The 72,089-nt window shown below is 46.9% G+C and overlaps 1 protein-coding gene across 2 annotated transcripts; it reads left to right on the plus strand.

Annotated features, from left to right (window-relative positions):
* The first annotated feature begins 4,410 nt into the window (after positions 1 to 4,410).
* On the plus strand, positions 4,411 to 55,806 carry LOC149464505 (NXPE family member 2-like). Of its 2 annotated transcripts, XM_089674477.1 has the most exons (8): positions 4,411 to 4,529; positions 5,347 to 5,469; positions 11,153 to 11,339; positions 13,413 to 13,521; positions 14,510 to 15,195; positions 18,174 to 18,235; positions 23,333 to 23,554; positions 50,934 to 55,806. In XM_089674477.1, the coding sequence occupies exons 4-8, from the start codon at positions 13,426 to 13,428 to the stop codon at positions 51,467 to 51,469; spliced, it is 1,602 nt and encodes a 533-aa protein (XP_089530603.1). In that variant the 5' UTR covers positions 4,411 to 4,529; positions 5,347 to 5,469; positions 11,153 to 11,339; positions 13,413 to 13,425; the 3' UTR covers positions 51,470 to 55,806. The 2 variants fall into 2 exon arrangements, with proteins under 2 accessions (XP_089530603.1, XP_089530602.1); XM_089674476.1 differs by lacking the exon at positions 11,153 to 11,339.
* Positions 55,807 to 72,089: the final 16,283 nt, after the last annotated feature.

A 72,089-nucleotide genomic window follows, 5' to 3' on the forward strand; every position in this document is an offset into this window, starting at 1 on the left:
CTTCAGTCAGCTTCTATCAGCATTACGAAATGGCACAGTGCCACCTTCAGGTTGGATGATATACAAGCACCCCCAGCAGCAGCAGATCAATGACACACCTACCCCTATCCCCCTATCAACAAGCCCCCTCACAACTTACTGGCCTCTCCACAGCAGATATTCAGAACATCTCTTTCCCCTTCAGTGCCCCCCCCCAGTTTTTTCTCTTACAGCAGATCTCTAACAAAGCTCTTCATGCCTGCCCCTGAGCACATCCCCTATCTAATTATACCCTGATGCTGCCTTCATCCCCAGATCACAGTGCACGCATTCATCCCCAGTCACAGCAGAGCTCTGCACATTCCTCAAGGCCTCCCCACTTTCAGCTTATCCTCATTCTACCCCCTCTACACATGCTCACACCATGTCCAACCCCAACCTATGCACATGCATTCTTTCCTGGTCACTCAAACTTACACATCAAGTCCCAACCACCATACCCCACTCACAAAATGCCCCCCTCCTGCTTACGGTGCACCCATACTTCCTGCTCATAGTACACATATTCCAACCCAACCACACTGCATCCCTCTTCTCCCCAAGCACAGAACATACCTCCTAATTCAGTGCACCACCCCCCCCTTCACAGCATGCCTCACCTTCAATCTCAAAATGCACCCCATCGCCCCCCAGCTCACAGTACATCTACATCACCCCTTGGCACAAACCGTCTCTTCCCCTACTGACAGGTATCCCCCCCAGCTGCCACACCACCCGACTAACACCACATCATTTGACCTCAGCCACCTAACCTCCTAACAATAAACACACCAGCGCCCCCTCCAACCTTTTCCCGCACAATGAACACACCACCTAATATGACGTCAGATCGGGGCCTATTCCTTTTTACCCACTCTGTGCCCTCAAGCCACCCCCTGTTCCCCATCCACTTCAACGCCACTGATGACAGACATTCCTTCTGGCCACCTTACCTCTCCACTGGTGGACTTCAGCCTTACCACCAGCACACATCCCTCTTTGGCCATATCATCTTCTTACTGACACTTATCCTTCACCTCCTGCTGATCCACATTCTTTCCCCTTACCATCGCATACAGCCCACCATTATACATTCTACTCTCCCTCTATCCTTCGCAGACCACCGTTATTACCTATGCAATTATCTGCTGCCATATGCATGCTTATACTTCTCGCTGTTGTATGTTCCTGCACATAATGCCCTCAACCTTCCTCTTCATCACATATTGCCTATCTTACACTCTGCACTCCTTTCCTTCACATACCAATTACTGTCATAACCTCCCAGTTTCTCCCTTGCACATACTGCCCACTGTCCTATACTCCACACTCCCCTCCAGTACATACTGCTCACCTTCATCAACTCTACTTCTCTCCTGCACATACTCCCCACCATCATGCCCTGAGCTCTCCTCTTCATCACATACTGGCCAATGTATTAGGCTCTGCACTCTCCACCTGTACATACTATTTCATAACCTGCCATGACCCTAAACCCCGCCCCGCCTCCCGGCTTCTGAAGCCCTTAAAGGGCTGGGAGGCGCCGGCACCAAGGAGTTAAAGTCCTGCAAGCAATACATTTCAAAAAGACATCCCCTAGACCAGTGTTTCTCAACCTTTTTTCAGTGAAGGCACCCTTTAAAATTATGGACAGTTGCATGGCACCCTGTAAAATTTTGGACAGTCCCGAGGCACCCTTTAAAATTATGGAAAGTCCTGAGGCACCCTTTAAAATTTTGGACAGTCTTGAGGTAGCCCATTCTAAAATGCGAAAAAGCGATTCTAATAGTTTTATATAACACAGCAACCTCCACACATGTAGGACACCCAACATTAGAGGTAATTTATTATTGGTACTGGTACTGACTAGTATTCCATTGTTTTTCTTCTCCCTCAGTTTTTCTCCATCACTGAGCTAACGTAACCCCAGCACTGATGGAGAGGGCAGGGGAGGGTCAAACTAGGATGCTGTGTAGGTAGCTGACATCCTCCTTATCAACTGATGATGTCATTGGTTGTCAGGACCCCGGCGGCTAGAAGGTCATAAATGGTGCGCAATGAAAACCTGTGGCTTTGTGTAACTAAAAGGCAGGCTTGTTACACCCGCTGGCTTGTATACATTTTTTTGGGCAATTTTTAGACATTTTGCCAAGGCACCCCCTGAAGAAACCTCAAGGCACCCAGGGTGCCTGGGCACCCTGGTTGAGAAAGGCTGATTTATTGCAGCCAGAGTGTAGGACTGGTGCTTGTGATGGTGGGCAGCTTCTGTACTATTAGGGAAGAACCAGCTATTACCAGCGACCCCTGCAGGGTAGTGCTTCACTAAAATGGCCTGAAATGAAAAACTAGATGATTCAGCCACCCGCCTTCCCACATTGACTTCGCTGGGATTAAGCTCCGATTTGCCGAAAATTGAACAAGATTCACCAAACTCTTGATAAATTGACCCAGGCAGATTCACAAATGGTTCTGTGTTGCATCATCTTTGGTCAAAATTAAAAATTATGAATCACAATCCTTGCTCACTAGTGTTCCAGTTGCTGAGTCCTGCTTGCTGCCTTGAGAGACGGAGATACCTGGGACACCAAAAAAAGTCCCCAGATATACTTCTGCCTCCTATACTTCTGTGTACAAAATCCATAACAATTTTTGCACATCAAAATACAAAAGTCATAAGTACAACAGTGTATATACTAAACAAAAAATAAAACAGAGGTGAAATGCCTCATATTCACTCCGCCATCCTCAGGAGGTGAGCACGCACCTGGTGGTGGTCTTCACGATTCAGTTCGATCGCTCCTGAGTGGATTTCACCTTCTCACACATTAACTTTTTTGCATATAAATGTGTTGTTATTAATCACAGGACTCATTTTACATTCACATTTTTATTCAAATTTGTCACATTTGGTTTTGAAGTCACATACTTTGCATGGATTCTGAACACACAGCGCAGCACCAATACGTTTTTTCTTCTGTGAATGAATCATAATTTTACATTTCTAAAGGTGGCCATAGATTGGTAGAAAATTGTTAAAAAAATTATTTGAAACGCTTGATCATTTGACTTTCTAAATGTTAGTGGGCTCATTTGATTCTCCAAATGCAAAGTGTGACGGGACTCACTTTGGGTGGGTGACCCATGGAACCCAGCTCACTTTGGAGAGGTGGGGAGACCCCTGTCTCAGCTCCCCATATCCCTCTTATGTGTAAATCACCATGTGCCTGTTAGGGGTACAGGGAGATCTGTCCTAATATTGGGGTGGGGGGTTGTTGATTGTTTGATGTTTTGTGGTTGCATCCCATTGTTCTATTGTGTGTCTGGCTTGGGAGAAAACTGTTATGGGATGTATGTGTTTATGTGTATTGGCTTGGTGGGGGGTGTCTCCAGCAGCCCTCCCTCCTGATGGGACTGTCTGTTGGTGTGTCTCTTGTTACTAAATGTAGATTGTCTCCCCCTGTGTCATTATGCAGGAAGGGGGGATTGTCCCCTTGAGTGTATATATCTTGTATCTGTGTTAAAATAAACTAGTCTACCTCCTGGTTTACTTCAAGACTGGTGTCGTCTAGTCTTGTATAGTCTGCTGTGGTGTCTGTTGTCAGTTTTCGGACAGGGAAGCGGTAGTCTAACAGAAGTACCCAAGCACAGTCTGGGGTCGGTTCCGTTACACAAAGATTTGTGGGGAAAACATGAACTGACCTGTTGAAATTTTGTAGTGCCAATGAACAATTTTCAAAGCGCGAATAGTTGAATCAATTGGGAATAACATGAACAATCGTACTATGCATGAGCGTGTGAAATCGATCGAAAAAAAATCTGTCTTTTATGCTGTAAATGACTAATAATATATCATCAAGTGAGGGAAAAAAAAGGTATTAATGATGACACATTGCATACTCATTTGTCAGCTCTTTATCAAAGGCGATTTACTTTTCAGGCTATTTTCTACCCATCTATGGCCAGTTTTCCACGACAGAATCGCCATGCTCTGTAACAAACCTTATGGGAGTCACAGATCTATTTCAACATTGCCATCAATTCAAATATAATATATATGGGCTCAGGTGAAACCAGGTCAGGCAGCCTGATTTAAAAATCCCGAATGAGCTGTAATTATAATAGCATCAGGGGCGGACTGACCATTTGGAAACTCTGGCACTGCCCCAAGGCCCAGGGTCAGTAGGGGGCCCCATGAGATGCCCCTGGTACCTTTTTCATAGGCTTTTTTGAGTTTGGGCAAGGACACAGGGGCCCCATGATCCCCTATTGCCCGGGGGCCCCATGAGTTGTCAGTCCGCCCATGAATAGCATGTTAGAGAAAACCTTTAATGACTAACGTTTCAGGAAGAACTGGATTGCGTATACACAATTCCTTCTTTCCTCTATAGGTGTGTCTACATGACATACGATCACTGAGTTTTGAAACCAACACACAGCACAAAAGAAGAATGTTAAAGAACAGACGCAAGGATCGGACAGCTGGTTGCAAAGTTTTGAAAGAAGGTAGTCAGGTAAATGGCTTTCACTTTATTGATTGTGTTGATTTATATGATGCATAGCCATGGGTAACATTCATTTTTAGGATGTCATGTATCTTTTCACAGTATGCAGCATGCATGTGTATTTTAGCAGGTTACATTATAAAATGTCACATTTTTATGCACATTATGTCGTCAAACATATTCCTATAAATTAGGTATGATGGGCACTTTTCAATATTTTAGGTCTTTTATAATATACTGTGACCTTTCTATAGGACCTGCATATTAGTTTTTTATAACATTTCAAAGTTTTGTACGGTATGCAGCATGATATTTTAAAGACTTCAGACTGCTAGTGCTGTCCAAAGGGGAGAATTCACTATATTGCATGTGAACATTTGTCATCCTCACTCAGAAATGCTATTTCTAGGGAGCAAACGAATATGTACTGCCAGTTTTCATGAAATCCAATTGTTTGCTTACATGTTCTGAGTGTAGATAACAAATCTGTATTTGTTTCAGTGTATAGAGTGACATACTGGGGTTGATTTACTAAAGAATTAGAAACTGCCTACCAGAGGTGGACTGACCATTTGGAAACTCGGGCATTGACCTAGGGCCCGGGTCAGTAGGGGGCCCCATGAGATGCCCCTGGTACCTTTCATTGGCTTTTTCATAGGCTTTTTTGGGTGTGGGCGAGGACACAGGGGCCCCATGATCTGCTATTGCCCAGGGGCCCCATGAGTTGTCAGTCCACCCATAAATAGCATGTTAGAGAAAACCTTTAATGACTAACGTTTCAGGAAGAACTGGATTGCGTATACACAATTCCTTTTTTCCTCTATAGGTGTGTCTACATGACATACGATCACTGAGTTTTGAAACCAACACACAGCACAAAAGAAGAATGTTAAAGAACAGACACAAGGATTGGACAGCTGGTTGCAAAGTTTTGAAAGAAGGTAGTCAGGTAAATGGCTTTCACTTTATTGATAGTGTTGATTTATATGATGCATAGCCATGGGTAACATTCATTTTTTGGCTGTCATGTATCAAAGTGAACGTCCAATACATTTACCTATTTGTATGCTAGTTAAAATCCAGTAATTGTGTAGTTGCCTTGCACATGAACAGGCATTTAAAGTGAACATAGCTTCCCTTTATGTATTAGCATTCACTTTGTAAAATGAACATTCACATTGCTAAGTGAACAGCCTGTGCGCCTTTAGTGAATGAACCTTGTTACTGAAGGTCATTTCTGGACCTTTGTTATGACATGGACTATGATCTAAGTCTGCTTTTCTCAACCTTTTTAATCCCAGAGGAACCCTTGAAAAAATTTTTAGGTCTTGGGGAACCCCTAACACCAGTTCATGGAGGTCAGTGGGAAAAATGTCAAATACATTTGTGGTCAGGAGCAAAAATGCTCCCTTACAGTGGTGGTCAAAATTCTGGTGGGATTTGGTTTTAATAGAGGGAGAGTGCTGGGGGACAAATGGGAGGTTTGCTAACACTTTGTATAGGAGTCACGTTATATCTTTCTCTCTCCTGAAAATGTTCCCTTTTTTAATACAAGAGACCATTTTGCTTAATCTAAAAGAAACTTTCTCAACCTTTTTACCCTAGAGCAGTGGTCTCCAAACTGTGAGCCAGGGGCCAGATGTGGCCCTTTGCTTGCTTGTATCTGGCCCTTAGGACAATATTTTATCCACTGACACCAACAATGGGGCATAAGTCCCCCCAATTGACACCAACAAAGGTGTACAATTTCCTCCCAATGACATTGATGGGGACAATTCCTCCTAATGACACCAACAATGGGGCACAATTCCTTCCAATGACACTAAAGATGGGGCATTGTTTACTCCCACTGATGCCAGCACAGTTTCTACTCCCAATGGCCACAATCTGGCTTTCCTAAAGTCAGGCGTACCGAAAACTGGCCCTTTGTTTAAAAAGTTTGGAGACCCCTGCCCTAGAGGAACCCTTGCAGATACAGTTTAGGTCTTAGGAAATCCTTGCAAAAACCAATTCATTAGTGGTCAGTGGAAAAAATGGCTCTTACTTGGTGGCTAGTGGGAAGAACACCCTCATTACAGCAGTGGTCAGAATACCACCCCTACAGACAGATACAGGCTCTGCCACATGGGCCTCTGCCAATAGGTGGCACGATTAGATAAGAGGTCAATCAGCCACAGCTGAATGACCCCTACCAACCTCTGGAGTAGTGATAGGCTTGATGTTTGAGCCAAACGTAAGTTCGACTCGAACATTGGCCATGCTTGTGTTTGGCGAACACAAGAAAGGTAAGGGCGTTCGGTGTGGTGTTTGGCCGCCGTGCTCCACAATGCTCTGAGAGTACATTGTGATTGGTCAAAGCAATGCAGCCAACCACAATTGCTGTTGCTCCCTTGTGACATCATCGATCGGGGCATGCTGGGTCAATGATGTCACAAGGGGGCAGCGTCACCTGGTTGACATTGTTGGGTGGCTCCACCACTTAGATATTTAAGAACTGTCAGGCTGGCGGAGCTGTCAGAGCACTAGAACCAGCGCCAAGAGCAGAGCGGTTTTCTTTTTTTGGGTCGGCGGTGGCAGTGGGCATCGTGATGATGTTGAATCTACTTCAGGGGACTTTTTTTATTTTTGTTGTTTTATAAAAGGACTTGTCAAAGACTGTCTACTGTCATTTTTAAAAAAATGTTGTGAATGAGTAGTTGTACCATGTACCCCATAATCATTCACATAGGGGCCAGGGGCTGGGATCCGGGGGCCCCCTTGTTAAATGGGGCTTCCTAATTCTGATAAGCCCCACCCACAGGCCCCAACAATGGCAGGCCAGGGTTCTGGGGAAGAGGCCCTTTTCCCCATCAACATAGGGACAAGGTGCCATCTTAAGGATATTTTGCCTGGGAACCCTGCTGACAGCTGAAACATTAACACATGTTTTCACTACTAAAATACTGCATGGCATAATAACAATTTTTTGTTTTTTAGTGAATGCCAACAATTTTTGGAAAAAATACTGTGCGGTATCTTACCGCATACTCGGATGCTTAATGAATTGTCCCGTTTCGAGGTAAAACTTTCGTTAAGTTTGGATGTACAGTGAACCAAACAGGGGGGTGTTCGGCCCATCACTACTCTGGAGGAACCCTGGTTGACAAAGACTAATCTAAAATGTCTAATCTAAATTAATATTGATTTGGTTTAATTATATTAGTATAACTAACCAGGTATTTTTTGCAATGTATTTATGCTGAGCAGGGGCGGACTGACAACTCATGGGGCCCCCGGGCAATAGGGGATCATGGGTTCCCTGTGTGCTTGCCCAAACTCAAAAAAGCCTATGAAAAAGGTACCAGGGGCATCTCATGGGGCCCCCTACTGACCCTGGGCCCTCGGGCAGTGCCCGAGTTTCCATATGGTCAGTCCACCCCTGATCCTGAGTAAAGATTGGAATTCAAGGTCACAAAAGTACTGCTACTATAAAAATGTTCAATTTCAGTGCCTGTGAACATTAAACCCCTGTTTTAGATATCTGAAACTTTTCAAAGATTCTGTGACTATTTTCCTGTCTTTGGGGTCTTGGAAGATATCATAGGATAGAGAATTGTATTGATATCCCTTTGACCTTCTGAAAAGAGCAACAAGTGATGTAGTTATGTATCAGCTTGTTCCCTTCACAATTTAGAGATATATCCATACAACCACCAATCAGATGCAGACTTTCAGGTAGGTCAAAAGCTGATTGGTGGCTGAAAAGATTTTTTTCTTACTGCATGACCTACAAGGTCATAATTGGTGGTGTTAAGCATGTGTTATGGGCAGCACAGTGGCTAAATGGTTAGCACTTTCACCTGGCATTGCTAGGGTTGTTGGTTCAAATCCCAACCACAGCACCACCTGTCTGGAGTTTGCAAGTTCTCCCTGTGCCTGTGTGGGCTTCCTCCCACACTCCAAAGACATGCTGGTAGGTTAATTGGCTCCTGTCTAAATTGGCCCTAGTATGTATGAATGTGAGTTAGGGACCTTAGATTGTACTCCCCTTGAGGGTTAGGGACTGATGTGAATGTACAATATATATGTAAAGTGCTGTGTAAATTGATGGCGCTATATAAGTACCTGTAATAAATATCACTCATTTTTGGGGAAAATGGATGAGAATTTTACTCTATGTAGCCCAGAAGAAAGCAGGTCAAATGTCAGATTGGGCAAAGGCTTGAACACAAGGGTATGGGCTGAATATCAATTTTGTTTTAAAACTGCTAGCTGTAGATTTAAATAGAATTTTAAAAAATTAAACAATTATTGTTATTAATATAGTGCATACAAAAATAAAAGCTTTTCACCCTAGGTTAATCCCCAGGTCCCAACAACTATTTTGAATGATCTGGAATACACTTGTGCTTGCTGCATTCTGTAGGTTAGCAATGGCAAACTTCTGAAAATGCTGTCGCTTTGCTAATTTGTGTCCATGGAAACCTCTTGCACCCAGGGGTGTAGTTACCACAAGGCAAACAAGGAATTTGCCTAGGGCGGCATTTTTTTAGGGGGACTGCCCCCCGGAAGAAGGGACATATGCAGCATGGGGACCGGGTGAGATCTGAGACAAGCTGTGGGTTGCTTGATTGTGTATGCAGAGCCCAACTGTGTTGTTCCTGGGGATGGCCAGAGTCACGGGGGGGTTGTTATTCGAAGGCTCTCTTGTGTGTGGGGGCATCTAATTTTTGTGTTGCCCGGGACAGCACAAAACCTAAATACCCCACTGCTTGCACCTCTTTAGTATCTCATATGTTGTGTATATGAAATCCATCCAAGACTTGAGCACAGACATATTCCTTTTTCTACTCCATTTGGCATGAATTCCTGAAGTTGCTGGATTATTGTTTAATAGAAGCAAACAATTGAACTCTCTGTGCTCTAACTAGGGTTGCCACCTCACCCCTTTAAAACCAAACACATATTAATTACACAGGTTCTGAGGCTAATTTAATGCAGATAAGGCACTAAGTGAGTTTAATTACCACCTTAATCAGCCACAGAACCTGTGTAATCAATATGTGTTTGGTTTTAAAGGGGTGAGGTGGCCACCCTAGCTTTAACCCCCTTGTATTTTGTGTTTTTTTATTTTGGGGATTTTGTGGAAAAATGTGGTTACATGCACAGATTCCTATCTTTCCTCATTGGGGTTGTCCATCTTCTAAATATTAGCTATTGATTTATTTATTTTGCTGTCCCATAGGGGTGAGCACTGTACATATTTGTCCTATGTTAGAATAATGTGATTCACATCATAGTTACAGCCTCTTTTGGTTATAGTAATAGTTAGAACCCAGTATTTTGGAAAAAGTCCCCTTAAATTTGTAGGAGAATGATTGTCCCTAACATTGGTGGTCAGTGGGAGTAAGAGTGCCTGTAACAAAAGTCGGCCTGCACACATCACATGACTGTACACATTGGGTTGTGACCATGTATGTACATAAGCATTCGTGTTTGTCCTTCACAGCACTCATACATACATTTGTGCACGCCTGGCATCCATGTGTGCTTGTGCACATCCAGCTCTTGGCATCAGATAGTCCAAATAGTAATGTCTTTACTGAGTAGTCTTCAGCTGATCACCTGTTTATATCTGACCTGTGTGTCTGTGGATATGCATTACTGACTTGGTTTTTGTTCCTGACCTAGTTTGGAACTACCCTTCTATTACTACCTAGATTTACTTTATATTGCTAACCTGACCTGGCTTCCTGACCATACATCTGCCTACTATATTTGTACCTCGCTTCTTACATATTACTGACTATGGATTTTTTCTGATATCATCTCTGCCTGCTGACTTGCATCCTGCTCTGCCATTTTGTTTCTGATATTGGCCTCTCCTTGGAACTGTTCTTTCCAACAGTCATCTGTATTTACCATAATTTAGCTATTCTGCAACTAGATCCGGCATCATCCTTCCAGCCCGTCTGTAACTATCAGCACTTATGCCCCTCTGTTGCCCTTGTGTGACCTGTTGCCACTACTAGGCTCACTTGGGTTGGAGAAGCAAGAGAAGTTACCTTCACCAACTTGGTCTTCAGTCAGGTATGTTACAGTGCCCCTAACATGAGTGGTTAGTGGGCAGAAGAATATCCCCTTACAATGGTCTCATTGAGAGGAAGAGTAACTTTAATGTTGGTGGTCATTGGGAGGAAGACTGCTGACTCCGTCAAGTAGTGTTAGAAGTGTTAGAACCGTACAGGCATTGTTGGGTGTGAGATCAATCCACCCAACAGTGCAGGAACCACACAGGCACTGTTGGGTGGAAGATGAATCAGATACAGGGGCGGACTGACCATTCGAGCACTTGGGCACTGCCCGAGGGCCTGGGGTCAGTAGGGGGCCCTATGAAATGCCCCTGGTACCTTTTATAGGCTTTTTTGGGTGTGCTTTGAGTGTGGGCAAGGACACAGGGGCACCATGATCCCCTATTGCTAGGGGGCCCCATGAGTTGTCAGTCCACCCCTGATCAGACAGGTGATAGATTTAAGCTGCAGTTTAAATCTGAACCCTTCTCTCTATGCTTATGCTCAGTATTTGACATCACACTCATTGGTATGACTCGCTTTATTAAAGTATAACTAAAGGCAATATTTTTTTTTTTTTAGTTTTTGATAGAGTGGAGAAGGATTAAAACACCTGTTAGGTTTATAATGCTGCCCTGGTTGTTAACAGAACAAAATTAGAGGGGAAATCTTCGAATAAGGACACTAGTTCTGGTGAACACCTCTGAATCTCGCACTTTGGAGAGATTTCTTCTCAGTTCCTGTTTTGGCTATTGGACCGGAAAGGAAGGTAAATCTCCGCAAATCACTGGCATTGTGCTATCTGAGTAGTATAGAAATGGTAATGGTTGTAGGCTAAATCAGTGGCGTTAACCAAGAGTTGCATACAGTGAGTCTAACCTAAGAATCTGCCATGTCCTAGAAAGCCAACTTCTGAATTACTCCTATGTGTTTATGAGCACTTCAATGATTTCTCTTGTACTCTTTGCATGTGTAAACACAGTGTGTCTCAAAGCCCTAAAGGCATCAATACACCTACAACAGACAGCTAGAAGAGGCTGCAAACTATTTCCTGATGCTGCTAGTGACTTCATAATAGCTGTACTGTAACTGCACAGTACATTATTTCATCAACAAAAGTGCCGAAATTGTCCAAATAAAGCTTCATTGTAAATCCCATTGTAGTGCTAAAGCAGAATACTGTGGGCCTGACTTACTACACTATCTTAATATGACACGCCATGGACAGATCTATGGGGGTGTTGGGGTGGGCTATGCTCCCCCCTCAAATTTCCATTTCCGCCCCCCCAGACCAGCCGCTCGATGGATGTTTTGCCTGGCTACTTCCCTCTAGAATGTATGCTAGGAGGGGTGATTTTTTTTGGGGGTGATGGAGATTTGTGCTAGGAGGGGGGAATTGGTGTGGGATTTGAGCTGGAAGGCAGGATTGGGGGGCAAAGATTTGTATTGGAATTTTTGCATTTTTTTTGGGTGAAAGAATTTTAGCTTACAGATGGAATTTATGCTTAGGTGGTGAGTCTAATTAGTGCAGTCTTTTTTTTTTTTTTTTCTTTATGGGGAGGGATTTATGCTGAGACAGGATGCTTACACTTCAGGGGCGCAGTTTGTCATCTTCACTCTAGGTGCTAGATGACCTTGTCCCAGCACTGCCCGCGCTGCACACAGGGCACTCAACAGATCTCCTCCTCCCCACACAGTACATAGCTTAGAATGTAATTCCCTTACAGACACAGCCTCAATCTTCATAGTGTATAGCTGGCTGCTATGTTGCAGTTCTCATCTGTGAAATTCCCAGATCTGAATGGCAGCACAGCTGCAGTAGCCAGCTACAAACTGTGCAGACTGATTCTATGTCTGTAAGGGAATCCGATCTAAACTGTGTTCTGTGTAGGGAGGAAGAGAGTGCCCAGGCTACGTGAAGTGTGGGGATGGGAGTAGGAGCTCTGCTGAGTGATCTGCCACCAGTAAACCCAGTCCTCTTCTCTGCTGACCACTGTACACTGCCTCACTGATGCCATCCTCTACCCTGCTGACCACCTTTACCCTGCTCTGCTGACCCCTGTGTTCTGCCCTAATAACACCTGTTCTCCATTCTGCTGACCCCTGTCATCTGCTCTGTTGACCCCTGTCCCCTGTCCACCTGTACATTGCCCTCTTGTACACTCTGCTGCTGACCTCACATCCTCTGCTCTGCTGACCCCCTGTACAGTGCCCTGCCTACCCCCTGTACACTGCCCTGCTGACCTCTGTCTGCTGCCCTGCTAACTCCGTACACTGCCTTGATAACCCACTCTACACTTCCCTACAATCTAATGGTCTCTGTACTCTGCCCTAAAAACTGCTGACCCTATTCTCTGCCCTGCTGACCCATGTACACTGCCCTACTGACTCCAATACACTGCCCTGCTGACCTCACATTCTCTGCCCCCTGACATTTTTTACTGCACCCCCACATCAAACAAGCTAGATCCGGGCCTGTGACTCACTGTGAATTTTTTTAAATCTAGAAAGCTGAAAGCATCTATTTGCTGCTGCTCCTCCATTGTCCAATCAAAGGCTAAGGCTAGCCATTGACCAAGCTGTGCTGAATAACCGCAGTAATATCCCATGAGATTGCAGACCTAGCTGTGTGTCCTGGTACAGATCAAAATGTTGGATGAACAGATTTTTAATTCCAATTCTCTGTAATACAGCTTTACACAGACTGGCTTCCCTAACCCACACTGAATTAGGTGTTTTAGGTTGACATATCTTAGACATTTTAATGCCTAATTTTGAATGGAGCAGAAAAATTATCCCATTAGCAATCTTTCCTAACCAAGACAACACAATTATTTTCCAGGGTTTACGACAAGATGGGATTTGTGTGGAGCCGTAAAATCGCCATAACTTTCCTATTCTTAAACATTGTCATTATAAGCTTCATTATTCATTATCGAACACTAATGCTGGTAAGTTATGTGATTCTACAGGTACTTATTACAAATTTATACGTACTTGCCAATTACTATTGCTTGTTTTAAAGATTCATACCTAGATTTTTTTATTATACATAGATCTATCTATCTATCTCTCTATCTATCTATCTATCTATATTATACATAGGTCTATCCTAATGAAAACCCAATGGGTTTACTTAGATAAGTCACTGACTGGCTGTGCATCCTTCAAGCCATGGTGTTGGTGAAAGCAGAGGACATAATTTATTTTTTGAAAAAGCGCCTCTATCTACTCTTCCTGAAAGATACCATACAATGCAAATGTGCATTAAAAGGACTGCAAACTTGCTCTGTTGATAACAATCCATATACCCTTCAGCAATGAGCAGGTGCTTTAGGAGGGGAACCACCAAAAAGTGCCCTAAGTTCCTTAGTACCAATAGAGCCAAAAGGAGACATTTATTATAAGCACCATACCCCGAGTTTAAGAAAAAGAACCCTCAACACACCCATCCTCCCCCCTATTCACCTGAGTCCTGGTTTGCTTGGAAGGGAGCTTTGAAAAACTTGTGATCTCTGTAAAATAGGATGATCTCAGCAGTTGATGGGTTGTTGACTCAGGGTTGTTTAGAAAGTGTAAAGGTAAAGTAAGGATACCCTACCATACATACCATAATCATGCAGACTCAGACAAAGTTTAGAAGACAGGACAGGAATGATAGTGGGAGTCCAGTTATGAATGAATATTCCAAATGGGCTTTGGTGGGATTGGCCATTCTTCACCCAATGTTACCTGTTTGTTGAGCAAGAGATTGCTCAAGAACGTATCAGTAATATCTTGTTTATTCTCCAAGTAAAGGAAAATTTGATCAGCCGTGCTCGGAGTAGGTTTTCATTATCTGAAATCCAGTCCAGTGAATACTTTAACTTGAAATGGTTCCTCAAGATGTTTGATTACTTGTTTAGCTAGTTATTTTAATAGTTAACTTTTGCTTTCTAGTTTGTCCCGGTTCAGCATGCCAGAACTGCACAGAAAACATTCTTCAATGGCACGACCCCAACAGAAGATGAGATAAGAATTTTTAACAAAATATCTGCTATTATCCCTACCATTAGAGTTACACACTTTGACAACACAACAAGTGCCAAGAAGAGCAGAGCCTCTCTATATAATCCAAGACAGACCTACTGTGTTGGAGAGACATTAATTGTGCAAATCCAGATGTTTGACCATTTGGGCAACAAGAAAACTTATGGAGGAGACTTTATAATAGCAAAAATATTTTCAACAAATCTTAACGCTGGAGCAACAGGCAAAGTTGAAGATTTTAATAATGGAACATACCATGTCCATTTCACTTTATTTTGGGAAGGAAAAGTTTACGTATCTTTAGTTGTTCACCACCCCAGTGAAGCTGTTTCGGCACTGTGGAGGGCAAGGAACCAGGGCTATGGCCTTGTAAAGTTCATAGGAACCTTTGTAAATGGAACTCAACAAGCCAAGACTGAATGTGGATTTCAATTAAATGTAACAAACGATGTCTGTGAATACGGATACAAAGAAGAAAATGAATCATATTTTTGTACTAAGCCAGAGAATTTTGATTGTCAATCAATAGCGATTCTTCAGTCATTCAACAGCAAGTTGTCATTTCTCAACAGCCTAGAGAAGACCCTTGTTAAAAGGTAACTTTTGCATTTTGAAACGATTTTCTATATTTGGTTTCAAACCCTTTTGAAAATGCTCTTGTGAATTTTAAAGCTAGCAAGAAAGAAGAGAAACACGTCTCCAGTATACTTTAGTGAATATGGATTACTTTAGGATGTATACTTAGTATTACATTTTTCGATAGTGTTACTATTTGTACTGTTGCTTTTTGGTTTGTATTGGTTTGTTCTAATCCTGAGTTAATGAGGGAAAATAAAGCTTACCATATACCCTACAATCTAACTGTACAATCTCCTTTAGATCTATTACATATATACAACCAGGGGCGGACTGACAACTCATGGGCCCTCAGGGGATCATGGGGCCCCTGTGTCCTTGCCCAAACTCAAAAAAACCTCTGAAAATGGTACCAGGGGCATCTCATGGGGCCCCCTACTGACCCCAGGCCCTTCGGCAGTGCCCGAGTTTCCAAATGGTCAGTCCGCCCCTGTATACAACTGTGTAATGTAAAGGCTTGACTAACGATACAAAATAGATGGATTGTTTAGGTTTGTTCTCATATTACATAGTTTTGGTAAAATTTAAAAGAGACTGCAAAATCAGATTGTAGTGTGAATGGCCACCATAAGGCTTAAACATGGTATTTAAAGAATTTATGTAGTATTGCATACAGTATGTGTTCTTAAAACAATTTTTACAGTTTGAACTAAAACCCAAACTTTTCTTCATTTTAGATTACATTTGAGATTAAAGTGATACTAAAGCTTCCTTTTTTAAAATAAAATAACAAACATGTCATACTTACCTGCTCTGTGCAGTAGTTTTGCACAGAGCTGCCCTGATCCTCCTCTTTTTAGGTCCCTGGCCAGCGTTCTTGGCTCCTCTCCTTTGAGCAGTGCCCCCAGAGAAAACAACTTGCCCTGGGGGCACTGCTGTGTGCTTGTTCCTGATCCGATGCTCTATGTGTCCATAAGACACATAGAGCCGTGGCTCAGCCTTACCCCCTGTTCTCTCCTCCTTGGCTCACTGGCTGTGATTGACAGCAGTGGGAGCCAATGGGTTCCTGCTGCTGTCTCAGCCAATGAGGAGGGAGAGTTCACATTCAGCTGAGGCTATTGTGAACATCACTGGATTGGAGGGGGCTCAAATAAGGATTGGGGGGGCTGAGGGGGCTGCTGCACACAGAATGATTTTTACGTTCATGCATAGAAAGCATGATGGTAACAAAACCCTTGATACTTTAGAATCACTTTAAGGGAAGGTTATAACTCTTGTGTTCTGTGTCCCATTGGGGAGATTTTTCTTCACTTCCTGTCCCATAGTCAAAAGAAGTGAGAGGAAATACCTCCAAAGTGGGGGAATTCCTGGCTGTCACCATAATAGTGCCACCATTAGCAAATTTTCCCTCTAGTCCTGTTCTGAGGACAACCCACAATTTGGGCTTTTCTTTCACTTTTGGTGATAATGGTAAATATGTTAAATAGAGAAGGCAAATCTCCCTAATGGTGGGGGCACAGACAGCAATAAACAAATTAACATGTGTTTAAACTGTTTTGCATTTATTTATGATTTATTTAAATTGGAAACATTGCATATTAATTTTCATTTCAAACTAGCAGATGGGGCTTTAGGCTTCTTGTCATGCGTTTGCCACACTAGAGTTACCTGTTGTTCACAGAGCTCAGTAGCCTAAACTGAAATTAGCATTGACTGTAAAGGAGAGGAAGTTGTGAAATACACAGGAGATTGGTTGGACCCCCAGGCATTTTGGGTTCTTTGCATTTCACATGATATAAATAAAGAACACATGATTTAAGTCATGTTTTTACCTTTACATATATAGTACATACTTTAAGTCTGTAATCTGCCAGAACACCCAGGTCCTTCATCATTGACTAATCCAGATGTACGCCCCAAAGAATTTATAATGTATACATGATTTAGCCCCCAAATGTATGTAGCGCTTACCTCCGAAGAAGCCGCTGAGTCTCCTAAGTCCCCTGAGTCCACTGAAGAGCTTAAGTCCCCTAATTCCAGATGAAAAGGGCTTTTCCATCAATTCACATCCTCTGACATACCAAGGCTAAAGCCGGCCATACATGGATAAAATTTCATTTCACGTATGAGCTAGCTATTGGTTAACCTGTGTAAAACCAGCTGGCTGAATGGAAAAAAAAATATTCATGTATGGCCAGCCTTAATAAGGGGGATTTGTTTGTGAAACACTCCCAACAAGGTAACACAACAGAAAAGTAAAAAAAAAAGAGATAATATGTATATACCACACCACAAATAATTGTAGGACCAACAACCCTGAAACTAAAGTGATGGTACTGGAAGCTAAAGGTCCTTCAGTCCCTCCAAACGCATTCCCATTGTCCAGTGTAGTTTAATCATTGGGGCCCATGTTTTGTGCATTAGAATGCTTAGGTTTACAGGGAATCCCGCAGTATAGGGTGTAGGCAACCAAACAGTATCCTAAGATAAGGTAACACTGTCCCTTTAAGAACTGAACAAGGGAGCTGTGGCCAGCAGCCTCTCACCAACAAGTAGTCTGTGATTAAGCCTTCTCCTGCTCTCTGGTGTCCACCACCAGTGATGCTGGTGACAACTCAGGAGCTGCAATGATGATCTCTTATGGAATGATGATGTTGGCTAAGGACCTGGAAGTGGTGGTCTCTGACAGAAGTGCTGATGTCAGCAGCGGCTCAGGACCTGGCAGTGGTAATCTCTCACAGCTGTGACTTCCATGTACTGTAGATGTGGCAGCAAAATCTCCAACACTAAAGTGAACACTCCAGCAGGTTGCTCTCTAATACAGCAGCCCCACTCTGAGAGTTGCCTTTCACTGTTCCCCATGAGACCACACATGTGCAGCTCAGTCCACATTTATGGCACCCACTGTGTGCCTTGATGATGTGACTTCCATTCCAAAACTACAATATATTTATTTTCACTTTTATGTTCTTTCATAAATATGCATTTTCTTTTTTAGAGAGAACATTGCAGTTGAAATCCAAAGGGATTTTGAATATATTAATGTAATCACATGTACAAGTAAGTATTTTTATAATGCCAATAAATCTCTTTCATCTTCTATCTGTCATTAAGGGACAGGTGCACTTTCAAACAAAGTACACTTATCTTTTCATCCCCTTTGCCCTGACATAAAATATCCCATCCTACCCCTCCTCATATGCATACTTCGATCTGAAAGCTGAAGCCTCCAGTGACTGGCCACTCGCTCCACAATCTGAGCATAGTTGAACAACTCGGTTGCAAGCACTTGTTTGTAAAGTGGAACAAATCATAGATCAGGGACCTTGTGGGCCTCCCAGGGTCATAGTCACATGTAAACACAAGCTGTGTTCAGATGGTCATGGAAACCTCAAGTCTGGCTAGGCAGCCTCCTCTGACTTACAACCCTAGGATGCTAAAAGGTATCCTAAACTCAAAGTAGGCTTTTGGAGCTCCCCCATTAAGCACACCAGCCCACTGTTCCTCAGTTAGCTTCTCATGACTCTCAAAGATGCTGAGGTAGGCTTCAACATTATTCTCCAGGGCCAATTTCTATAAAGCGCTCTGCACCAGCTGTTAAGGTTTGGACATCAGCCACTGTGCTAACTCTCTGATGCCTGTATCTGCTGCTGTAGAGACAGGTTCAGTTGCTGTTGTCCATCTAAGGAGGTTTGGTGGGCTTCAGTCAGCTGTGGCATCTGGCAGCTGTGTTCAGATGGTCATGGCAACCTCAAGTCTGGCTAGGCAGCCTCCTCTGAGTTTAGGATACCTTTTAGCATCCTAGGGTTGTAAGTCAAACTAGGCTTTTGGAGCTCCCCCATTAAGCACACCAGCCCACTGTTCCTCAGTTAGCTTCTCATGACTCTCTCAGAGATGCTGAGGTAGGCTTCAACATTATTCTCTAGGGCCAATTTCTATAAAGCGCTCTGCACCAGCTGTTAAGGTTTGGACATCAGCCACTGTGCTACCTCTCTGACACCTGTATCTGCTGCTGTAGAAACAGGTTCAGTTGCTGTTGTCCATCTAAGGAGGTTTGGTGGGCTTCAGTCAGCTGTGGCATCTGGCAGCTGGGGCCAATTGTTACTGCTACTGTGTCTGAGCCACATCGCTGGAACGAGATCAGGCTCAGGTAATTCTTGGGGGGGGGGGGGGGGGGCTGCATACTGAAGGTTTTTTTACTTTCATGTATAGAATGCATGATAGTAAAAAATCTTCAGCCTTTAGACCACTTTAAGACACCACATCCAATTCAAACAATACTGTAGCTATTGAATAGGGAATTTTTAACTGACACTTCAAAAAACCCTTATATAGTTAGGATTTGCCAATAAAACCTGTTTTACAGGCAGCTCTGTTTTATTCACCAGTAGACATATGTCTCTTTATAGCTGTATCCACATCAGAGCGTGTTGGGATGTGCCTGTAAGGTATAATTGTCTCAACTGGTATTGACAGTGGTAAAGCATACATGAGACAGGGACTCCCAGGAGCAGTCCAAGCCGTATAATCCTGCACTTTTTTTTCGGCAAGGCAGCAAACATAGTTTTAATGCAGGCTCTGTACAGCATAGCATAAAACAAACAGAACATATATACATCCAAGCTACTAAAAGTGCACATCTCCTTTAAGTGTTTTTTCAGCATTCAATCTTTCCAATCAGCAGCAGGTTCCCACCCAGAGAGCAAGAGAGATGGCCCTAAGCCCATATATGTATGAAGGCCAGTGCACAGGTGAGACTACTAACCAGGTCAGGCTACCTAATAAGGTGTGGAGCCAGGAATGGAGGCTATATCCCACTGAAAGTTCTATAAAGTCTCTGGCCTCAGAACATACTTTAGTAAGATTCTGAGAAAACAGCACATTTGTTTGTTTCATATCATTCATAAACTCCAAAGTCCCTTATGAAGCCTATATACACAGTGTATATATACACCATATTGCCAAAAGTATCGGGACACCCCTCCAAATCATTGGGTTTAAGTTCCAATCACCTCCATGGCCACATGTGTATAAAATCAAACACCTAGGCATGCAGACTGCTCCTACAAACATTTGTGAAAGAATGGGTCGCTCTCAGGAGCTCAGTGAATTCAAACGTGGTAACATGATAGGTTGCCACCTGTGCAATAAGTCCATCCGTGATATTTCCTTGCTATTAATTATATCAATGGTCAACTGTTAGTGGTATTACAACAAGGTGGAAGCAACTAGGAACAACAGCAACTCAGCCATGAAGTGGTAGGCCTCATAAAATGACAGAGCGGGGTCAGTGCATGCTGAAGCACACAGTGCGCAGAAGTCACCAACTGTCTGCAGAGTCAATAGGTAAAGACCTCCAAACTTCATGTGGCCTTCAGATTATCACAACAACAGTGTGTAGAGATCTTCATGGAATGGGTTTCCATGGCCGAGCAGCTGCATCCAAGCCTTAAATCACCAAGTGCAATGCAAAGCGTCAAATGCAGTGGTGTAAAGCTCTCTTGTCTGTCTGGCAATCCGATGGACCTGTCTAGGTTTGGAGAACGGTACTTGCCTGACTGCATTGTGCCAAGTGTATAGTTAGGTGGAGGGGGGAATATGGCGTGGGGTTGTTTTTCAGGAGTTGGGCTTGGCCCCTTTGTTCTAATGAGGGGAACTCTTAAGGCGTCAGCATACCAAGACAATTTGAACAAGTTCATGCTCCCAACTTTGTGGGAAGAGTTTGGGGATGGCCCCTTCCTGTTCCAACAAAACTGTGCACCAGTGCACAACGCAAGGTCCATAAAGAAATGGATGAGCGAGTTTGGGGTGCAAGACCTGACCTCAACTCAATAGAACACCTTTGGGATGAATTGGAGTGGAGACTGTGAGCCAGGCCTTCTCGTCCGAAATCAGTGCCTGACCTCACAAATGCGCTTCTGGAAGAATGGTAAAATATTCCCATTTCCCATAGACACACTCCTAAACTTTGTGGACAGTTTTCCCAGAGGAGGTGCAACTGTTTTAGCTGCAAATGCCATTAATGTTCATGTGTACGTCACAATACTGTACCGATACTTTTGACAATATAGTGTGTGTGTGTGTGTATATATATATATATACAGTGCTCAGCCTAAATGAGTACACCCCTTTTGAAATGTGAGATTTTAAGATTTTAATCAACATCTCAATGAACACAAGAACAATTTCCAAAATTTTTACAAAACTGAGTTTTATAGAACATTTGTTTAGCTTGTTACATTAAATAATTACTCAAATTAGTTGATGAAAAAATGAATACACCCCACAACAAAAGCTACTACATCTAGTTCTTTGTATGACCTCCATGATTTGTAAGGGCAGCACCAAGTCTTCTAGGCATGGAATGAACAAGTTTTTGACCTATTGCAACATTTACCTTTTCTTCAAGTTCGACCTCTTTTAGAGCCTGGATGCTAGATGGAGAGTGATGCTCAACTTGTCTCTTCAGAATTCCCAATTGGTGTTTGATTGGGTTCAGATCAGGAGACATAATTGGTCACTGAATCGCTTTCACCCTGTTCTTCTTCAGAAATGTAACAGTGGCCTTAGATGTGTGTTTTGGATCATTGTCATTTTGGAAAAGTGCACGACGACCAAGGGCACGGAGTGATGGTAGCATCTTCTATTTCAATATAGCACAGTACATCTGTGAATTCATGATACCATCAATGAAATGCAGCTCCCCAAAACCATCAGCACTCATGCAGTCCTGCAGAAGGACACTGCCACCACCATGTTTCACTGTAGGCACCATGCATTTTTCTTTGTAGTTCCCACCTTTGCGACGCCATACAGTTTTGAAGCCATCAGTTCCAAAAACATTTATCTTGGTCTCATCACTGTAGAGTACAGAGTCCCAGTAGTCTTCTTCTTTTTCAGCATGGGCCCTGGCAAATTCTAGGTGGGCTTTTTTGTGCATGGGCTTTAGGAGAGGCTTCCTTCATGGACGACACCCATGCATGTCATTCCTCCGCAGTGTACACCATATTGTGTCACAGGAAACAATCACCCCAGTTTGGCTTTCTATTTCTTAACTGACTGCAGTGAACTTGCATGGCGATTTTCTTCAACCCTTCTCATCAGAAGACGCTCCTGCCGAGGTGTTAACTGCCGTGGACGGCCTGGATGTCTCTGTGAGATGGTTGCAGTTCCATCTTTGTAAAATTTTTGTATCACTTTTGCTACAGTATTCTGGCTTATAAGTAAAGCTTTGCTGATCTTATTGTAGCCTTCATCATTCTTGTTTAAAGAAATTATTTTCTTTCTCAGGCCTTGTGACATTTCTCTTCCATGTGGTGCTATTGCTGGCAGCATGAAATGGGGAGGGGTTTTCTTTGTTAAGTATCACCCTTTTATAATTGACTGTCTGTTGGACACCTGTTTAGTGAATAATTAGACTCACCTGTAGCTGAATTCTTGTTAATTAGGATTTTGCTGTCTAAAATTTAGCTTTGCTCCTAAGACTTTCATTGGGGTGTATTCATTTTTGCAACATGAACTTGAATGAATTTGTTAGGAAAAATACTTTTTTGTGTATTCAAATTAACAAATCTTGTTTGCAATCAATGGCCCGCATTTGTGGGAGGATTTTGTAGTATAGTGTCCCATAGAAAATGTTGATTCTGGAAAAAGGAAAGTAAAGGTTTTCTGACAAATCTGTTGGGATGTACTAATTTATGCTGAGCACTGTATATATATATATAAAAACCACCAACTCTAATTCTGCTCTGTCCTTAGTGACCTGTCACTGGTAAACACAGAAGGCGGCTTGCGTCCTGTGTTACCCATTTTTGAGTCCTGTGCCTTATGTGATATGCACTTCTGAGCCCTGTACTCTGTGTGTTATGTGTTCCTGAGTACCTGCACCTATTCTTTGATAAAAAAAAAGCATATATACATGCGCACAGAATACATACGTAGAATGAAGTAGGAGCAAGAAACTACTTCCACTGCAGGTACAGCTTCCTCTCCAGCAAGTCTTCAGAAGATCCGTTTTAAGTAATTTAAAGCAAAAAGTGGAGTACTGCTTGGCTACAATTGACTTTTCTAGGTTTTCCCTGTAAAACAAATATTTACCATAATTACCTTACCATAATTGTTATGTTTTTTGTTTTCTTTTTTCATTTCTTTTTTTAGCAAGACCAATATCGGCACCTCTAGAAGAATGCAAGATAGGAATGGACTCCCCATTTCCCAGTGGCTTTGTGCTGCAGAATATCTGGAATCCTGTTTTTTGTAAAATCAAAAACTTGAATACTCCAGAAGAGATGAACACTTGTTTACGGGACAAAATGATCTATATTTTGGGAGATTCAACGTTAAGACAATGGTTTAATACTCTGACAGATACATTAAAAGGTATGTTTGCCCACCTATTTACTTCATATGACAAAGTTCAAAAACTGTAGCATTTTTATCATGGTATCTAGTACAGTGGAACCTCAACCTACGAGCGAACTAACGTGCGAGTTTTCCGAGATACGAGCAGTCGCTCGGACGATTTTTTGCTTCAGCACGCGAGCAGAATTTTAGGATACGAGCTCGAGGCGCACGCAGCTCTAAGTGTATATTTTCGAGGCGCGCGAAGCTCAGAGGGTAAGAGTCACAGCATCCCATCTCCGGGCCTTTCTCTCTCTCTCACTGTCTACACGTGATTGAAATCCCAACTTCTAACTTTGTTGTAACCATGGCACCAAAGAAAGCAAGTGGTAGTGCGAGTACCGAGAAGAGGAGGATGATGTCCCTCGAAATAAAGCTTGAAATCATCAAGAAGCATGAGCAAGGCATGCGAGTAAAGGAACTGGCCAAGCACTACGACCGTACAACGTCAACGATCTGCACCATCTTAAAGCAGAAGGAGTCCCTAAAGAAAATTAAGCCAGCCAAAGGTATCAAGATTATTTCAAAGCGCCGTACAGATGTGCATGAGAAGATGGAGAATCTGCTGTTGGTGTGGCTGACGGAAAAACAACTTGCCGGAGATACCGTCACCGAGGGAATAATCTGCGAGAAGGCGCGCAGTATTTTTTCAGATTTACAACAGCAAACCCCAGGCACTTCAATGGAGGAGGAATCCTTTAAAGCCAGTCGGGGCTGGTTTGATAATTTTAAGAAAAGGACGGGGATTCACTCCGTTGTTAGGCATGGTGAGGCAGCAAGTGCTGATGTAAAGGCAGCAGAGGAGTTCGTGAAAACTTTCGCAGAATTCGTCGAGGAAGAAGGATACATCCCCCAGCAAATCTTCAACTGTGACGAGACAGGGCTGTTCTGGAAGAAGATGCCGAGGAGAACATACATCACCGAAGAGGAGAAGAGGATGCCAGGACACAAACCTATGAAGGATAGGTTGACCCTTGCTCTGTGTGCCAATGCGAGTGGCGACTGCAAAATAAAGCCGCTACTCGTATACCATTCGGAGAACCCCAGAGCCTTTAAAGCGCACAAGATAATAAAGGAGAAACTCCATGTTATGTGGAGGGCAAACCCTAAGGCGTGGGTCACCAGGCAGTTCTTTATCGACTGGGTAAACCTTGTGTTTGGTCCTTCGGTGAAGAAATATTTGAAGAACAACAACCTGCCCCTGCGAGCCCTTCTCGTCCTCGACAATGCTCCTGCACATCCACCACAGATCGAGGAAGAAATACTCGACGAGTATAATTTTGTGAAGGTTCCCTACCTTCCTCCAAACACCACCCCTATCCTCCAGCCAATGGACCAACAGGTAATATCAAATTTCAAGAAACTCTACACCAAGCACCTGTTTCGCCGTTGCTTTGAGGTGACGGAGAACACAAACCTCACCCTTCGAGAGTTTTGGAAGGAGCATTTTAACATAGCAATAGGCCTCAAAATCATCGATATTGCCTGGCAGGGGGTTACGAAAAGGACCTTGACCTCTGCTTGGAAGAAGCTGTGGCCTGAAAATGTGGCTGAAAGAGATTTTGAAGGGTTTGAGATTGAGGAAGAAGAGGAGCCAGTGGAGGAAGAGATCGTGTCCATTGGCAAGACTATAGGTCTGGAGGTGGATGAAAGAGACATCGAGGAACTCGTTGAGGAGCATTCCGAGGAACTTACGACTGACGAGTTAAAGGAGTTACAAGAGCAACGGCACACAGAAGCATTAACTGAAGCTACTTCGGAGGGAGAGGAGACAGAGCCGGAGACAATCAGTACAAAAGACCTCAAGGATATTTTGGCAATGTGGGAGAGGGTGGCAGGATTTGTTGAAAAGAACCATCCTGAAAAAATTGCAACGAGTCGTGCGACAGAGCTTTTCAATGACACGTGTCTACGTCGTTTCAGAAACATTCTCAAAGGGAGAATGAAACAGACTTCCTTAGACATGTTTCTTAAGAAAAGGCCTTCAGCTCGAAGTGAGCAAAGTGTGGCAAAAAGGCCAAGAACTAGTGAAAGTGAAGAGAGTGATGAGAATTAAGCTAAAACAAAAATCATCTCCAAGGTAAGTAAATTGTATACAACCTTATTATATCTTCATATTTTCTTTCTACAGTATTTTGTTTTTATATAATATTAGTTATGTAAAAAGCTTTTTTCCTTATGAAATAACAAGAAAAATGAAAAATATGAGGTGCCATTTTGAGGGTTGGAACGGATTACGGCCGTTTCCATTATTTCTTATGGGGAAAATTGATTTAACGAGCGAGCATATTAACTTACGAGCTCGGCCACGGAACGAATTAAACTCGTAAGTTGAGGTTCCACTGTATATTGCAGTTATATTATTTCAAAATGTAATTCGTGAAACTAATATGAAAACTTTGTTGTAAATAACCAAGTAACAATTCCAAATTTTTATAAGGTATTAAACTTAGATAAACCATTGAAACTTACAAGGACATTATAACTAGAGATGAGCGAAGTATTCAAAAATTCGATTCGACTGATTCGGCGAATTCGTAGAAAAAATTCGATTCGAGTCGAATATATTCGCTGTGAATTTAACTTAAAAAAGGGTGTTTCTAGGCTTCAGAGAGACTTAATATTAGTGCTGAACACTGTACCTTTAATTTAAATGCCCTTGGAGTCTGCTGGGGAAGAGAAATAATACTGTCAGGCAGTATGACATGCAGATGAGTGCCGTCGATCTTAGAATCACCGCACACTTCACTCATTTGGCCAGTCACGGGGCCAAAACCAGAGTGTGGAGCCACAGTGTGGCGGTGGAGGCAGCAGCAATGGGAGGCCATGCAGCACCCTATGACAAAAATGGAAACCACCAGCAGTGTGAGGAGACCTGAAAGTGGCACATGGCAGAGTGTGGCGATAGAGACAGCAGCAATGGGAGGCCGTACAGGGACCCATGACACACTCTGGACCTGGCAGCAGCATGAGGAGGCGGTACAGGGGCCCATGGCAGATTACGGGCCTGGCAGCAGCATGAGGAGTCGGTAGGGGGGCCCATGGCAGATTACAGGCCTGGCAGCAGCAATGGGAGGCCGTACAGGGACCCATGACATAATCTGGACCTGGCAGCAGCATGGGGAGGCGGTACAGGGGCCCATGACAGATTACGGGCCTGGCAGCAGCATTTGGAGTCGGTACGGGGGCCCATGACACACTCTGGACCTGGCAGCAGCATGAGGAGGCGGTACAGGGGCGCATGACAGATTACAAGCCTGGCAGCAGCAACTTGGACAGGAGGACGTTCAGTTTCTGCACCGTCTGGTGCGTGCTCGCAAACTGTTGTCTCTTGGAAACGGATTCCAAGAAAGACTGCTGACGGAATCCGTGAAGAGGAGTAGCAGGAGAAGGAGCATCTGAACGAGCGGAATATGCCAACAAGCGACAACAGGGGCCCATGACAGATTACGGGCCTGGCAGCAGCATGAGGAGTCGGTACGGGGGCCCATGGCAGATTAGGGGCCTGGCAGCAGCTATGGGAGGCCCGTAATCTGCCAGCACCCTATGACAAAAAATGGAACCCACCAGCAGTATGAGGAGACCTGAAAGTGGCACATGGCAGAGTGTGGCGATGGAGACAGCAGCAATGGGAGGCCGTACAGGGACCCATGACACACTCTGGACCTGGCAGCAGCATGAGGAGGCGGTATAGGGGCCCATGGCAGATTAGGGGCCTGGCAGCAGCTATGGGAAGCCCGTAATCTGCCAGCACCCTATGACAAAAAATGGAATACACCAGCAGTGTGAGGAGACCTGAAAGTGGCACATGGCAGAGTGTGGCGATGGAGACAGCAGCAATGGGAGGCCGTACAGGGACCCATGAGAGACTCTGGACTTGGCAGCAGCATGAGGAGGCGGTATAGGGGCCCATGGCAGATTAGGGGCCTGGCAGCAGCTATGGGAGGCCCGTAATCTGCCAGCACCCTATGACAAAAAATGGAACACACCAGCAGTGTGAGGAGACCTGAAAGTGGCACATGTTTGGGGCATGATTCATGGCGGATTTAGTCAGTTGTGTCAGGAACTGGTGGTTTGAAATCCAGACTAATCCACGCCTGATTCATTTTCACAAACGTCAGTCTCTCCACACTTTGGGTGGACAGTCGTGTCCTCCGCGGAGTTGCAATACCTCCTGCCGCACTAAACACGCGCTCCGATGCCACGCTACTGGCCGGGCATGACAGCCTTTCAAGGGCAAATTCAGCTAGTTGGGGCCAAAGGTCAAGTTTCGTTGCCCAGTAGTCAAGGGGATTGTCTACCTCGGTTGGCAGGGTGCTGTCCAAGTAGGCCCAAGCCTGTTGTTTGAGGTCCTGCTCCAGGTCCACCTGATGCTGCTGCTGCTGCTGCGGCTGGTTAGTAGTTTCCTCACTGCGCTGGTGAAGAAAGCTACTCATCATCGACTGCAGACTGAGGCAGCCGCTGCTGGTGGAGCTGCCACTGCTCCTACCACCCCACCCCTCCCCTGCTGCCATCGCAGCGGAACGCGAGCGCACAGGGCCCACAGTGTCTGAGGATGGACGTTGGCGCAGACAGGCAGAGACCAGCTGACTACATAGGTGGTTTTTATAGTACGTTATTTTGGCCTCCCTCTCAGCAGGTGTGAAAAAGGCCACCATTTTGGAACGGTAGCGAGGGTCCAACAAGGTGGACAGCCAAAAGTCATCCCTCTGTCTGATGGTTATTATTCGGCTGTCGCTACGCAAGCAAGCGAGCATGCTATGGGCCATTTGTGCCAAGGAATGCGAGGGACTCCCTGCCTCCATCTCCACAGCATACTGCCACGGTGCGTCTGGGTCCTCTGTCTCCTCCTCCTCCTCCTCCTCTACCAGATGCTCCTGCTCCTCCACTCCTGTCCGCTGAGTGGAAAAACCACCCATTTCACTCAATAATTCCTGAGCACCAATGTCCTCCTCTACCTCCTCCTCTTCTTCCTGTCCTGCCCCCACAGGGGTCATGTGGCGTTGAGATCTGTGCGCCACGTCTACCGCACCCTGACCAGCCATTGTTAACAGCATTTGTTCCAGGACGTGCAACAGAGGAATGACGTCGTTCATCCCATAGTCCTGCCGACTCACGAATAGCGTGGCCTCCTCAAAGGGCCTGAGCAAGCGCAGGTGTCACGCATGAGCTGCCAATGGCTGACATCTAAGTTACACAGGGAATACCTTTATCCGCTTTTAACATCAGGAAATCTGTGATGGCCTTTTGCTGTTCGTAAAGGCGGTCTAACATATGTAGGGTTGAATTCCACCTTGTTGCAACGTCACAGCATGAGGAGTCGGTATAGGGGCCCATGGCAGATTAGGGGCCTGGCAGCAGCTATGGGAGGCCCGTAATCTGCCAGCACCCTATGTCAAAAAATTCTACACACCAGCAGTGTGTGAGGAGACCTGAAAGTGGCACATGGCAGAGTGTGGCGATGGAGACAGCAGCAATGGGAGGCCGTACAGGGACCCATGACAGACTCTGGACCTGGCAGCAGCATGAGGAGGCGGTATATAGGGGCCTATGGCAGATTAGGGGCCTGGCAGCAGCTATAGGAGGCCCATAATCTGCCAGCACCCTATGTCAAAAAAATTCTACACACCAGCAGTGTGAGGAGACCTGAAAGTGGCACATGGCATGAGAGACTCTGGACCTGGCAGCAGCATGAGGAAGCGGTATATAGGGGCCTATGGCAGATTAGGGGCCTGGCAGCAGCTATAGGAGGCCCATAATCTGCCAGCACCCTATGTCAAAAAATTCAACACACCAGCAGTGTGTGAGGAGACCTGAAAGTGGCACATGGCAGAGTGTGGCGATGGAGACAGCAGCAATGGGAGGCCGTACAGGGACCCATGACAGACTCTGGACCTGGCAGCAGCATGAGGAGGCGGTATATAGGGGCCTATGGCAGATTAGGGGCCTGGCAGCAGCTATGGGAGGCCCTTAATCTGCCAGCACCCTATGTCAAAAAATTCTACACACCAGCAGTGTGTGAGGAGACCTGAAAGTGGCACATGGCAGAGTGTGGCGATGGAGACAGCAGCAATGGGAGGCCGTACAGGGACCCATGACAGACTCTGGACCTGGCAGCAACATGAGGAGGCGGTATATAGGGGCCTATGGCAGATTAGGGGCCTGGCAGCAGCTATGGGAGGCCCTTAATCTGCCAGCACCCTATGTCAAAAAATTCTACACACCAGCAGTGTGTGAGGAGACCTGAAAGTGGCACATGGCAGAGTGTGGCGATGGAGACAGCAGCAATGGGAGGCTGTACAGGGACCCATGACAGACTCTGGACCTGGCAGCAGCATGAGGAGGCGGTATATAGGGGCCCATGGCAGATTAGGGGCCTGGCAGCAGCTATAGGAGGCCCATAATCTGCCAGCACCCTATGTCAAAAAATTCAACACACCAGCAGTGTGAGGAGACCTGAAAGTGGCACATGGCAGAGTGTGGCGATGGAGACAGCAGCAATGGGAGGCCGTACAGGGACCCATGACAGACTCTGGACCTGGCAGCAGCATGAGGAAGCGGTATATAGGGGCCTATGGCAGATTAGGGGCCTGGCAGCAGCTATGGGAGGCCCTTAATCTGCCAGCACCCTATGTCAAAAAATTCTACACACCAGCAGTGTGTGAGGAGACCTGAAAGTGGCACATGGCATGAGAGACTCTGGACCTGGCAGCAGCATGAGGAAGCGGTATATAGGGGCCTATGGCAGATTAGGGGCCTGGCAGCAGCAATGGGAGGCCCATAATCTGCCAGCACCCTATGTCAAAAAATTCTACACACCAGCAGTGTGTGAGGAGACCTGAAAGTGGCACATGGCAGAGTGTGGCGATGGAGACAGCAGCAATGGGAGGCCGTACAGGGACCCATGAGAGACTCTGGACCTGGCAGTAGCATGAGGAAGCGGTATATAGGGGCCTATGGCAGATTAGGGGCCTGGCAGCAGCAATGGGAGGCCCATAATCTGCCAGCACCCTATGTCAAAAAATTCTACACACCAGCAGTGTGTGAGGAGACCTGAAAGTGGCACATGGCAGAGTGTGGCGATGGAGACAGCAGCAATGGGAGGCCGTACAGGGACCCATGACAGACTCTGGACCTGGCAGCAGCATGAGGAGGCGGTATATAGGGGCCCATGGCAGATTAGGGGCCTGGCAGCAGCTATAGGAGGCCCATAATCTGCCAGCACCCTATGTCAAAAAATTCAACACACCAGCAGTGTGAGGAGACCTGAAAGTGGCACATGGCAGAGTGTGGCGATGGAGACAGCAGCAATGGGAGGCCGTACAGGGACCCATGACAGACTCTGGACCTGGCAGCAGCATGAGGAAGCGGTATATAGGGGCCTATGGCAGATTAGGGGCCTGGCAGCAGCTATGGGAGGCCCTTAATCTGCCAGCACCCTATGTCAAAAAATTCTACACACCAGCAGTGTGTGAGGAGACCTGAAAGTGGCACATGGCAGAGTGTGGCGATGGAGACAGCAGCAATGGGAGGCCGTACAGGGACCCATGACAGACTCTGGACCTGGCAGCAGCATGAGGAGGCGGTATATAGGGGCCCATGGCAGATTAGGGGCCTGGCAGCAGCTATAGGAGGCCCATAATCTGCCAGCACCCTATGTCAAAAAATTCAACACACCAGCAGTGTGAGGAGACCTGAAAGTGGCACATGGCAGAGTGTGGCGATGGAGACAGCAGCAATGGGAGGCCGTACAGGGACCCATGACAGACTCTGGACCTGGCAGCAGCATGAGGAAGCGGTATATAGGGGCCTATGGCAGATTAGGGGCCTGGCAGCAGCTATGGGAGGCCCTTAATCTGCCAGCACCCTATGTCAAAAAATTCTACACACCAGCAGTGTGTGAGGAGACCTGAAAGTGGCACATGGCATGAGAGACTCTGGACCTGGCAGCAGCATGAGGAAGCGGTATATAGGGGCCTATGGCAGATTAGGGGCCTGGCAGCAGCAATGGGAGGCCCATAATCTGCCAGCACCCTATGTCAAAAAATTCTACACACCAGCAGTGTGTGAGGAGACCTGAAAGTGGCACATGGCAGAGTGTGGCGATGGAGACAGCAGCAATGGGAGGCCGTACAGGGACCCATGACAGACTCTGGACCTGGCAGCAGCATGAGGAGGCGGTATATAGGGGCCTATGGCAGATTAGGGGCCTGGCAGCAGCTATGGGAGGCCCTTAATCTGCCAGCACCCTATGTCAAAAAATTCTACACACCAGCAGTGTGTGAGGAGACCTGAAAGTGGCACATGGCATGAGAGACTCTGGACCTGGCAGCAGCATGAGGAAGCGGTATATAGGGGCCTATGGCAGATTAGGGGCCTGGCAGCAGCAATGGGAGGCCCATAATCTGCCAGCACCCTATGTCAAAAAATTCTACACACCAGCAGTGTGTGAGGAGACCTGAAAGTGGCACATGGCAGAGTGTGGCGATGGAGACAGCAGCAATGGGAGGCCGTACAGGGACCCATGACAGACTCTGGACCTGGCAGCAGCATGAGGAGGCGGTATATAGGGGCCCATGGCAGATTAGGGGCCTGGCAGCAGCTATGGGAGGCCCATAATCTGCCAGCACCCTATGTCAAAAAATTCTACACACCAGCAGTGTGTGAGGAGACCTGAAAGTGGCACATGGCAGAGTGTGGCGATGGAGACAGCAGCAATGGGAGGCCGTACAGGGACCCATGAGAGACTCTGGACCTGGCAGCAGCATGAGGAAGCGGTATATAGGGGCCTATGGCAGATTAGGGGCCTGGCAGCAGCAATGGGAGGCCCATAATCTGCCAGCACCCTATGTCAAAAAATTCTACACACCAGCAGTGTGTGAGGAGACCTGAAAGTGGCACATGGCAGAGTGTGGCGATGGAGACAGCAGCAATAGGAGGCCGTACAGGGACCCATGACAGACTCTGGACCTGGCAGCAGCATGAGGAGGCGGTATATAGGGGCCTATGGCAGATTAGGGGCCTGGCAGCAGCTATGGGAGGCCCTTAATCTGCCAGCACCCTATGTCAAAAAATTCAACACACCAGCAGTGTGTGAGGAGACCTGAAAGTGGCACATGGCAGAGTGTGGCGATGGAGACAGCAGCAATGGGAGGCCGTACAGGGACCCATGAGAGACTCTGGACCTGGCAGCAGCATGAGGAAGCGGTATATAGGGGCCTATGGCAGATTAGGGGCCTGGCAGCAGCAATGGGAGGCCCATAATCTGCCAGCACCCTATGTCAAAAAATTCTACACACCAGCAGTGTGTGAGGAGACCTGAAAGTGGCACATGGCAGAGTGTGGCGATGGAGACAGCAGCAATAGGAGGCCGTACAGGGACCCATGACAGACTCTGGACTTGGCAGCAGCATGAGGAGGCGGTATATAGGGGCCTATGGCAGATTAGGGGCCTGGCAGCAGCTATGGGAGGCCCTTAATCTGCCAGCACCCTATGTCAAAAAATTCAACACACCAGCAGTGTGTGAGGAGACCTGAAAGTGGCACATGGCAGAGTGTGGCGATGGAGACAGCAGCAATGGGAGGCCGTACAGGGACCCATGAGAGACTCTGGACCTGGCAGCAGCATGAGGAAGCGGTATATAGGGGCCTATGGCAGATTAGGGGCCTGGCAGCAGCAATGGGAGGCCCATAATCTGCCAGCACCCTATGTCAAAAAATTCTACACACCAGCAGTGTGTGAGGAGACCTGAAAGTGGCACATGGCAGAGTGTGGCGATGGAGACAGCAGCAATGGGAGGCCGTACAGGGACCCATGACAGACTCTGGACCTGGCAGCAGCATGAGGAAGCGGTATATAGGGGCCTATGGCAGATTAGGGGCCTGGCAGCAGCTATGGGAGGCCCTTAATCTGCCAGCACCCTATGTCAAAAAATTCTACACACCAGCAGTGTGTGAGGAGACCTGAAAGTGGCACATGGCATGAGAGACTCTGGACCTGGCAGCAGCATGAGGAAGCGGTATATAGGGGCCTATGGCAGATTAGGGGCCTGGCAGCAGCAATGGGAGGCCCATAATCTGCCAGCACCCTATGTCAAAAAATTCTACACACCAGCAGTGTGTGAGGAGACCTGAAAGTGGCACATGGCAGAGTGTGGCGATGGAGACAGCAGCAATGGGAGGCCGTACAGGGACCCATGACAGACTCTGGACCTGGCAGCAGCATGAGGAGGCGGTATATAGGGGCCTATGGCAGATTAGGGGCCTGGCAGCAGCTATGGGAGGCCCTTAATCTGCCAGCACCCTATGTCAAAAAATTCAACACACCAGCAGTGTGAGGAGACCTGAAAGTGGCACATGGCAGAGTGTGGCGATGGAGACAGCAGCAATGGGAGGCCGTACAGGGACCCATGAGAGACTCTGGACCTGGCAGCAGCATGAGGAAGCGGTATATAGGGGCCTATGGCAGATTAGGGGCCTGGCAGCAGCAATGGGAGGCCCATAATCTGCCAGCACCCTATGTCAAAAAATTCTACACACCAGCAGTGTGTGAGGAGACCTGAAAGTGGCACATGGCAGAGTGTGGCGATGGAGACAGCAGCAATGGGAGGCCGTACAGGGACCCATGACAGACTCTGGACCTGGCAGCAACATGAGGAGGCGGTATATAGGGGCCTATGGCAGATTAGGGGCCTGGCAGCAGCTATGGGAGGCCCTTAATCTGCCAGCACCCTATGTCAAAAAATTCTACACACCAGCAGTGTGTGAGGAGACCTGAAAGTGGCACATGGCAGAGTGTGGCGATGGAGACAGCAGCAATGGGAGGCCGTACAGGGACCCATGACAGACTCTGGACCTGGCAGCAGCATGAGGAGGCGGTATATAGGGGCCCATGGCAGATTAGGGGCCTGGCAGCAGCTATAGGAGGCCCATAATCTGCCAGCACCCTATGTCAAAAAATTCAACACACCAGCAGTGTGAGGAGACCTGAAAGTGGCACATGGCAGAGTGTGGCGATGGAGACAGCAGCAATGGGAGGCCGTACAGGGACCCATGACAGACTCTGGACCTGGCAGCAGCATGAGGAAGCGGTATATAGGGGCCTATGGCAGATTAGGGGCCTGGCAGCAGCTATGGGAGGCCCTTAATCTGCCAGCACCCTATGTCAAAAAATTCTACACACCAGCAGTGTGTGAGGAGACCTGAAAGTGGCACATGGCATGAGAGACTCTGGACCTGGCAGCAGCATGAGGAAGCGGTATATAGGGGCCTATGGCAGATTAGGGGCCTGGCAGCAGCAATGGGAGGCCCATAATCTGCCAGCACCCTATGTCAAAAAATTCAACACACCAGCAGTGTGTGAGGAGACCTGAAAGTGGCACATGGCAGAGTGTGGCGATGGAGACAGCAGCAATGGGAGGCCGTACAGGGACCCATGACAGACTCTGGACCTGGCAGCAGCATGAGGAGGCGGTATATAGGGGCCTATGGCAGATTAGGGGCCTGGCAGCAGCTATGGGAGGCCCTTAATCTGCCAGCACCCTATGTCAAAAAATTCAACACACCAGCAGTGTGAGGAGACCTGAAAGTGGCACATGGCAGAGTGTGGCGATGGAGACAGCAGCAATGGGAGGCCGTACAGGGACCCATGAGAGACTCTGGACCTGGCAGCAGCATGAGGAAGCGGTATATAGGGGCCTATGGCAGATTAGGGGCCTGGCAGCAGCAATGGGAGGCCCATAATCTGCCAGCACCCTATGTCAAAAAATTCTACACACCAGCAGTGTGTGAGGAGACCTGAAAGTGGCACATGGCAGAGTGTGGCGATGGAGACAGCAGCAATGGGAGGCCGTACAGGGACCCATGAGAGACTCTGGACCTGGCAGCAGCATGAGGAAGCGGTATATAGGGGCCTATGGCAGATTAGGGGCCTGGCAGCAGCTATAGGAGGCCCATAATCTGCCAGCACCCTATGTCAAAAAAATCTACACACCAGCAGTGTGTGAGGAGACCTCAAAGTGGCACATGTTTGAGGCATGATTCATGGCGGATTTAGTCAGTTGTGTCAGGAACTGGTGGTTTGAAATCCAGACTAATCCACGCCTGATTCATTTTCACAAACGTGAGTCTCTCCACACTTTGGGTGGACAGTCGTGTCCTCCGCGGAGTTACAATACCTCCTGCCGCACTAAACACGCGCTCCGATGCCACGCTACTGGCTGGGCATGACAGCCTTTCAAGGGCAAATTCAGCTAGTTGGGGCCAAAGGTCAAGTTTCGTTGCCCAGTAGTCAAGGGGATTGTCTACCTCGGTTGGCAGGGTGCTGTCCAAGTAGGCCCAAGCCTGTTGTTTGAGGTCCTGCTCCAGGTCCACCTGATGCTGCTGCTGCTGCTGCTGCGGCTGGTTAGTAGTTTCCTCACTGCGCTGGTGAAGAAAGCTACTCATCATCGACTGCAGACTGAGGCAGCTGCTGCTGGTGGAGCTGCCACTGCTCCTACCACCCCACCCCTCCCCTGCTGCCATGGCAGCGGAACGCGAGCGCACAGGGCCCACAGTGTCTGAGGATGGACGTTGGCGCACAAAGGCAGAGACCAACTGACTACATAGGTGGTTTTTATAGTACGTTATTTTGGCCTCCCTCTCAGCAGGTGTGAAAAAGGCCACCATTTTGGAACGGTAGCGAGGGTCCAACAAGGTGGACAGCCAAAAGTCATCCCTCTGTCTGATGGTTATTATTCGGCTGTCGCTACGCAAGCAACCGAGCATGCTATGGGCCATTTGTGCCAAGGAATGCGAGGGACTCCCTGCCTCCATCTCCACAGCATACTGCCACGGTGCGTCTGGGTCCTCTGTCTCCTCCTCCTCCTCCTCTACCAGATGCTCCTGCTCCTCCACTCCTGTCCGCTGAGTGGAAAAACCACCCATTTCACTCAATAATTCCTGAGCACAAATGTCCTCCTCTACCTCCTCCTCTTCTTCCTGTCCTGCCCCCACAGGGGTCATGTGGCGTTGAGATCTGTGCGCCACGTCTACCGCACCCTGACCAGCCATTGTTAACAGCATTTGTTCAAGGACGTGCAACAGAGGAATGACGTCGTTCATCCCATAGTCCTGCCGACTCACGAATAGCGTGGCCTCCTCAAAGGGCCTGAGCAAGCGGCAGGTGTCACGCATGAGCTGCCAATGGCTGACATCTAAGTTACACAGGGGAGTACCTTTATCCGCTTGTAACATCAGGAAATCGGTGATGGCCTTTCGCTGTTCGTAAAGGCGGTCTAACATGTGTAGTGTTGAATTCCACCTTGTTGCAACGTCGCAGATCAGGCGATGCTGTGGAATTCCGTTCTGCCGCTGCAGCTCAATGAGGGTGTTCTTTGCGGTGTAGGAATGGCTGAAATGCATGCACAGTTTACGTGACATTTTAAGGATGTCTTGCAGTGGGATGGTGGATTTTAAGAACCGCTTGACAACCAGATTGAACACGTGAGCCATGCATGGCGCATGGCACAACCTTCCTTGACGCAGAGCAGACACCATGTTCTTTCCGTTGTCGGTCAACATGGTTCCGATTTTCAGTTTGCGCGGAGACAGCCATCTGTCGATTTCTCTGTTCATTACACTCAGAAGTTCCTCCCCTGTGTGACTACGTTCGCCAAGGCATACCAGGTGCAGAACAGCGTGACACCGTTGCGCCCTGCACATGTGATATGCCGGTCGGGTAATGGGACTTGGCACGGGGGTGGCGGCTGAGGACACGGCGGAAGAAGAGGTGGTAGAGGCGGACATCTTTGCCGGACCAAGGACGTGCAAACGTGGAGGCAAAAGCGGCGTGACCTGTCCAAGTTGCTGGTGCGGCTGTGACGGCACCACGTTCACCCAGTGGGCCGTAAATGACATGTACTGTCCCTGACCGTAGTTACAGCTCCACACGTCGGCGCTGCCGTGCACTTTGGCAGAGACCGACATGCTCAAAGACTGGCCCACCATGTCTTCTACATGTGAATGCAGGGCTGGCACTGCCTTTTTGGCGAAGAAATGACGGCTTGGCACTCTCCACCGCGGCGCGGCACAAGCCATCATTTCTCTGAAAGGTGCTGAGTCCACCACTTGGAAAGGGAGGGACTGCAGCACCAGCAACTTGGACAGGAGGACGTTCAGCTTTTGCACCGTCGGGTGCGTGCTCGCAAACTGTTGTCTCTTGGAAACGGATTCCAAGAAAGACTGCTGACGGAATCCGTGAAGAGGAGTAGCAGGAGAAGGAGCATCTGAACGAGCGGAAGATGCCAACGAGCGACAACTCCCCTCAGCAGAGGTGTTGGAGCCTTGACTGGCTGATGGAGGGCGATTGACGTCGGGTGACGGAGCAAGTAACGGAGCGGGTGATGGAGCGGGGGCTGGGGCGGGCAGAACCGCCGTATCTTTATCACGGTTTTCCCAGGCCACCAAATGCCGCAACGCTGTAGTCCCAACATGGGCCCCCTGGCCACGCTTGACTTTCTGGCCACATAGTCGACATACGGCTACGTTTACTTCCTCGGGCGGCTTGACGAAAAATTGCCACACCGCCGAGTAGGAAACTTTGCCCCCGATACTCCTCACTGGCTGACTGCTGCTTCCTCCGTGCACACCGGCACCACTACTGGCCGTGGTGGTAGGCTGCAGTGGAGCTGGTGCTCTACTCCGTGGCCGTTTGGCTCCACTGACACTGCTGCGACCCTGCTGCTGTCTCCTGGGCAACCCACCGACTGTTTTGCTCGCTGCCAAGCTGCCACCCTCTTCTCCTGATGATGCGGAAGAAATTGCCTGATGACGACGAGGCTGCCAAGTGCGATCAACCTCCTCATCATCAAGTAGGGTCTCCGCCTCACTACTAGCCCCCTCGGCTGCGTCTGGGTCAGGAGACAGACCTGTCTCTAGACCGGCTACCGAGCCACTCTCCTCGCCACTACTTCTTCGCCTGGCTGCTGAAAAGGCGGATGTCTCCCCCCGTTCCTGACCGCCCTCTGTTAGCTCTTCCTCACTGTACAGTGGGGCTGAGCCCACAGCATGCGATACTTCGCTTGGTGAGGGAACACCAAAGGACAGGGGCAGGTAGAGGACACGTGATTTCAGTGGGCTTGGTCCCGGGCCATGCCAACTAACGGTTGTGTCTGACGTACCCACCGACCGTTGGCTGTAGGTGTCAGAGGTGACCTGGGAAGAGGAAGACGACCGAGCCAACCAATCGACGACGGCAGGGTTGTCGGTGGAGACACGACCGCTGGATGACACCGGGAGCACTGGCCTCTGGCTGCGAATAGTGCTGCCTCGACCCCTTCCTCTGCTGCCACGTCTGCTCGCTCCTAAAACATTGCCTCCTCTGCCACTCCTCTGCATGTTGTCTGACATACTCTTTAATTAAACGATTATGTGTCCCTGAGTAACAATTCTGTGTCCCTGAGTAACAATTCTGTGTCTGTGCGAGTAACAATTCTGTGGCCCTAAGTAACAGTTCTGTGGCCCTCAGTAACAATTCTGTGTCCCTGATTAACGTTTCTGTGGCCCCAAGTAACAGTTCTGTGGCCCTCAGTAACAATTCTGTGTCTGTGCGAGTAACAATTCTGTGTCTGTGCGAGAAACAATTCTGTGGCCCTAAGTAAAGTTTCTGTGGCCCTAAGTAACAATTCTCTGGCACTCAGTAACAATTCTGTCTGTCCCTGAGTAACAATTCTCTGGCACTCAGTAACAATTCTGTCTGTCCCTGAGTAAAAATTCTGTGGCCCTAAGTAAAGTTTCTGGGGCCCTGAGTAACAATTATCTGGCACTCCGTAACAATTCTGTCTGTCCCTGAGTAACAATTCTCTGGCACTCAGTAACAATTCTGTCTGTCCCTGAGTAAAAATTCTCTGGCCCTAAGTAAAGTTTCTGTGGCCCTGAGTAACAATTCTCTGGCACTCCGTAACAATTCTGTCTGTCCCTGAGTAACAATTCTCTGGCACTCCGTAACAATTCTGTCTGTCCCTGAGTAAAAATTCTGTGGCCCTAATTAAAGTTTCTGTGGCCCTAAGTAACAATTCTCTGGCACTCAGTAACAATTCTGTCTGTCCCTGAGTAACAATTCTCTGGCACTCGGTAACAATTCTGTCTGTCCCTGAGTAACAATTCTCTGGCACTCAGTAACAATTCTGTCTGTCCCTGAGTAAAAATTCTGTGGCCCTAATTAAAGTTTCTGTGGCCCTAAGTAACAATTCTCTGGCACTCAGTAACAATTCTGTCTGTCCCTGAGTAACAATTCTCTGGCACTCCGTAACAATTCTGTCTGTCCCTGAGTAACAATTCTCTGGCACTCAGTAACAATTCTGTCTGTCCCTGAGTAAAAATTCTGTGGCCCTAATTCAAGTTTCTGTGGCCCTAAGTAACAATTCTCTGGCACTCAGTAACAATTCTGTCTGTCCCTGAGTAACAATTCTCTGGCACTCAGTAACAATTCTGTCTGTCCCTGAGTAAAAATTCTGTGGCCCTAAGTAAAGTTTCTGGTGCCCTGAGTAACAATTATCTGGCACTCAGTAACAATTCTGTCTGTCCCTGAGTAACAATTCTCTGGCACTCAGTAACAATTCTGTCTGTCCCTGAGTAACAATTCTCTGGCACTCAGTAACAATTCTGTCTGTCCCTGAGTAAAAATTCTGTGGCCCTAAGTAAAGTTTCTGGGGCCCTGAGTAACAATTATCTGGCACTCCGTAACAATTCTGTCTGTCCCTGAGTAACAATTCTCTGGCACTCAGTAACAATTCTGTCTGTCCCTGAGTAAAAATTCTCTGGCCCTAAGTAAAGTTTCTGGGGCCCTGAGTAACAATTCTCTGGCACTCCGTAACAATTCTGTCTGTCCCTGAGTAACAATTCTCTGGCACTCAGTAACAATTCTGTCTGTCCCTGAGTAAAAATTCTGTGGCCCTAATTAAAGTTTCTGTGGCCCTAAGTAACAATTCTCTGGCACTCAGTAACAATTCTGTCTGTCCCTGAGCAACAATTCTCTGGCACTCGGTAACAATTCTGTCTGTCCCTGAGTAACAATTCTCTGGCACTCAGTAACAATTCTGTCTGTCCCTGAGTAAAAATTCTGTGGCCCTAATTCAAGTTTCTGTGGCCCTAAGTAACAATTCTCTGGCACTCAGTAACAATTCTGTCTGTCCCTGAGTAACAATTCTCTGGCACTCAGTAACAATTCTGTCTGTCCCTGAGTAAAAATTCTGTGGCCCTAAGTAAAGTTTCTGGGGCCCTGAGTAACAATTATCTGGCACTCCGTAACAATTCTGTCTGTCCCTGAGTAACAATTCTCTGGCACTCAGTAACAATTCTGTCTGTCCCTGAGTAAAAATTCTCTGGCCCTAAGTAAAGTTTCTGGGGCCCTGAGTAACAATTCTCTGGCACTCCGTAACAATTCTGTCTGTCCCTGAGTAACAATTCTCTGGCACTCAGTAACAATTCTGTCTGTCCCTGAGTAAAAATTCTGTGGCCCTAATTAAAGTTTCTGTGGCCCTAAGTAACATTTCTCTGGCACTCAGTAACAATTCTGTCTGTCCCTGAGTAACAATTCTCTGGCACTCGGTAACAATTCTGTCTGTCCCTGAGTAACAATTCTCTGGCACTCAGTAACAATTCTGTCTGTCCCTGAGTAAAAATTCTGTGGCCCTAATTAAAGTTTCTGTGGCCCTAAGTAACAATTCTCTGGCACTCAGTAACAATTCTGTCTGTCCCTGAGTAACAATTCTCTGGCACTCCGTAACAATTCTGTTTGTCCCTGAGTAACAATTCTCTGGCACTCAGTAACAATTCTGTCTGTCCCTGAGTAAAAATTCTCTGGCCCTAAGTAAAGTTTCTGTGGCCCTGAGTAACAATTCTCTGGCACTCCGTAACAATTCTGTCTGTCCCTGAGTAACAATTCTCTGGCACTCCGTAACAATTCTGTCTGTCCCTGAGTAAAAATTCTGTGGCCCTAATTAAAGTTTCTGTGGCCCTAAGTAACAATTCTCTGGCACTCAGTAACAATTCTGTCTGTCCCTGAGTAACAATTCTCTGGCACTCGGTAACAATTCTGTCTGTCCCTGAGTAACAATTCTCTGGCACTCAGTAACAATTCTGTCTGTCCCTGAGTAAAAATTCTGTGGGCCTAATTAAAGTTTCTGTGGCCCTAAGTAACAATTCTCTGGCACTCAGTAACAATTCTCTCTGTCCCTGAGTAACAATTCTCTGGCACTCAGTAACAATTCTGTCTGTCCCTGAGTAAAAATTCTGTGGCCCTAATGAAAGTTTCTGTGGCCCTAAGTAACAATTCTCTGGCACTCAGTAACAATTCTGTCTGTCCCTGAGTAACAATTCTCTGGCACTCGGTAACAATTCTGTCTGTCCCTGAGTAACAATTCTCTGGCACTCAGTAACAATTCTGTCTGTCCCTGAGTAAAAATTCTGTGGCCCTAATTAAAGTTTCTGTGGCCCTAAGTAACAATTCTCTGGCACTCATTAACAATTCTGTCTGTCCCTGAGTAACAATTCTCTGGCACTCGGTAACAATTCTGTCTGTCCCTGAGTAACAATTCTGTGGCCCTAACTAGCGTTTCTTTGTCCCTAAGTAACAGTTCTGTGGCCCTCAGTAACAGTTCTGTGTCTGTGCGAGTAACAATTCTGTGTCTGTGCGAGTAACAATTCTGTGGCCCTAAGTAACAGTTCTGTGGCCTTCAGTAACAATTCTGTGTCTGTGCGAGTAACAATTCTGTGGCCCTAAGTAAAGTTTCTGTGGCCCTAAGTAACAATTCTCTGGCACTCAGTAACAATTCTGTCTGTCCCTGAGTAACAATTCTCTGGCACTCAGTAACAATTCTGTCTGTCCCTGAGTAACAATTCTCTGGCACTGAGTAACAATTCTGTCTGTCCCTGAGTAAAAATTCTGTGGCCCTAATTAAAGTTTCTGTGGCCCTAAGTAACAATTCTCTGGCACTCAGTAACAATTCTGTCTGTCCCTGAGTAACAATTCTCTGGCACTCAGTAACAATTCTGTCTGTCCCTGAGTAACAATTCTGTGGCCCTAACTAGCGTTTCTTTGTCCCTAAGTAACAGTTCTGTGGCCCTCAGTAACAGTTCTGTGTCTGTGCGAGTAACAATTCTGTGTCTGTGTGAGTAACAATTCTGTGGCCCTAAGTAACAGTTCTGTGGCCTTCAGTAACAATTCTGTGTCTGTGCGAGTAACAATTCTGTGTCTGTGCGAGTAACAATTCTGTGGCCCTAAGTAAAGTTTCTGTGGCCCTAAGTAACAATTCTCTGGCACTCAGTAACAATTCTGTCTGTCCCTGAGTAACAATTCTCTGGCACTCAGTAACAATTCTGTCTGTCCCTGAGTAAAAATTCTGTGGCCCTAAGTAAAGTTTCTGTGGCCCTGAGTAACAATTCTCTGGCACTCAGTAACAATTCTGTCTGTCCCTGAGTAACAATTCTCTGGCACTGAGTAACAATTCTGTCTGTCCCTGAGTAAAAATTCTGTGGCCCTAATTAAAGTTTCTGTGGCCCTAAGTAACAATTCTCTGGCACTCAGTAACAATTCTGTCTGTCCCTGAGTAACAATTCTCTGGCACTCAGTAACAATTCTGTCTGTCCCTGAGTAACAATTCTGTGGCCCTAATAACGTTTCTGTGGCCCTAAGTAACAATTCTCTGGCACTGAGTAACAATTCTGTCTGTCCCTGATTATGAATTCTGTGGCCCTAACTAGCGTTTCTTTGTCCCTAAATAACGATTCTGTGGCCCTCATTAACAAGTCTGTGTCCCTGAGTAATGGTTCTCTGTCCCTAAGTAACTTTTCTCTGTCCCCAATTATCGTTTCTGTGGCCCTAACTCTGTCCCTGTCCCTAGTACAGAGCGGTCTGCCTCTGTTCAATAACTGCAGGCAAATGAAGAATTCCAAAATGGCCGCTATTTATAGCTCGACCATTACACAGTGCTGGCTGGCTGGCTGCTGATAGGCTGATGCGATCACATGTAGTTGAGGCATGCATTATGGGTCAGCGCGCCTTGTCTGCGCGCCTTCCCAGACATCCCCGCTCCGTCGCCGCACATGTCAGCCGCCATTTTCTGAAAAATTTCGATTCGCGCGTCCGAATTAGGCTATTTTTCGGATTCGGCACGAATCGAAATTTTTCAGATATTCGACTCGAATTCCACTTCGGATACTTCGATTCGCTCATCTCTAATTATAACTTAATAATAATTTAATAATTTTTTGACTGAGAAATAAATCAGGCCTATGCCAAAGTGGTCGCGGTTCAGCATGCTTTCATCTCTGCTAGAATTATTAAATTAAATTATTAGAGTACTCTCCCTGTTTTCCAAAGTGTGATGTAATCCCTTGTTTGTAGTGGTAGCTTAGTTGTTCTTCATTCCATCATCATCCTCCAGGGGTCCACTCATACAGGGTGTGACGGAGGGTAAGCAGGACAGAACACAGAAGGCAGACGGCAAACACTTAAAGCTTTATTAAAACAGACAGCAGTCACTCAATGGGGAGTAGTGCAGGGAGAGTGAGTCCAAAATACTTGTAATCCAGCCCCGGTGGGCAAAGTTAAAGTCTCTACAGCAGTTTGAATCCAAGAGGCAGTTCATAAGCAGTCAGATAGCACAAGGGAAGCATACACTCACGCAAAGTTGATGCGATAGTCTCAGGCAGAGCTGACAGCGTTCCAGGCAGGGCTGATGTAGCTTCTGGGATCCCCTTCCTCCAATGGGGCTCAGGCAGAGCCGGGGGGCCACTAGAGTCCAGCTGGACCCCTCAGTGGTTGCCCAGCAGAATGGTTCCACAAGAGAGACCAGCACTGGCCTCTTAAACCCCCTGAGCAGGACGAGAGGCGGAGGGGGGTCATTAGCAGGTGACAATGAAGAGAATGGACAGGAATGGAACTACTGTAATTTAATTTGTGGCTGTAAACAGAAAAGACTGGTTGGACAGGATAATTAGTGGGGGAAATACATTAATACAAAAGTAAGGCACTAATTAGGGATATATACACTAATTGAATTTGGGACCTTTTGTAGAGGGGCAAGTTAATTACAGCTAGGGGCCTTTGGCACACAGGAGTGAATACTAATTGGAGGAGGCTCTTCCTATGGCCAGGAGGGATTAATAAAGGAATTAATACCTGGGGATTGCACATAGATGAATGATGTAGCGCTTGAACATGAACAATAAATACAGTGATATAATGACCCCCAAGTGGAATTACTGTATAATCATAACTAGCATAGACCTTAACTAGTGAAACAATCCATATGTGCAGGAACAAACCCAACTCCTTTAACCACACAGGACAAAAATTAGATGCGTGACACCTCAATATACTAAATGGATGTATACAGGTATAATACAAGATGTGAAAAACACTGCAAACAATACACACGAGGAAAAAGAAAGTCCAGTGATCCGTGTCACATTCCTTTTGTTCATGCAAATCAAAGGAATGTGTGTGAACCCGCACACCCTTGAATGTGATCCAATATCAGCTGAAATGGCCTCTCACCTCCAACCTGCGACCCTGCAGGGCCACAGTGCTTTTATCAAAAATACCACCACTAGGACTAGGAAGGGCTCCTCACGATTATGTGGCTGGAAAGAAGTTTCCACAGGAAACAACTTCCACCTCTCCTCTAGTATCCTTGCGGGCCAATGAGCAAGATGATTCCCAGCTCAAATCCCCATAAGACAAAAGAAGACATCCTCCATAGTGTAGACCGTTTATTAAAACGTATAAAACAAATAAAATGCCAACTCACATGTGCAGAGTTTCACACAGCGTTTACTCCCATATGCTGGGTGTAGGCATAGAACTCAAAGGGTGTTGCAAGATGGCGCCACGCCGGAAGTGCGTCACCACGTTGTACCGTCGATGCGTTGCGTCACGTGACCTCGTGACTTCATCAGGACTAACGTGATTGGTCTGTCACACTTCCTTAAATAGGTCAGGACTAGCTCCAATGAAAACCCATTGGGCGGGATCACAGCAGCCATATTCCTGTAGCCCGTTATTAACAACCGCCATATACAGGCGGGATACAGGTAAATAAATAGCCGGGACTAAATTGGAAATATGTCAACAATGCTGAAACATATCAGCAAGTGTCCCGGATTCTATGGTCCATAATCAAAAAAACCCCAAACTACTCATTAAATTGCCCGCTGCCAGCCCAGTAACAACTTTAAAAATACATATTTAATATAAAATTAAAAACATGAAAAAATATATATATAGGACACCAAATATACTGTATCATAATACCTATAATCAATATTCAGATCCAAACTAAGATCTGTAAGGTATATCAGAGAAAAATATATATAAGGGCTCAAAATACAATAATATAGAACAAAATATAAAAAAATAAAAATGAACGGAAAATATAAAAATAATAAACCTCCTTTAAGCGTATGCACACCACCCTTCATATTTACAAATAATATGCCAGAAAAGAACATAATAGATATACTAAATGGATAATTCACCAAATCCTAAATGGTACATGTAAAAGGTCAATACAAATGAATATATAATACAGATATAATATCAGCATTAAAACAATAAATATCTTTAATAATCGCTGATAAAACAATTTAAATCAAATTCGATATTCAATCCTTTCGGTACTTGTGTATCCATATTAAAAATCCATTTAGACTCTGTCTGACTTAGTACTCTGACCTTGTGACTCCCTCTCCAGTGTCTGCGATATTTCTCAACTCCCCAAAAAGATAGACCAGCGGGGTTTTTATTATGATATTGCAAAAAATGTTTAGAAACACTATGTTTCGGAAAGCCCTTTCGGATATTTTGGACATGTTCTCTAAGTCTAACCCATAGTGGCCTTTTCGTCCGTCCCACATATTGGAGGCCACAACCACATTGCAACACGTATACTACCCCCTCCGTCCTACAGGATATAAAATCCTTAATCTGAAATTCTTTTTGATTACTCGTGGAAATAAAGGACTTACGACTGGGGTTAGGGGCTTTAGTGGCTCGACATGCGTAGCACATTTTACAAGGAAAAAACCCCTTTTGGTCTAAGAACGTCGCTTTTTTATTATTAGGTGGATCCAGAACATTATGCACTAATGTAGATCTCAATGTGGGGGCTTTCCTATATATAAATTTAGGGACTGATGGTAACATTTTACAAAGTACAGGGTCAGTAAGTAAGATCGACCAATGTTTTTTTAAAAACATTCTCTATCTTCCTATAATTAACTGTAAAATCTAACACAATTGCCAATTGGTTATCAAATTCCTTGGTCTTTTGCTTGTCCACTAAAAGACAATTCCTGTCCATATCTCCTACTTCAGTGATTTTACTTTGTATACTATCTCTTTGGTATCCTTTATCAACAAAATGTCAGGGCAGGAGCCGAGGAACGGACAGGCAGGCCTAACAATGTAATGCACTGGCTGACGACAACCACCACCCACAGACCGAAGTCCTCCAGGGCGCGGAGTCTAAGTCCCAGGCTGCCCTTCACCAGGGCCCCTGATGGTGGGGATGGACTTGACGCAGCCAGGAACCAGGTCGCGGCCCCCCAGACACCTCAGCTGCGGTAATGGCCGCCGCCAATGGCGTGTAGCTGGTGGAAGAAACAAAAGAGTAGTCAGACAAGCCGGGGTCAACAACAACAGGACAAAACAGTACAGGACAGCAGACGAGAATCACAGGTCACAAGCCGGGTTCAGCAACAGAGGGTCAGATCAAAGGAGAATACAAAGAATAGTCAAGTCACAAGCCGAATCAGAATACCAGGAGAGTCACGAGAGTCAGAACAGAGTAATAGTAACACAAAGACACAAGACACAAGTGCAAAGAGCATGTGCGGGCCACAGGCTTATATGTCATCAGCCATGCCCCTCTGGGGGGTGGACCTCAGAGACCTAAAGACATAAAAAGGATTCCCATCATGCACAGCAGAATCCAAGATGGACGCCAGCACATGGAGTAACATAACCTCAGGGAAAAGGTAGGACCTTGACACAAACCTCTCTTCCATAATTTCAGCCTGCTTCAGGAACTCTTCCTTTGCAGTACAATTCCTCCTTAGTCTAACCAACTGACCCTTGGGAATATTCAGAAGCCATCGGGGGGTAGTGGCAACTATCCAAAGGGATGTAACCATTGCGGTCTACTTTCTTAAAGAAAGTTTTTGTGCACACCTTCCCATCATGTACATACACGCATAGGTCCAGAAAATTAATTGATACCTGATTAACCTCCCAGGAAAATTTGATATTCCGATTATTAATATTCAACTGGTTAAGGAATGACAGTAGATCATCTTCTGTACCATCCCAGACAATGAATACATCATCGATATATCTCTTATACAGGATTAGTTGCTGCGGGGGTTGATGGTATACCGTCTCCTCCTCCCAGTGGGCCATAAAGAGATTGGCCACACTGGGAGCAAATCTCGCCCCCATAGCTACACCCCTGGTTTGTTTATAAAATACATTTCTGTACCAAAAGTAGTTATGAGATAGGCAGTAGTCCAAACACTCTATAATGTATCTCCTCTGCGTCCAGTTGAATTGACTAAACTTTCTCAGGCCCCAATTGACTGAATTTACTGCATCTTCATGGTTAATTATTGTATATAGGGCCGATACATCAGCACTCGCAAAGACCATTTGGTTACTTCCTTTTATATTACCCAACATCTGGATGAGATGCTTGGTGTCTCTCAGATAGGCCTTAGTATTAATAACTAAAGGTTGGAGGAAAAAATCAACCTACTGGCCCATTCTTGACATAACAGAATCTATCCCATTCACTATGGGATTTCAGATTAAGGATTTTATATCCTGTAGGACGGAGGGGGTAGTATACGTGTTGCAATGTGGTTGTGGCCTCCAATATGTGGGACGGACGAAAAGGCCACTATGGGTTAGACTTAGAGAACATGTCCAAAATATCCGAAAGGGCTTTCCGAAACATAGTGTTTCTAAACATTTTTTGCAATATCATAATAAAAACCCCGCTGGTCTATCTTTTTGGGGAGTTGAGAAATATCGCAGACACTGGAGAGGGAGTCACAAGGTCAGAGTACTAAGTCAGACAGAGTCTAAATGGATTTTTAATATGGATACACAAGTACCGAAAGGATTGAATATCAAATTTGATTTAAATTGTTTTATCAGCGATTATTAAAGATATTTATTGTTTTAATGCTGATATTATATCTGTATTATATATTCGTTTGTATTGACCTTTTACATGTACCATTTAGGATTTGGTGAATTATTCATTTAGTATATCTATTATGTTCTTTTCTGGCATATTATTTGTAAATATGAAGGGTGGTGTGCATACGCTTAAAGGAGGTTTATTATTTTTATATTTTCCGTTCATTTTTATTTTTTTATATTTTGTTCTATATTATTGTATTTTGAGCCCTTATATATATTTTTCTCTGATATACCTTACAGATCTTAGTTTGGATCTGAATATTGATTATAGGTATTATGATACAGTATATTTGGTGTCCTATATATATATTTTTTCATGTTTTTAATTTTATATTAAATATGTATTTTTAAAGTTGTTACTGGGCTGGCAGCGAGCAATTTAATGAGTAGTTTGGGGTTTTTTTGATTATGGACCTTAGAATCCGGGACACTTGCTGATATGTTTCAGCATTGTTGACATATTTCCAATTTAGTCCCGGCTATTTATTTACCTGTATCCCGCCTGTATATGGCGGTTGTTAATAACGGGCTACAGGAATATGGCTGCCGTGATCCCGCCCAATGGGTTTTCATTGGAGCTAGTCCTGACCTATTTAAGGAAGTGTGACAGACCAATCACGTTAGTCCTGATGAAGTCACGAGGTCACGTGACGCAACGCGTCGACGGTACAACATGGTGACGCACTTCCGGCGTGGCGCCATCTTGCAACACCCTTTGAGTTCTATGCCTACACCTAGCATATGGGAGTAAACGCTGTGTGAAACTCTGCACATGTGAGTTGGCTTTTTATTTGTTTTATACGTTTTAATAAACGGTCTACACTATGGAGGATGTCTTCTTTTGTCTTATGGGGATTTGAGCTGGGAATCATCTTGCTCATTGGCCCGCAAGGATACTAGAGGAGAGGTGGAAGTTGTGTCCTGTGGAAACTTCTTTCCAGCCACATAATCGTGAGGAGCCCTTCCTAGTCCTAGTGGTGGTATTTTTGATAAAAGCACTGTGGCCCTGCAGGGTCGCAGGTTGGAGGTGAGAGGCCATTTCAGCTGATATTGGATCACATTCAAGGGTGTGTGGGTTCACACACATTCCTTTGATTTGTATGAACAAAAGGAATGTGACACGGATAACTGGACTTTCTTTTTCCTCGTGTGTATTGTTTGCAGTGTTTATCACATCTTGTATTATACCTGTATACATCCATTTAGTATATTGAGGTGTCACGCATCTAATTTTTGTCCTGTGTGGTTAAAGGAGTTGGGTTTGTTCCTGCACATATGGATTGTTTCACTAGTTAAGGTCTATGCTAGTTATGATTATACAGTAATTCCACTTGGGGGTCATTATATCACTGTATTTATTGTTCATGTTCAAGCGCTACATCGTTCATCTATGTGCATGTGTTAATCACCTATTTGGTATAGGATCAGATGTTAGCAGCTGTTGATTATTTAGTGTGAGATAGATATAACTTTTTTTCCCCACTACTGTCTTACATAAGAGCGCAAGAGGATTTTGTAGTATATTGTTAATACCTGGGGATTAATAACTGGGCTGGCAGAGAACTCATATCGTGACACTCCAGATCAGTAAGCAGGACTTGATAATTGACACAGGGGTTTTGATATTGAAAGGTTATAAAAAAGGAAAGTAAATAAAATGCCAAAAATAACTAAAGAAAATTGATTCATGTGTCCACCAAATAGCAATGAATGCATTCAAAAGAGGAGACCTCTATATTGTAAATATGAAGCTGGTTCGCTACTAAAAATCACTTGCAGAAACTCTTGCCTAATCAGTCACGTTATTTATTAAATGATATCTAAATCCAACAACAGAAATTTAATATATTGTAGGTTATCAATCCTCAGATGTAATGGCTGCATTAGTTTTCTTTTTTAAAGCTAAGAACATTTACAGAAAATACTGGTTGATTATGCCAGAAAATGCAGTGTACTTGTTGCATTATGTGATATGAATTAAAAGCACAAACAATGTTATCTTCCTTCTGTAAACTACTAATCTTTTTTAATTTTTCTTTCTAATCTGTTTCCAATATATTTATTCAATGACTCATTCAATAATTTTCCTTTGGTATATTTAATTTTTCCATACAGGCTTGAAAAGATTTAATCTCCATAGACCTGGACTGGAATCTCTGCTCCTGGCTGCCGATCAGGAGAAGAATGTTCTGCTTTATTGGAAAAAGCACAGCCATCCGTTTGTTGCAACCCACGTGTATACAGTCAAAGATGATAACTACATGAGTCGGGAAATAGACCAGCTGGCTGGAGGTCCACACTATGTCCTTGTCATTTGCTTGGGACAGCACTTTCGACTTTTTCCCATCCATCTCTTCATTAGAAGGGTTCTGAATGTCCACAAAGCTGTGCAACGCCTCCTTGTACGAAGTCCAGACACAAAAGTTATTATTAAAGCTGAGAACACCAGAGAGAAAGAAGCAGATCCTGAACGACTCAGTGACTTCCATGGATATATCCAGTACCTGATAGTGAAGGATGTGTTCAGTAACCTTCGTGTGGCCGTGGTTGATGCCTGGGACATGAGCATTGCTTACCCTACCAATAATGTTCATCTACCAGAACTTGTAATCAGAAACCAGATATTCATGTTTCTAACATATATTTGCTGATCAACTAAAATGAAACACTAGTAAAACTGCTGCATAGCAGGATGTAAGACCTCTAAATGTGAAGTGGAAATGTTGGTGGTATGTTCCCATTCATCTCATTTTCATCTACTTATCCTAAAATTATAAGAGAAAAGAAAACCACAACAGTGGTTGTCAGGGCTCCGGGTATGACCAGAGGTGTGTGTACTGACACAGGGAAACGCAGGCTTCAGATATGGTATAAATAAGACAATTTATTAAGACTAACAATACAAATATAAACGCAGTGCACCAAACCCCAAGCTAACACAAATACATACAACAAGGTGAAACAAACCCAAACCTAAACTGATATAGATACACAGGTACATACACATATAGAGCACAACGTAGTCAGGCAGGCCAGGTCGATAACTATCGGGCAGGTAGGTACAGGAGGAGCAGGCGGAGAGTAGTCAGGTCACGAGCCGGGTACAGCAACTAACGGACAGGTAGGTACAGGGGGTCAGGCAGAGAATTGTCAGGGTCACAAGCCAGGGATCAGACAGGAGAAGTCAGCAGAGGTCAGGATCAGGCAGGGTCAGCAACAAGTCAGGCAGAAACAGGAACAGGAATGCAGGTTACAAGATACAGGGGCCCATGGAAAAACACACACCAAGGCACAGACTGCAGGTCTGGCCATCCCTTAAATACACCTGCAATCAGCCCCAGGTGATGGCTAATTGCCGAAGTGACCCTCTGGTTGTTGAGAGCACCCGCTGGCCAGCCCTGGTACTGCAGCCCACAAGGCAGGTGAGTCCCACCACTATTGGCAAGTCCATTCCTGACAGTGGTTAAGTGTCCAAGAATGTTTCTTTCCTCTGGATCCAAAAAGACAAGTCAACAAATTTCAGATGTTTCGAAGGGCCATAGCTCAGCTATGAGGAAAGATTAGAGGAAATTAATTTATTCTCTCTTGAGAAGAGGAGATTAAGGGGGTATATGATCTCCATGTATAAATACATCAGTGGTTCATATAGTGAACTCTGTGTAGAGTTATTCACCTTGAGGTCATCACAGGGGACAAAGTGGCACTCTTTACGTCTGGAGGAAAAGAGATTTAATCTCCAAACACGGAAAGGTTTCTTCACAATGCGAGCTGTGAAAATGTGGAATAGACTCCCTCAAGAGTTGGTGCTGGCCAGCTCGGTGGATTGCTTTAAAAAAGTCCTGGATTCTTTCTTAGATACACAGAATATAACTGGATACTAACAATTATAGGTAAAGTTGATCCAGGGAATATCCGATTGCCTCTCGGGGGATCAAGAAGGAATTTTTTCCCCTTCAGGAGCAAATTGGATCATGCTTTGTTGGGTTTTTTGCCTTCCTCTGGATCAACTGTGGGTGTAGGATTATAACTGTTTTTTTTTTTTTATGGTTGCACTGGATGTGCTTTTGTCTTTTTTCAGCCAGACCAACTATGTAACTATGTAACTATCTTCATTAAAGCTCAATATGCTGAAATAATACCAGAATCAAAGCGATAAAATGATTAAATATGCTTATATTAAAAAGCAGGCATTTGAATTTTGCAGCTCCATGAGGATCGCTTTGTGTATCCATAGTCATTGCACTCCACTTCATATACAGTAGCTCCTCTCTAAACAACAGCACCTTCTACCTATAGCTTCCAAAAGTCGGGCATGCAGGCACCTGGCAAGGGCAGAGTACTCTACAAACTTTCTCATCAGCAAGGGAACAATAACAATGTTCTTCACAACAGCAGGAGAGAGGCTATCTTACAAGACCACCCATAGATATGCGACCATCAAGTAGGCAACTGTCATTTTATGTTTGAGATTAGCCTTAGCTAGGATTGTGGGGCAGAGTCAGCAGAAACATCCATCTGCCTAGTAATATCTGCTCCTGAGGGATTCTAAAGAAGTTCTATGTGAAATTATAGGTAAAAATTATAAATCCTATAGTATATTCCAGCTCTGCCTATGGTGATATGGAAAATGCATTTAATGAACTCTCCATAGAAACGTGTTGAGAAACTAGAAGCTTCATTTTCAAAATCCTTAATCCAGACAGGTTCCCCACTGTCATGAAGGGCATGCTCGCGCTTGAAGTGGTGCATCAGTGTGGATATCATCTACCTGCTGATTTGCCAGTGCCTGCTGACCATCTACCTGCTGCCTTGCCAGTGCTTGCTGATCATCTGCCTGTTGCCTTGCCAGTGCCTGCTGATCATCTACCTGCTGCCTTGCCAGAGCTTGCTGATCATCTACCTGCTGCCTTGCCAGTGCTTGCCCTGACTCTGCTGATGACCTACTTCTTCCTGATCATTAACTTGCTGCCTTATCAGTGCCTGCTGATCATCTCCCTGCTGCCTTGCCAGTGCCTGCTGATTGTCTACTTGCTGCTGTGCCAGTGCCTGCTGATCATCTACCTGCTGCCTAGCCAGTACATGCTGGTCGTCTACTTGCTGCTGTGCCAGTGCCTGCTGATTATCTACCTGCTGCCTAGCCAGTGCCTGCTGATCATCTACCTGCTGCCTAGCCAGTGCCTGCTGATCATCTACCTGCTGATTTGCCAGTGCCTGCTGATCATCTACCTGCTACCTTTCCAGTGCTTGCTGATCATCTACCTGCTGCCTTGCCAGTGCCTGCTGATCATCTACCTGCTGCCTTGCCAGAGCTTGCTGATCATCTACCTGTTGCCTTGCCAGTGCCTGCTGATCATCTACCTGCTGCCTTGCCAGAGCTTGCTGATCATCTACCTGCTGCCTTGCCAGTGCCTGCTGATCATCTACTTTACTGCCTTGCCAGTGCCTGCTGATCGTCTACTTGCTGCTGTGCCAGTGCCTGCTGATCATCTACTTGCTGCTGTGCCAGTGCTTGCTGATCATCTACCTGCTGCCTTGCCAGTGCCTGCTGATCATCTACTTTACTGCCTTGCCAGTGCCTGCTGATCATCTACCTGCTGCCTAGCCAGTGCCTGCTGATCATCTACTTGCTGCTGTGCCAGTGCTTGCTGATCATCTGCCTGCTACCTTGCCATTGCCTGCTGATCATCTACCTGCTGATTTGCCAGTGCCTGTTGACCATCTACCTGTTGCCTTGCCAGTGCTTGCTGATCATCTACTTGCTGCCTTGCCAGTGCCTGCTGATCATCTACCTGCTGCCTTGCCAGAGCTTGCTGATCATCTACCTGCTGCCTTGCCAGTGCCTGCTGATCATCTACCTGCTGCCTTGCCAGTGCTTGCTGATCATCTACCTGTTGCCTTGCCAGTGCTTGCTGATCATCTATCTGCAGTCTTGCCAGTGCTTGCTGATCATCTACCTGCTGCCTTGCCAGAGCTTGCTGATCATTTACCTGCAGTCTTGCCAGTGCTTGCCGATAATCTACTGCTGATCATCTACTTTTGATCATCTACTTGCTGCCTTGTGATTGCCTGATCATCTGCCTACTGCCCAGCCAGTTCCTGCTGTGTATGTGTCCGCTACCTGTCAGCCAGTCTCTGATGTTTTCCTATCTGCTGCCCAGTCTGACCTTGTGGACACACAGGTTGCCTACCAGCTGGTGGATGAACTACCCTTCTGCCTTCTGTTGCTTTACCAGGAGCCCAGAGACAAAGTGTAAGAAAGGCCTTCCTCATCTTGTCAGACTCCTCCACCATGTAAATAACAAACACATGTGACACCCTGTGCACTTTGCTGAATAACTGCATGTTGCCCATTGCGTCTTGTTGACTTTTAAAGCATTTAGTAATGACCAGATTGGAGAAACGTCAGGAAGTGTCACCCAGAGCATATTCTGGGACGAAATTGATGTGCCTCACATCATGTGAAGTATGTTTTCCAAATGTCAATGTTGTGAGTGGTGGATTTACTAGTTTAAAGATCCTAGGAATAACTTGGCATGTGGGATTCATTTTTCATGAATAGAAATTTAGACAAAATTTTCATTGTTCAGAGATTCGGATGTATCCCAATTTCCACATCACCATAGTGAGGAATTTCAACAAATCCCAAATAAATTATAATGGAACGAATTATCCAAATTCAAATATGAATTTGAATTTAAAAATGTATTTGAATTTCAAATGGAAAGCATATTGCAATAAATACAGCACGGTATAAAAGTGAAATAAGATGATGATTCCACCCCGTGAGGACGTCAGATGACGAAACTAGTAGGGCGGGGCTTTTTTTGGATGTGACGTCTGGACGCTCCTCGTAGACTGTCGGCTGTGATATCGCGGTGAGTGAGGCTCGTCCCTTTTTTCTTGAGGCTGTCATTGCTGTTGTTGGCTAGACACCCTGTTTGTGAGTGCATTTCTGACGTTTTAATAAAACATTTTGGTTTTAAACGTACTGCACCATGATTTCCTTTTTTGATTCCCCGAACATGATCTATGGTATGGAGACGTGATGACTACCTACTGTTAAGGCTATTCCATATTGTGCTGATTGGCTGCTTGCAGTATATTGCTCCCAGTTTGGATTACTTCTGCTGATCATCCCTCCCAGAGCAAACACTATCTTTGCTGATTTATAATCTGGTCAGCATGGAGCTCTGGTGAGTGTACCCATTTCATTCATTGGTGGATTTTTTTTTTGCACGGTGTTTGATTTATACAAAAAATTTTTCTATCTATTTTTAAACTAATAATTTTTGTATTTACTTATATTTAGCGCACTCTTTGATTTATTCAAATTTTTACCTTTTTTTGTTAGGAGTGCAGCTTTTGTTCTATTTAGTTTGTGGCGCTTTTTTTTTTTTCTCTATTTCTCATATTATACACTGGAACTTTTTTAATTTTCAAATGACTTATACTCCTGTAAGCCACAACCTGATTGGCTACTAATGAAATATCCCTCCCCCAGTCTGAGACCCGGTTCACACTAGTGCAGGCCAAGCGATCCGTGTTTCCTCGGACACATCAGACCATTAATTTGTGTTTCATTCAAAATGCATTCCACGCAGTTTCCGCACCCTCAATCGCACTACAGGATGAGATGCGTGGGGGGTGCCATTCAGAATCCGTGGCACCCCTAAGCGTCCTGCAAGAGAAAATGCAATGTGGCTCAGGGTGGTTGCGAGGACAGATATGATGCCTGCACCTGCAACCAGCCCGCAGCTTCTTGACAGTGTGAACCAGGCATCAAGCCCCACGATCGCAGGTGCGGGAACTGCACAGAAACCACATGGACAAAAAAAAGACATTTTCCTTGTGAGAAATGCTGGCACAGCAGCCCATTCAAATGATTAGGCTCCTGTGCCTGTGCAAACACAGGTCGCTTGGCGCACATTAGTGTGAACCGGGCCTGAGACCTGATCTGCTGGGTTTACAAGAGGCTTCTACCAAGCCAACTTTAGGGACTTACCTTATTTTTATTTAGAATACATATAATTATTATTTGTAAAGGCTACAATACTGAATTAATGAATGTTTTTATACCTGTTTGGAATTCAGCTACACCCACCTGCCGCAGGCATTATGCAAGAATTCATGTTTTATTATTTTCTTGTCAAGGATTTTTATTTCAACATGGAGTACAAAAGAAAAAGGGAACAGACAAACATACAGACAAGCAGGCCATTATGAGGCCGAGTATGAGACAAAGTACCGGCTATACAAACAGTGATACTAATGTTTTATTATTTTAAGAGCCGCTGGAAGGGAGGGAGGCTATTTAGTCAGAGAGATCTAAGGTAATGGGGATAGTACACTAGCAGTGGATAAGGACTAGAGATGAGCGAATCGAAGTATCCGAAGTGGAATTCGAGTCGAATATCTGAAAAATTTCGATTCGTGCCGAATCCGAAAAATAGCCTAATTCGGACGCGCGAATCAAAATTTTTCAGAAAATGGCGGCTGACATGTGCGGCGACGGAGCGGGGATGTCTGGGAAGGCGCGCAGACAAGGCGCGCTGACCCATAATGCATGCCTCAACTACATGTGATCGCATCAGCCTATCAGCAGCCAGCCAGCCAGCACTGTGTAATGGTCGAGCTATAAATAGCGGCCATTTTGGAATTCTTCATTTGCCTGCAGTTATTGAACAGAGGCAGACCGCTCTGTACTAGGGACAGGGACAGAGTTAGGGCCACAGAAACGATAATTGGGGACAGAGAAAAGTTACTTAGGGACAGAGAACCATTACTCAGGGACACAGACTTGTTAATGAGGGCCACAGAATCGTTATTTAGGGACAAAGAAACGCTAGTTAGGGCCACAGAATTCATAATCAGGGACAGACAGAATTGTTACTCAGTGCCAGAGAATTGTTACTTAGGGCCACAGAAACGTTATTAGGGCCACAGAATTGTTACTCAGGGACAGACAGAATTGTTACTGAGTGCCAGAGAATTGTTACTCAGGGACAGACAGAATTGTTACTGAGTGCCAGAGAATTGTTACTTAGGGCCACAGAAACTTTAATTAGGGCCACAGAATTTTTACTCAGGGACAGACAGAATTGTTACTCAGTGCCAGAGAATTGTTACTCAGGGACAGACAGAATTGTTACGGAGTGCCAGAGAATTGTTACTCAGGGACAGACAGAATTGTTACTGAGTGCCAGAGAATTGTTACTTAGGGCCACAGAAACTTTACTTAGGGCCACAGAATTTTTACTCAGGGACAGACAGAATTGTTACTGAGTGCCAGAGAATTGTTACTCAGGGACAGACAGAATTGTTACTGAGTGCCAGAGAATTGTTACTTAGGGCCACAGAAACTTTACTTAGGGCCACAGAATTGTTACTCGCACAGACACAGAATTGTTACTCGCACAGACACAGAATTGTTACTGAAGGCCACAGAACTGTTACTTAGGGCCACAGAATTGTTACTCGCACAGACACAGAATTGTTACTCGCACAGACACAGAACTGTTACTGAGGGCCACAGAACTGTTACTTAGGGACAAAGAAACGCTAGTTAGGGCCACAGAATTGTTACTCAGGGACAGACAGAATTGTTACTGAGTGCCAGAGAATTGTTACTCAGGGACAGACAGAATTGTTACTGAGTGCCAGAGAATTGTTACTTAGGGCCACAGAAACTTTAATTAGGGCCACAGAATTTTTACTCAGGGACAGACAGAATTGTTACTCAGTGCCAGAGAATTGTTACTCAGGGACAGACAGAATTGTTACTGAGTGCCAGAGAATTGTTACTCAGGGCCACAGAAACTTTACTTAGGGCCACAGAATTTTTACTCAGGGACAGACAGAATTGTTACTGAGTGCCAGAGAATTGTTACTCAGGGACAGACAGAATTGTTACTGAGTGCCAGAGAATTGTTACTTAGGGCCACAGAAACTTTACTTAGGGCCACAGAATTGTTACTCGCACAGACACAGAATTGTTACTCGCACAGACACAGAATTGTTACTCGCACAGACACAGAACTGTTACTGAGGGCCACAGAACTGTTACTTAGGGCCACAGAATTGTTACTCGCACAGACACAGAATTGTTACTCGCACAGACACAGAACTGTTACTGAGGGCCACAGAACTGTTACTTAGGGACAAAGAAACGCTAGTTAGGGCCACAGAATTGTTACTCAGGGACAGACAGAATTGTTACTGAGTGCCAGAGAATTGTTACTCAGGGACAGACAGAATTGTTACTGAGTGCCAGAGAATTGTTACTTAGGGCCACAGAAACTTTAATTAGGGCCACAGAATTTTTACTCAGGGACAGACAGAATTGTTACTCAGTGCCAGAGAATTGTTACTCAGGGACAGACAGAATTGTTACTGAGTGCCAGAGAATTGTTACTCAGGGCCACAGAAACTTTACTTAGGGCCACAGAATTTTTACTCAGGGACAGACAGAATTGTTACTGAGTGCCAGAGAATTGTTACTCAGGGACAGACAGAATTGTTACTGAGTGCCAGAGAATTGTTACTTAGGGCCACAGAAACTTTACTTAGGGCCACAGAATTGTTACTCGCACAGACACAGAATTGTTACTCGCACAGACACAGAATTGTTACTCGCACAGACACAGAACTGTTACTGAGGGCCACAGAACTGTTACTTAGGGACAAAGAAACGCTAGTTAGGGCCACAGAATTCATACTCAGGGACAGACAGAATTGTTACGGAGTGCCAGAGAATTGTTACTCAGGGACAGACAGAATTGTTACGGAGTGCCAGAGAATTGTTACTCAGGGACAGACAGAATTGTTACTGAGTGCCAGAGAATTGTTACTTAGGGCCACAGAAACTTTAATTAGGGCCACAGAATTTTTACTCAGGGACAGACAGAATTGTTACTGAGTGCCAGAGAATTGTTACTCAGGGACAGACAGAATTGTTACCGAGTGCCAGAGAATTGTTACTCAGGGACAGACAGAATTGTTAATGAGTGCCAGAGAATTGTTACTTAGGGCCACAGAAACTTTAATTAGGGCCACAGAATTTTTACTCAGGGACAGACAGAATTGTTACTGAGTGCCAGAGAATTGTTACTCAGGGACAGACAGAATTGTTACCGAGTGCCAGAGAATTGTTACTCAGGGACAGACAGAATTGTTACTGAGTGCCAGAGAATTGTTACTTAGGGCCACAGAAACTTTCATTAGGGCCACAGAATTTTTACTCAGGGACAGACAGAATTGTTACTGAGTGCCAGAGAATTGTTACTCAGGGACAGAGAGAATTGTTACTGAGTGCCAGAGAATTGTTACTTAGGGCCACAGAAACTTTAATTAGGCCCACAGAATTTTTACTCAGGGACAGACAGAATTGTTACTGAGTGCCAGAGAATTGTTACTCAGGGACAGGCAGAATTGTTACCGAGTGCCAGAGAATTGTTACTCAGGGACAGACAGAATTGTTACTGAGTGCCAGAGAATTGTTACTTAGGGCCACAGAAACTTTAATTAGGGCCACAGAATTTTTACTCAGGGACAGACAGAATTGTTACGGAGTGCCAGAGAATTGTTACTCAGGGACAGACAGAATTGTTACGGAGTGCCAGAGAATTGTTACTCAGGGCCACAGAAACTTTACTTAGGGCCACAGAATTTTTACTCAGGGACAGACAGAATTGTTACGGAGTGCCAGAGAATTGTTACTCAGGGACAGACAGAATTGTTACTGAGTGCCAGAGAATTGTTACTCAGGGACAGACAGAATTGTTACGGAGTGCCAGAGAATTGTTACTCAGGGACAGACAGAATTGTTACTGAGTGCCAGAGAATTGTTACTTAGGGCCACAGAAACTTTAATTAGGGCCACAGAATTTTTACTCAGGGACAGACAGAATTGTTACTGAGTGCCAGAGAATTGTTACTCAGGGACAGACAGAATTGTTACGGAGTGCCAGAGAATTGTTACTCAGGGACAGACAGAATTGTTACTGAGTGCCAGAGAATTGTTACTTAGGGCCACAGAAACTTTAATTAGGGCCACAGAATTTTTACTCAGGGACAGACAGAATTGTTACTGAGTGCCAGAGAATTGTTACTCAGGGACAGACAGAATTGTTACGGAGTGCCAGAGAATTGTTACTCAGGGCCACAGAAACTTTACTTAGGGCCAGAGAATTTTTACTCAGGGACAGACAGAATTGTTACTGAGTGCCAGAGAATTGTTACTCAGGGACAGACAGAATTGTTACGGAGTGCCAGAGAATTGTTACTTAGGGCCACAGAAACTTTAATTAGGGCCACAGAATTTTTACTCAGGGACAGACAGAATTGTTACTGAGTGCCAGAGAATTGTTACTCAGGGACAGACAGAATTGTTACGGAGTGCCAGAGAATTGTTACTCAGGGCCACAGAAACTTTACTTAGGGCCAGAGAATTTTTACTCAGGGACAGACAGAATTGTTACTGAGTGCCAGAGAATTGTTACTCAGGGACAGACAGAATTGTTACGGAGTGCCAGATAATTGTTACTCAGGGCCCCAGAAACTTTACTTAGGGCCACAGAATTTTTACTCAGGGACAGACAGAATTGTTACTGAGTGCCAGAGAATTGTTACTCAGGGACAGACAGAATTGTTACTGAGTGCCAGAGAATTGTTACTTAGGGCCACAGAAACTTTACTTAGGGCCACAGAATTGTTTCTCGCACAGACACAGAATTGTTACTCGCACATACACAGAATTGTTACTGAGGGCCACAGAACTGTTACTTGGGGCCACAGAAACGTTAATCAGGGACACAGAATTGTTACTGAGGGCCACAGAACTGTTACTTAGGGCCACAGAATTGTTACTCGCACAGACACAGAATTGTTACTCAGGGACAGACAGAATTGTTACTGAGTGCCAGAGAATTGTTACTCAGGGACAGACAGAATTGTTACGGAGTGCCAGAGAATTGTTAATTAGGGCCACAGAAACTTTAATTAGGGCCACAGAATTTTTACTCAGGGACAGACAGAATTGTTACTGAGTGCCAGAGAATTGTTACTCAGGGACAGACAGAATTGTTACGGAGTGCCAGAGAATTGTTACTCAGGGCCACAGAAACTTTACTTAGGGCCAGAGAATTTTTACTCAGGGACAGACAGAATTGTTACTGAGTGCCAGAGAATTGTTACTCAGGGACAGACAGAATTGTTACGGAGTGCCAGATAATTGTTACTCAGGGCCCCAGAAACTTTACTTAGGGCCACAGAATTTTTACTCAGGGACAGACAGAATTGTTACTGAGTGCCAGAGAATTGTTACTCAGGGACAGACAGAATTGTTACTGAGTGCCAGAGAATTGTTACTTAGGGCCACAGAAACTTTACTTAGGGCCACAGAATTGTTTCTCGCACAGACACAGAATTGTTACTCGCACAGACACAGAATTGTTACTGAGGGCCACAGAACTGTTACTTGGGGCCACAGAAACGTTAATCAGGGACACAGAATTGTTACTGAGGGCCACAGAACTGTTACTTAGGGCCACAGAATTGTTACTCGCACAGACACAGAATTGTTACTCAGGGACACAGAATTGTTACTCAGGGACACATAATCGTTTAATTAAAGAGTATGTCAGACAACATGCAGAGGAGTGGCAGAGGAGGCAATGTTTTAGGAGCGAGCAGACGTGGCAGCAGAGGAAGGGGTCGAGGCAGCACTATTCGCAGCCAGAGGCCAGTGCTCCCGGTGTCATCCAGCGGTCGTGTCTCCACCGACAACCCTGCCGTCGTCGATTGGTTGGCTCGGTCGTCTTCCTCTTCCCAGGTCACCTCTGACACCTACAGCCAACGGTCGGTGGGTACGTCAGACACAACCGTTAGTTGGCATGGCCCGGGACCAAGCCCACTGAAATCACGTGTCCTCTACCTGCCCCTGTCCTTTGGTGTTCCCTCACCAAGCGAAGTATCGCATGCTGTGGGCTCAGCCCCACTGTACAGTGAGGAAGAGCTAACAGAGGGCGGTCAGGAACGGGGGGAGACATCCGCCTTTTCAGCAGCCAGGCGAAGAAGTAGTGGCGAGGAGAGTGGCTCGGTAGCCGGTCTAGAGACAGGTCTGTCTCCTGACCCAGACGCAGCCGAGGGGGCTAGTAGTGAGGCGGAGACCCTACTTGATGATGAGGAGGTTGATCGCACTTGGCAGCCTCGTCGTCATCAGGCAATTTCTTCCGCATCATCAGGAGAAGAGGGTGGCAGCTTGGCAGCGAGCAAAACAGTCGGTGGGTTGCCCAGGAGACAGCAGCAGGGTCGCAGCAGTGTCAGTGGAGCCAAACGGCCACGGAGTAGAGCACCAGCTCCACTGCAGCCTACCACCACGGCCAGTAGTGGTGCCGGTGTGCACGGAGGAAGCAGCAGTCAGCCAGTGAGGAGTATCGGGGGCAAAGTTTCCTACTCGGCGGTGTGGCAATTTTTCGTCAAGCCGCCCGAGGAAGTAAACGTAGCCGTATGTCGACTATGTGGCCAGAAAGTCAAGCGTGGCCAGGGGGCCCATGTTGGGACTATTTGGGCCATGTTGGGACAATGGGAGACCTCCCATTGCTGCTGTCTCCATCGCCACACTCTGCCATGTGCCACTTTCAGGTCTCCTCACACACTGCTGGTGTGTTGAATTTTTTGACATAGGGTGCTGGCAGATTACGGGCCTCCCATAGCTGCTGCCAGGCCCCTAATCTGCCATAGGCCCCTATATACCGCCTCCTCATGCTGCTGCCAGGTCCAGAGTCTGTCATGGGTCCCTGTATGGCCTCCCATTGCTGCTGTCTCCATCGCCACACTCTGCCATGTGCCACTTTCAGGTCTCCTCACACTGCTGGTGTGTAGAATTTTTTGACATAGGGTGCTGGCAGATTACGGGCCTCCTATAGCTGCTGCCAGGCCCCTAATCTGCCATAGGCCCCTATATACCGCCTCCTCATGCTGCTGCCAGGTCCAGAGTCTCTCATGGGTCCCTGTACGGCCTCCCATTGCTGCTGTCTCCATCGCCACACTCTGCCATGTGCCACTTTCAGGTCTCCTCACACTGCTGGTGTGTAGAATTTTTTGACATAGGGTGCTGGCAGATTACGGGCCTCCCATAGCTGCTGCCAGGCCCCTAATCTGCCATAGGCCCCTATATACCGCCTCCTCATGCTGCTGCCAGGTCCAGAGTCTCTCATGGGTCCCTGTACGGCCTCCCATTGCTGCTGTCTCCATCGCCACACTCTGCCATGTGCCACTTTCAGGTCTCCTCACACTGCTGGTGTGTTCAATTTTTTGACATAGGGTGCTGGCAGATTACGGGCCTCCCATAGCTGCTGCCAGGCCCCTAATCTGCCATGGGCCCCTATACCGCCTCTTCATGCTGCTGCCAGGTCCACAGTCTCTCATGCCATGTGCCACTTTCAGGTCTCCTCACACTGCTGGTGTGTTGAATTTTTTGACATAGGGTGCTGGCAGATTACGGGCCTCCCATAGCTGCTGCCAGGCCCCTAATCTGCCATAGGCCCCTATATACCGCCTCCTCATGCTGCTGCCAGGTCCAGAGTCTCTCATGGGTCCCTGTACGGCCTCCCATTGCTGCTGTCTCCATCACCACACTCTGCCATGTGCCACTTTCAGGTCTCCTCACACACTGCTGGTGTGTTGAATTTTTTGACATAGGGTGCTGGCAGATTACGGGCCTCCCATAGCTGCTGCCAGGCCCCTAATCTGCCATGGGCCCCTATATACCGCCTCCTCATGCTGCTGCCAGGTCCACAGTGTCTCATGCCATGTGCCACTTTCAGGTCTCCTCACACTGCTGGTGTGTTGAATTTTTTGACATAGGGTGCTGGCAGATTACGGGCCTCCCATAGCTGCTGCCAGGCCCCTAATCTGCCATAGGCCCCTATATACCGCCTCCTCATGCTGCTGCCAAGTCCAGAGTCTGTCATGGGTCCCTGTACGGCCTCCCATTGCTGCTGTCTCCATCGCCACACTCTGCCATGTGCCACTTTCAGGTCTCCTCACACACTGCTGGTGTGTTGAATTTTTTGACATAGGGTGCTGGCAGATTACGGGCCTCCCATAGCTGCTGCCAGGCCCCTAATCTGCCATAGGCCCCTATATACCGCCTCCTCATGCTGCTGCCAAGTCCAGAGTCTGTCATGGGTCCCTGTACGGCCTCCCATTGCTGCTGTCTCCATCGCCACACTCTGCCATGTGCCACTTTCAGGTCTCCTCACACTGCTGGTGTGTTGAATTTTTTGACATAGGGTGCTGGCAGATTACGGGCCTCCCAAAGCTGCTGCCAGGCCCCTAATCTGCCATGGGCCCCTATACCACCTCCTCATGCTGCTGCCAAGTCCAGAGTCTCTCATGGGTCCCTGTACGGCCTCCCATTGCTGCTGTCTCCATCGCCACACTCTGCCATGTGCCACTTTCAGGTCTCCTCACACACTGCTGGTGTGTAGAATTTTTTTGACATAGGGTGCTGGCAGATTAAGGGCCTCCCATAGCTGCTGCCAGGCCCCTAATCTGCCATGGGCCCCTATATACCGCCTCCTCATGCTGCTGCCAGGTCCAGAGTCTGTCATGGGTCCCTGTACGGCCTCCCATTGCTGCTGTCTCCATCGCCACACTCTGCCATGTGCCACTTTCAGGTCTCCTCACACTGCTGGTGTGTTGAATTTTTTGACATAGGGTGCTGGCAGATTATGGGCCTCCCATAGCTGCTGCCAGGCCCCTAATCTGCCATAGGCCCCTATATACCGCTTCCTCATGCTGCTGCCAGGTCCAGAGTCTCTCATGGGTCCCTGTACGGCCTCCCATTGCTGCTGTCTCCATCGCCACACTCTGCCATGTGCCACTTTCAGGTCTCCTCACACACTGCTGGTGTGTAGAATTTTTTAACATAGGGTGCTGGCAGATTACGGGCCTCCCATAGCTGCTGCCAGGCCCCTAATCTGCCATAGGCCCCTATATACCGCTTCCTCATGCTGCTGCCAGGTCCAGAGTCTCTCATGGGTCCCTGTACGGCCTCCCATTGCTGCTGTCTCCATCGCCACACTCTGCCATGTGCCACTTTCAGGTCTCCTCACACACTGCTGGTGTGTAGAATTTTTTGACATAGGGTGCTGGCAGATTACGGGCCTCCCATAGCTGCTGCCAGGCCCCTAATCTGCCATAGGCCCCTATATACCGCCTCCTCATGCTGCTGCCAAGTCCAGAGTCTGTCATGGGTCCCTGTACGGCCTCCCATTGCTGCTGTCTCCATCGCCACACTCTGCCATGTGCCACTTTCAGGTCTCCTCACACACTGCTGGTGTGTTGAATTTTTTGACATAGGGTGCTGGCAGATTACGGGCCTCCCATAGCTGCTGCCAGGCCCCTAATCTGCCATAGGCCCCTATATACCGCCTCCTGATGCTGCTGCCAAGTCCAGAGTCTGTCATGGGTCCCTGTACGGCCTGCCATTGCTGCTGTCTCCATCGCCACACTCTGCCATGTGCCACTTTCAGGTCTCCTCACACTGCTGGTGTGTTGAATTTTTTGACATAGGGTGCTGGCAGATTAAGGGCCTCCCATAGCTGCTGCCAGGCCCCTAATCTGCCATAGGCCCCTATATACCGCCTCCTCATGCTGCTGCCAGGTCCAGAGTCTCTCATGGGTCCCTGTACGGCCTCCCATTGCTGCTGTCTCCATCGCCACACTCTGCCATGTGCCACTTTCAGGTCTCCTCACACACTGCTGGTGTGTAGAATTTTTTGACATAGGGTGCTGGCAGATTACGGGCCTTCCATAGCTGCTGCCAGGCCCCTAATCTGCCATAGGCCCCTATATACCGCTTCCTCATGCTGCTGCCAAGTCCAGAGTCTGTCATGGGTCCCTGTACGGCCTCCCATTGCTGCTGTCTCCATCGCCACACTCTGCCATGTGCCACTTTCAGGTCTCCTCACACACTGCTGGTGTGTTGAATTTTTTGACATAGGGTGCTGGCAGATTACGGGCCTCCCATAGCTGCTGCCAGGCCCCTAATCTGCCATAGGCCCCTATATACCGCCTCCTCATGCTGCTGCCAAGTCCAGAGTCTGTCATGGGTCCCTGTACGGCCTCCCATTGCTGCTGTCTCCATCGCCACACTCTGCCATGTGCCACTTTCAGGTCTCCTCACACACTGCTGGTGTGTTGAATTTTTTGACATAGGGTGCTGGCAGATTACGGGCCTCCCATAGCTGCTGCCAGGCCCCTAATCTGCCATAGGCCCCTATATACCGCCTCCTCATGCTGCTGCCAAGTCCAGAGTCTGTCATGGGTCCCTGTACGGCCTGCCATTGCTGCTGTCTCCATCGCCACACTCTGCCATGTGCCACTTTCAGGTCTCCTCACACTGCTGGTGTGTTGAATTTTTTGACATAGGGTGCTGGCAGATTAAGGGCCTCCCATAGCTGCTGCCAGGCCCCTAATCTGCCATAGGCCCCTATATACCGCTTCCTCATGCTGCTGCCAGGTCCAGAGTCTCTCATGGGTCCCTGTACGGCCTCCCATTGCTGCTGTCTCCATCGCCACACTCTGCCATGTGCCACTTTCAGGTCTCCTCACACACTGCTGGTGTGTAGAATTTTTTAACATAGGGTGCTGGCAGATTATGGGCCTCCCATAGCTGCTGCCAGGCCCCTAATCTGCCATAGGCCCCTATATACCGCTTCCTCATGCTGCTGCCAGGTCCAGAGTCTCTCATGGGTCCCTGTACGGCCTCCCATTGCTGCTGTCTCCATCGCCACACTCTGCCATGTGCCACTTTCAGGTCTCCTCACACACTGCTGGTGTGTAGAATTTTTTGACATAGGGTGCTGGCAGATTACGGGCCTCCCATAGCTGCTGCCAGGCCCCTAATCTGCCATAGGCCCCTATATACCGCCTCCTCATGCTGCTGCCAAGTCCAGAGTCTGTCATGGGTCCCTGTACGGCCTCCCATTGCTGCTGTCTCCATCGCCACACTCTGCCATGTGCCACTTTCAGGTCTCCTCACACACTGCTGGTGTGTTGAATTTTTTGACATAGGGTGCTGGCAGATTACGGGCCTCCCATAGCTGCTGCCAGGCCCCTAATCTGCCATAGGCCCCTATATACCGCCTCCTGATGCTGCTGCCAAGTCCAGAGTCTGTCATGGGTCCCTGTACGGCCTGCCATTGCTGCTGTCTCCATCGCCACACTCTGCCATGTGCCACTTTCAGGTCTCCTCACACTGCTGGTGTGTTGAATTTTTTGACATAGGGTGCTGGCAGATTAAGGGCCTCCCATAGCTGCTGCCAGGCCCCTAATCTGCCATAGGCCCCTATATACCGCCTCCTCATGCTGCTGCCAGGTCCAGAGTCTCTCATGGGTCCCTGTACGGCCTCCCATTGCTGCTGTCTCCATCGCCACACTCTGCCATGTGCCACTTTCAGGTCTCCTCACACACTGCTGGTGTGTAGAATTTTTTGACATAGGGTGCTGGCAGATTAAGGGCCTCCCATAGCTGCTGCCAGGCCCCTAATCTGCCATAGGCCCCTATATACCGCTTCCTCATGCTGCTGCCAAGTCCAGAGTCTGTCATGGGTCCCTGTACGGCCTCCCATTGCTGCTGTCTCCATCGCCACACTCTGCCATGTGCCACTTTCAGGTCTCCTCACACACTGCTGGTGTGTTGAATTTTTTGACATAGGGTGCTGGCAGATTACGGGCCTCCCATAGCTGCTGCCAGGCCCCTAATCTGCCATAGGCCCCTATATACCGCCTCCTCATGCTGCTGCCAAGTCCAGAGTCTGTCATGGGTCCCTGTACGGCCTCCCATTGCTGCTGTCTCAATCGCCACACTCTGCCATGTGCCACTTTCAGGTCTCCTCACACACTGCTGGTGTGTTGAATTTTTTGACATAGGGTGCTGGCAGATTACGGGCCTCCCATAGCTGCTGCCAGGCCCCTAATCTGCCATAGGCCCCTATATACCGCCTCCTCATGCTGCTGCCAAGTCCAGAGTCTGTCATGGGTCCCTGTACGGCCTGCCATTGCTGCTGTCTCCATCGCCACACTCTGCCATGTGCCACTTTCAGGTCTCCTCACACTGCTGGTGTGTTGAATTTTTTGACATAGGGTGCTGGCAGATTAAGGGCCTCCCATAGCTGCTGCCAGGCCCCTAATCTGCCATAGGCCCCTATATACCGCTTCCTCATGCTGCTGTCAGGTCCAGAGTCTGTCATGGGTCCCTGTACGGCCTCCCATTGCTGCTGTCTCCATCGCCACACTCTGCCATGTGCCACTTTCAGGTCTCCTCACACACTGCTGGTGTGTAGAATTTTTTAACATAGGGTGCTGGCAGATTATGGGCCTCCCATAGCTGCTGCCAGGCCCCTAATCTGCCATAGGCCCCTATATACCGCTTCCTCATGCTGCTGCCAGGTCCAGAGTCTCTCATGGGTCCCTGTACGGCCTCCCATTGCTGCTGTCTCCATCGCCACACTCTGCCATGTGCCACTTTCAGGTCTCCTCACACACTGCTGGTGTGTAGAATTTTTTGACATAGGGTGCTGGCAGATTATGGGCCTCCCATAGCTGCTGCCAGGCCCCTAATCTGCCATAGGCCCCTATATACCGCTTCCTCATGCTGCTGCCAAGTCCAGAGTCTGTCATGGGTCCCTGTACGGCCTCCCATTGCTGCTGTCTCCATCGCCACACTCTGCCATGTGCCACTTTCAGGTCTCCTCACACACTGCTGGTGTGTTGAATTTTTTGACATAGGGTGCTGGCAGATTACGGGCCTCCCATAGCTGCTGCCAGGCCCCTAATCTGCCATAGGCCCCTATATACCGCCTCCTCATGCTGCTGCCAAGTCCAGAGTCTGTCATGGGTCCCTGTACGGCCTCCCATTGCTGCTGTCTCCATCGCCACACTCTGCCATGTGCCACTTTCAGGTCTCCTCACACACTGCTGGTGTGTTGAATTTTTTGACATAGGGTGCTGGCAGATTACGGGCCTCCCATAGCTGCTGCCAGGCCCCTAATCTGCCATAGGCCCCTATATACCGCCTCCTGATGCTGCTGCCAAGTCCAGAGTCTGTCATGGGTCCCTGTACGGCCTGCCATTGCTGCTGTCTCCATCGCCACACTCTGCCATGTGCCACTTTCAGGTCTCCTCACACTGCTGGTGTGTTGAATTTTTTGACATAGGGTGCTGGCAGATTAAGGGCCTCCCATAGCTGCTGCCAGGCCCCTAATCTGCCATAGGCCCCTATATACCGCCTCCTCATGCTGCTGCCAGGTCCAGAGTCTCTCATGGGTCCCTGTACGGCCTCCCATTGCTGCTGTCTCCATCGCCACACTCTGCCATGTGCCACTTTCAGGTCTCCTCACACACTGCTGGTGTGTTGAATTTTTTGACATAGGGTGCTGGCAGATTACGGGCCTCCCATAGCTGCTGCCAGGCCCCTAATCTGCCATGGGCCCCTATATACCGCCTCCTCATGCTGCTGCCAGGTCCACAGTGTCTCATGCCATGTGCCACTTTCAGGTCTCCTCACACTGCTGGTGTGTTGAATTTTTTGACATAGGATGCTGGCAGATTATGGGCCTCCTTTAGCTGCTGCCAGGCCCCTAATCTGCCATAGGCCCCTATATACCGCCTCCTCATGCTGCTGCCAAGTCCAGAGTCTGTCATGGGTCCCTGTACGGCCTCCCATTGCTGCTGTCTCCATCGCCACACTCTGCCATGTGCCACTTTCAGGTCTCCTCACACTGCTGGTGTGTTGAATTTTTTGACATAGGGTGCTGGCAGATTACAGGCCTCCCAAAGCTGCTGCCAGGCCCCTAATCTGCCATGGGCCCCTATACCACCTCCTCATGCTGCTGCCAAGTCCAGAGTCTCTCATGGGTCCCTGTACGGCCTCCCATTGCTGCTGTCTCCATCGCCACACTCTGCCATGTGCCACTTTCAGGTCTCCTCACACACTGCTGGTGTGTAGAATTTTTTGACATAGGGTGCTGGCAGATTACGGGCCTCCCATTGCTGCTGCCAGGCCCCTAATCTGCCATAGGCCCCTATATACCGCCTCCTCATGCTGCTGCCAGGTCCAGAGTCTGTCATGGGTCCCTGTACGGCCTCCCATTGCTGCTGTCTCCATCGCCACACTCTGCCATGTGCCACTTTCAGGTCTCCTCACACTGCTGGTGTGTTGAATTTTTTGACATAGGGTGCTGGCAGATTAAGGGCCTCCCATAGCTGCTGCCAGGCCCCTAATCTGCCATAGGCCCCTATATACCGCCTCCTCATGCTGCTGCCAGGTCCAGAGTCTCTCATGGGTCCCTGTACGGCCTGCCATTGCTGCTGTCTCCATCGCCACACTCTGCCATGTGCCACTTTCAGGTCTCCTCACACTGCTGGTGTGTTGAATTTTTTGACATAGGGTGCTGGCAGATTAAGGGCCTCCCATAGCTGCTGCCAGGCCCCTAATCTGCCATAGGCCCCTATATACCGCCTCCTCATGCTGCTGCCAGGTCCAGAGTCTCTCATGGGTCCCTGTACGGCCTCCCATTGCTGCTGTCTCCATCGCCACACTCTGCCATGTGCCACTTTCAGGTCTCCTCACACACTGCTGGTGTGTAGAATTTTTTGACATAGGGTGCTGGCAGATTATGGGCCTCCCATAGCTGCTGCCAGGCCCCTAATCTGCCATAGGCCCCTATATACCGCTTCCTCATGCTGCTGCCAGGTCCAGAGTCTCTCATGGGTCCCTGTACGGCCTCCCATTGCTGCTGTCTCCATCGCCACACTCTGCCATGTGCCACTTTCAGGTCTCCTCACACACTGCTGGTGTGTAGAATTTTTTGACATAGGGTGCTGGCAGATTATGGGCCTCCCATTGCTGCTGCCAGGCCCCTAATCTGCCATAGGCCCCTATATACCGCTTCCTCATGCTGCTGCCAGGTCCAGAGTCTCTCATGCCATGTGCCACTTTCAGGTCTCCTCACACTGCTGGTGTGTAGAATTTTTTTGACATAGGGTGCTGGCAGATTAAGGGCCTCCCATATCTGCTGCCAGGCCCCTAATCTGCCATGGGCCCCTATATACCGCCTCCTCATGCTGCTGCCAGGTCCAGAGTCTGTCATGGGTCCCTGTACGGCCTCCCATTGCTGCTGTCTCCATCGCCACACTCTGCCATGTGCCACTTTCAGGTCTCCTCACACTGCTGGTGTGTTGAATTTTTTGACATAGGGTGCT

Source organism: Staurois parvus, unplaced genomic scaffold (genome assembly GCF_062004578.1).
Source record: "Staurois parvus isolate SC_StPar_1 unplaced genomic scaffold, SC_StPar_1.0 ptg000151l, whole genome shotgun sequence".
Taxonomy (NCBI): Eukaryota; Metazoa; Chordata; class Amphibia; order Anura; family Ranidae; genus Staurois; species Staurois parvus.

What these genes read in the sequence shown, in the direction of transcription:
- LOC149464505 (XM_089674477.1), top strand. Translation starts at nt 13,426, where the DNA reads ATGGGATTTGTGTGGAGCCGTAAAATCGCCATAACTTTCCTATTCTTA. An exon ending in TAATGTAATCACATGTACAA is followed by an intron (nt 18,236 to 23,332) that starts GTAAGTATTTTT and finishes TTCTTTTTTTAG; the next exon opens with CAAGACCAATATCGGCACCT. An exon ending in TCTGACAGATACATTAAAAG is followed by an intron (nt 23,555 to 50,933) that starts GTATGTTTGCCC and finishes TTTTCCATACAG; the next exon opens with GCTTGAAAAGATTTAATCTC.